At 51.3% G+C, this 61148-nt stretch overlaps 2 protein-coding genes across 2 annotated transcripts; one reads left to right on the forward strand and one right to left on the reverse strand.

Moving 5' to 3' along the window:
* Window positions 1-625: 625 nt before the first annotated feature.
* Window positions 626-1552, forward strand: LOC141936021 (olfactory receptor 14A16-like). Its single transcript, XM_074852755.1, has one exon. It carries the CDS (start codon window positions 626-628, stop codon window positions 1550-1552), a length of 927 nt encoding a protein of 308 aa, XP_074708856.1.
* Window positions 1553-26340: 24788 nt separating this feature from the next.
* LOC141936066 (olfactory receptor 14J1-like) lies at window positions 26341-38193 on the reverse strand. The gene is made up of 3 exons (XM_074852792.1): window positions 38143-38193; window positions 37697-37784; window positions 26341-26993 (listed from the first exon to the last, which is right to left on the reverse strand). Exons 1-3 carry the CDS (start codon window positions 38191-38193, stop codon window positions 26341-26343), a joined length of 792 nt encoding a protein of 263 aa, XP_074708893.1.
* Window positions 38194-61148: the final 22955 nt, after the last annotated feature.

Raw genomic sequence — 61148 nt, forward strand, 5'->3', positions numbered from 1 at the left:
TTCTGAATTCTGTGATTTCATTTTGATGTTTTTGTGGTATTTGGTGGGAGAAATGGAAAAGGAGTTCTCATGCTTGAGCAGTTTAGCTCAGAAGAAGTCGGAGGGACAGAACAGCTCCCCTTACCCTCCATTAACCTGCAGCCCATCCTCTTCCCTCGCAGGACTTGCTCTGTTCTCCCTGGCTACAGCAGAAATCCTGAGGGATGGGGGGAGCTTCAAAAAGCCCAAAGCTCTCTAACAGCTTTCTGCCATCCTCGTTCCTTAGCACTGGGTGTGCAGATGCTGACAGGCCCTTTTGCATTACAAACACTCACATATAACAAAGTCTAACACCAGCTCTGGCTCCTGATCCCAGCATTTACACAAACCCACTGCTGCAGAGCAGGGCTGACTCGTGGGCAGCCTGCAGGCAGAGGCCCTGCTCTTCATGGTGCTTTAATCCAGCACCAACTGGAGTTCCAGGAACAGAACTGAAGAAAATTTTCCTAGAAAAGGAAAAATGGGAGCGTGGGTGCAGTAGGGAGAGGGGTGTTGTGAAATGACATTGATTTCCCTCAGAAAAGTTTTTAATGAATTGTCACTGTTATTTCCTCCTCTGATAGTCCCCCATGTCCAGTGGCAGCAGATGTCCAACAGCAGCTCCATCACTGAGTTCCTCCTCCTGGCATTCGCAGACACACGGGAGCTGCAGCTCTTGCACTGCTGGCTCTTCCTGGGCATCTACCTGGCTGCCCTCCTGGTCAACAGCCTCATCATCACCGCCATCGCCTGTGACCGCCACCTGCACACCCCCATGTACTTCTTCCTCCTCAACCTCTCCCTCCTCGACCTGGGCTCCATCTCCACCACTCTCCCCAAAGCTATGGCCAATTCTCTCTGGGACAACAGGGACATCTCCTACTCAGGATGTGCTGCCCAGGCCTTTCTCTTTCTCTTCTTAGTCATAGCAGAGTTTAATCTCCTCACTGTCATGTCCTATGACCGCTACGTTGCCATCTGCAAACCCCTGCACTACGGGACCCTCCTGGGCAGCAGAGCTTGTGTCCACATGGCAGCAGCTGCCTGGGGCACTGGGTTTCTCTGGGCTGTGCTGCACACGGCCAACACATTTTCATTACCTCTCTGCAAGGGCAATGCTGTGGACCAGTTCTTCTGTGAAATCCCCCAGATCCTCAAGCTCTCCTGCTCAGACTACTATCTCAGGGAGTTTGGGCTTATCATGGTTGGTGTCTCTTTAGAATTTGGGTGTTTTTTTTTCATTGTGGTGTCCTATGTGCAGATCTTGAGGGCCGTGCTGAGGATCCCCTCTGAGCAGGGACGGCACAAAGCCTTTTCCACGTGCCTCCCTCACGTGGCCGTGGTCTCCCTCTTTATCAACACTGGCATGGTTGTTTACCTGAAACCCCCATCCATCTCGCATTCATCCCTGGACCTGGTGGTGTCTTTTCTGTACTCAGTGGTGCCTCCAGCAGTGAACCCCCTCATCTACAGCATGAGGAACCAGGAGATCAAGGATGCCCTGAGGAAACTATATGAATACATATTATTATAGTATTAATAAGGTGTCCATCCTCATATAAATCCCAGGTATTTTGTAAAATCCCAATTTATCTTTTGTTCGTCTTTTTCTTTAGATTGCATTTGTTTGTTAAACTATATTTATGGTCATCAAGTATTATTCATACAACATCTTCTTAGGTTTAGAAAGAATTTTTTCTGAATTTGCCTCTCCTCCATTCCCTTAGATCTCCTCTGGAGCTGGCATCTAGCCCCAGCAGGCAGAAGGGATTCAGGAGCCAAGGGCCCAGCTGCCCCATAGAGGAGCAGACCAGTGCCCTCAGGGCTGCCCCTCACTGTCTCGGCAGGCACTGCCTCTCTGCTGCCTGTGAGGTCGGGCTGTTGCTTCCCTGGAGCCACGGCCAACGTGAGCGACAGGACGTGGCCTTTTCAGCGCTGGGCTCTCCTTTGTTCAACATTATCCTGCTGTGCCCTTGCATTTGTGTCACCACCAACCTCTTGTGTAGCTTCTGACAGTCCCCTTGTGTCCAGTGACACCCCTGTGACTGCAGGCAGGATCAGGCCATGGGAACCAAGGTGTCAGAGCTGGCCTCCATGCCAGCACCACCATCACCAAAGGGGTTCCTCAGGGCAGCGCCAGAAGGCTGGACGACTCTCCCAAAGCTGGTATCGGGAATACACTCAAGAAACTGCTCTGTCAAAAAGACATTTGCTCGTTTGAGGTTCTGGATGGTTTCACAGGGACAAGCGCAGAGACCTAGTGGGATCTGTTTAGGGGCCAAGGGCTGGACCAAGACCTCCCTTCTTGGTTGCACATGTGACAGAATTGCAGAATCACAGAAGCATCTAGGTTGGAAAAGACCTTGAAGATCATCTAGTCCAACCATGAACCTCACCCTGACCGTTCCCAACTCCACCAGATCCCTCAGCACTGGGTCAACCCGACTCTTCAACCCCTCTAGGGATGGGGACTCCCCCCCAGCCCTGGGAAGCCCATTCCAATGCCCAACAACCCCTTCTACAAAGAAATACTTCTTAAGAGCCAGTCTGATCCTGCCCTGGCGCAGCTTGAGGCCATTCCCTCTTGTCCTGGCGATGGTTCCTTGGCTCAAGAGACTCATCCCCCCCTCTCTGCACCCTCCTTTCAGGGAGTTGCAGAGGGCAATGAGGTCTCCCCTCAGCCTCCTCTTCTCCAGACTAAACAACCCCAGTTCCCTCAGCCGCTCCCCATCAGACCTGTGCTCCAGACCCTGCACCAGCTTCGTTGCCCTTCTCTGGACACACTTGAGTCATTCAATGTCCTTTTTGGAGTGAGGGGCCCAAAACTGAACCCAGTCATCGAGGGGCAGCCTCACCAGTGTCGAGTCCAGGGGTAAGATCACTTACCTGTCCCTGCTGGCCACATTATTGCTGATACAAGCCAGGATACCCTTGGCCTTCTTGGTCACCTGGGCACACTGCTGGCTCATGTTCAGCCGGCTGTCAGTCAACACCCCCAGGTCCCTCTCTGACTGGCAGCTCTCCAGCCACTCCTCCCCAAGCCTGTAGCACTGCTGGGGGTTGTTGTGGCCCAAGTGCAGCACCCGGCATTTGGCCTTATTGAAACTCATACAGTTGGCCTCAGGCCATCGCTCCAGCCTGGCCAGGTCTCTCTGCAGAGCCTCCCTACGCTCGAGCAGATCAACACTCCCACCCAACCTGGTATCATCTGCAAACTGACTGAGGGTGCACTTGATCCCCTCATCTAGATCAGCAATAAAGATGTCAAACAGGAGTGGCCTCAAAACCCAGCCCTGGGGGACACCACTCGTGACTGGCTGCCAACTGGATTTAACTCCGTTCACCACCACTCTTTGGGCCCGGCCATCCAGCCAGTTTTTTACCCAGCAAAGCGTGCGATCATTTAAGCCTCGAGCAGCCAGTTTCGCCAGGAGAATGCTGTGGGAAACGGTGTCAAAGGCCTTACTATAGTCAAGGGAGACAACATCCACAGCCTTTCCCTCATCCAATAAGCAGGTCGCCCTGTCATAGAAGCAGATCAGGTTTGTCAAGCAGGACCTGCCTTTCCTAAACCCATGCTGACTGGGCCTGATCATCTGGTTGTCCCGCATGTGTTGTGTGATGGTACTCAGGATGAGCTGCTCCATCAGCTTCCTGGGCACCGACGTCAAGCTGACAGGCCGTAATTTCCTGGATCATCCTTCCGACCCTTTTTATCTGTGGGTGTCACATTGGCCAACTTCCAATCTGTCGGGACCTCCCCGCTCAGCCAGGACTGCTGGGAAATGACAGAAAGCAGCTTGGCGAGCACCCCAGCCAGCTCCTTCAGCACCTCGGGTGTATCCCGTCTGGTCCCATAGACCTGTGTATGTCTATGTGATGCAGTAGGTCACTGACTATCTCCTCCTGGACTGTGGGGGGGTCGTTCTCCCAGTCTCTGTCTTCTGGCTGAGGAGGCTGGATTACCACAATACAAGTGGTCTTGTTATTAAATACTGAAGCAAAGAAGGCATTAAGCACCTCAGCCTTTTCCTCACCATTTGTTACCATGTTTCCTCCTGTATCTAGCAGGGAATGGAGACTCTGCCTGGTCTTTCTTTTGCTACTGACATACTTATAGAAACATTTCTTGTTGTCCTTGATTGCTGAAGCCAGATTAATTTCTAGCTGGGCTTTAGACCTCCAGATTTCTGCCCTGCTTAGTCATTCCAGTAATCTCTGGGACTGGTCCCGCTCTGCTGTGTTGTACTTCCAGCAGATGTCTGGGAAGTTAAAGTCTCCCACAGAACAAGGGCAAGCAATGGTGAGATTTGTCCTAAGTGCCTACAGAATATTTCATCCCCCTCTCTGTCATGGTTGGGTGGCCTATAGTAGACTCCTACTACAACATCTGCCCTGTTGGTCTTCTCCCTGATTCTAACGCAAAGACACTCCACCCTGTCTTCACAACACTTGTGCTCGAAGCAATCATAACAGTCCCTAACATACAGCGCCAACCCACCACCTCTCCTTCCTCGTCTATGCCTGCTATAGACCTTGTAGCCATCAGCTGGTACACTCCAGTCATGAGAATCACCCCACCATGTTTCTGCCCATTTCTCAAGGCCCTGTCCAGCCCTGTCCTTGGCCCTTGCGCCATCCAGGGAAGATGGAAAGGGCCTCAGCAGCAGTGAATCCCCTCTGGCTGACTCTGCTTCCTACCCCACCAGCATGGCCAGTGGAGGGTGACCCCATGGCTCCAGGACACCACAGTCCCCTTGATCTGCAAAGCAGCACCGCTGGCTTGGGACCCTGCAGGAGCACAGAAGAAAGCCAGGACCAGCCAGCCAGGCCAGCTCAGACATGTGAATCTGGGGAAAGGGATGTCCATGGAGAAGATTAAGGCAGCAATTCTATGCCTGCAGGGAAGAAGCATGAGAAAGAGAAACCTCTTCCTGCAGGCACCCACTCAGGGCAGAATGCTGTGTTGCTGGACCTGACTTTTTGTGCTGGCATAGGAGGAGGGTTTCGGTGTCTGTTGCGGTCTCTGTCCACTCTGGCTTGCACAGGCTCATCTTGCAGTCGACAGTGGGTCTTCAACCTCCTCAACTGTAATTCATCCTTACAGAACTTCTAAATCACTGTCTTTCTTTGTTGTCTGGGTCTCCAGGCATCTGCTCAGCCCTCACACAGCCTGGGTGTTGGCTCACTCCTGGGCACTTCTTTCCAGGTGAGCCCTCTCCAAGTTGCAGTCCCAGGGGTGGTTCTGAGGGGAGATGCTGCTTGGTGTCAGGTCTGCTCCAGAGCAGACAGGGCTGAGCAGGGTGTCCATGAGCAGGGCCTGCCCTCCTGCCTGCTGCAGCTGGTTGGGGGGCTGGAACAGAGGTGTCCTCAGAGCCAGCACCCAGACAGGGACCTTTCCCCTGCCTCACGCCTCCCTTTTTGGACACAGGCAGGTGATGACTGATGAGGGCTGCACTCTGATACTCATGAACAAGGCAGAACTGGATGAGGATGTGAATGCTGAGGGCAGCCGTGGCTGCAGTGACCATGGCAGAGGAAAAAGACAAACAGCAGAATGACAGCCTTGGCCTGCAGCACAGCTCATTTCACATGGTTCAGCATCTGCTTGGCAGGATCCTGGAGAGCCAAGATCCATGGAGCCCTCTTGGAACTTTGGGGACAACAACATCAAAGCCCAGCAACACCTCAGTGTGATGTTCTGTGAGGTAAACAGGCCCTAGCTGGAGGCTGGTGAGGATGGACAGAGATCTTCTAGCTGAAGTGTTCACACACCAGAACGCATTGCACAGGGGTGGGAGAGGGAGCAGGTTGTCTAGGAGCTAGATGCAGACATGGCATTGGGGTACAGGGGTGGAGGCAGGACAGTGAAAGCTCAGATGGGGCTGAAATCAGATAAAGGCTGAGGAACTCATTGTTTTCCCTTCCTCTTCTCCTGGTAAGATCTGCCCCCAGACCTCCCTGGTCCTTGAGTCTCTGACTAACATCTCTGCAGGCAGGGCTGCACCCATGGCAGAGGAGGGTGTGCCTGGGGAGCACTTGCACCACTTGGCCACACACAGGTGCACGGGACCAGAGGGGATGTGCCCAAGGGTGCTGGGAGAGCTGCCTGGGGTCATTGCAAGGGTGCTCCTGGTCACCTTTGAAATGTCAGGGCAAACAGGGTGGGAAATGGCAGACACTGCACCCATTTTCAAGCAGGGCAACAAGGAGCATCCATGGAACTAAAGGCTGGTCAGTCACATCTCAGTCCCCAAGAAGGTGATGGAGCAAATTCCTTTCAGTAATTCCTTTGCCCACATCCATCAGCTGTTGCTCTCTGAGATGCCCTGGGGTAGCTGAAGTACCCGCAGGGTGCTTGGAAGGGTGACACAGGACCTATGGGAACCCTTCTGGAGCATTCCCTGGTCACCAGGAAAAGGATCTCCAGACACTCAGTGGAGACAACTCCTTTGTCTCTATTGACTGGGAGGGGAAGTCTAGACAACGTGATTTGACATAGACATCTGCAGGGAGGTGTCTGATGTTGGGGGAGACCAGTGTCTTCCCTTTCTTCACCTACAAAGGAGTCACTCTTCATTTACCCTGGAGGGAATAAAAAGGGACTGTTCATGGATGATGCAGAGACCCCTTTGAGCAGACACTGTAACACAGATGTGTTGAGACAAGTGTAAATTTGGCCACCCAAACCCAGGGTGTTTCGCTGCAGGTGGTCACCCAGCTTCCCCGTATCAGGGGAGAGAGCCTGCCACCTTAGTGGTGACTCTCTTTGTGCAAGGGGTGAGGAGTGGCAAGGATGCTGCTGGGTGGGGAGAGGCTTTATTGTGCTGGGATCTCTTCAAGACATAGAAATATCTGTCTTTTATGCTGCAGGTCTGAGTATGATAGTAATGTTTAGAAAATGTTAATAAAAATGAAACAATTAAGAGATAAGGGAAGATGAATACCCAAAACATCTTGAACACAGTTTCCAGCTTTTTTACGTTCTTTGTGCTCATTTCCTCCTAGTTTAGTTTTGACTTGTTTTGATATACCAGTCTTTGGGGGATTTCATGAACATTTTTTTAATTACGATTTTAAAGACAAAAACAATTCCAGAACCAGGGTGCGATGTAGCTACAGGGACAAAGATGCCCTAAATCACAGGGAAAGAGATGCCTGGTGGCAGTGCAGGTGTCCTGGGCCCCTCTGCCCGGCCTCTACCAGCAGCTCCCGAGGGGCTCTGGTCTCCTGCAGGAGACCTCCTGGCCTGGGTGACAGCGGCCAGTCCCAGGGAAATACGTCAGATACACCGGGGCGTCTGCAAGGGGCACTCAATGTCCATGGTCAGACAGCTGAGCTCTGCCTGGAAAGGGGAAGAACTGCCTGAGACTTTTAAAAAACACCTGAGCAAATTTTGTCAGCTGAGATGACTGAAAACTTTGAATAAAGTGATGATGTTTTTCCACCATGACCAAATGAGAATTTCTAGGAAGTGTATGAACTGAAACTGAAGCTCTGAGCTTCAGGGAGTCAGAAGCCTGCCCTTGTCTCTCAGCAGTCTAATTCTCTCTTCAGCCACCTCCTTCACTGTGTTCATATCTCTCATTTCCCATGGATCTGTCTGAAACATTGCTAGTGAGGTTCTCCCCTAGGGATGGTGAACCTCACTGGAGGCAGCTTCCCCTTAGCACACAGCTGAGCAGTGGCGGTTGTTGTTTGTTAAACTCTCCCATGTTTTCCTTCTGTTTGTTGTCAATGAAGAGAAATTCTGCTGTGCCCGTGTGCAGCCAGGTCTCTGAGGGAAGCCAGTGGGAGCTGGTGCAGAGGAGCTGTAACCTCCAGCTGCAGCCGGGGTGGAGAAGTCTGATGTCAGGAGAAGTGCTGCAAGTGCCAGGGGGCCGACGGGAGAAATGGCCGGGCTGGGGAGGTGAGGAATCAGGTTGTCCATGGAGTGTCTGACCTCCAGGAGGAGCTGGTCCTACCCCTCCTGACAGCAGGAGGAGACCCCCTGCATCAACATCAATTAGAGAATGCTGCCATCACTGCTGCTGTAAACTGAAAATGTCATACAATATACTTAATAACAAAAAATACTTCTGTATTAAATGCTCAGTGAAAAATACCCCTTTACTTCCACTCTAGAGACCACTGCAATTAGCTACCCAAGACTTGAAGACTGAAGAAAATAATTGGAAGAGACATGGCTTTTTGCATTTTCATGAGCCCCATGGTGTCTTTGGTGCTGAGACCATGAGCCTCAGACACTGAGAGGAGCCTGAACCAACGGCTGAAGAAGTGAAGGTCAGAAGCAACACCTACAGTTCCCAGGAGTGTTACTGGGTCCCACTGAGGGCCATCCCCAACAAAGCCTCCCCAGGGGCTGGTTAGAGCACAAAGGTGGAGGCAGGAATGAGAGGTAGCAAACCCAATGTAAAGGTGGTTCTGATGCTCAGTCTGCCTTCATGTGTTGAAGCCAAAGGGCCAAAGCCTGACCCGCAGCCCCTGGGAAGGGAGATCCTGTCCCTCCCACATTGCCCAGGGCTCTTCCTGGGGCAGTGTCATGTGGCAATGTGCGGTGCCAAGGGCAGGACTAGGGTATGACACTGATGGGTCTGTCCTGGGTGGGGCAAGGAGGCCATGAGCTCCTGGTGCCATGAGGCTGAGGTTTATCCTGGTACGCTTTAACTGCAGAGGCAACAACCATAGGCAAGGGGGAAAAGACCTTGGCCCTGTTGGGGGCTCTCAGCTATGCCAGAGCCTTCAGCTGTCTCTACCACAGGCTGTGCTCAGTGTCCCACACCTGCAGTTCTTCCCCTGCAGGCTCTCAACATCACCCTTTCTTCCCCAACTTGCTTTCACCTCAGCATTTACCTGCTCTTCCTGATATAGAATAGGAAAAAATAAAGTGACTATTTGAGCTGGAAGAGAGCTACAACGATCATCTAGTCCAACCACCTGACCAGTTCAGGGCTGGCCAAGTTAAGGCTGTTATTAAGTGCATTGTCCAAATGCCTCTCAAACGCTGACCAGCTTGGGTCATCGATCACCTCTCTAGGAAGCCTGTTCCAATGTTTGTCCACTGTCTTGGTAAAACCAATGCGTCCTCATGTGCAGTCTAATCCTCCCCTGCCAGAGCTTTGAACCATTCCCACACATCCTATCACTGGATCCCAGGGAGAAGACAGCAGCACCTCCCATTTCCCCTCCTCAGGAAGCTGCAGAGAGCAATGGGGTCGCACCTCAACCTCTTCTTCTCAAAGCTAGACAAACCAGAGTCCTAGCTGTTCCCCATGTGAGATTCCTTCCAGCCCTGTCACCAGCTTTGTTGCCCTCCTCTGGATGCATTCAAGGATCTCCACATCCTTCTTAAATTGCAGGCCCAGCACTGCACACAGTACTCGAGGTGAGGCCGCACCAACACTGAATATCTCTCCATCCTCCCTGGCTCTTCCTTGAAACACAAAGCTTTGGGATGGTGCAGACTCCCTCTCTGTGTCTTGTTACTGCACAACACTGTCCTTGGGGTGACAATTCTCTGAATTCTTGACCATCCCCAACCTCCCAAGATTCTCTTAGTTCCATTATGTCTTTCTCATGCTGTTTTCCACCACAAAGAAAAGCTCCATCACCTCTGAAACCACCAATCAAGCACTGTCAGGCTAATCCTTTACTGCCTGGGACCTCCATGACATTGGCCCAAAGATGCCCATGTCCCTCCATCTCTACACACAGGTCATGTGCTTGAGGCCCTGAACCCCATATTTGCAGAGCTCCCCTCAGCACTCTCCACCTCCTCCCAACTCCTACAAAATAGGGGCTGCACAGAGGGACACAGAATCACAGAATCAAAGAATCATCTATGTTGGAAAGGACCTTGAAGATCATCTAGTCCAACCGTTAACCTAACACTGCCAGTTCCCATCTACACCATATCCCTTAACGCTATGTCGACCCTACTCTTAAACACCTCCAGGGATGGGGACTCCACCACCTCCCTGGGCAGCCCATTCCAACACCTAACAACCTGTTCTGTAAAGAAATACTTCCTAATATCCAGTCTAAACCTTCCCTGGCGCAACTTGAGGCCATTCCCTCTTTTCTTATCACTCATTACTTGGTTAAAGAGGTTCATACCCCCCTCTCTGCACCCTCCTTTCAGGGAGTTGTAGAGGGCAATGAGTTCTCCCCTCAGCCTCCTCTTCTCCATACTAAACCCCCCCAGTTCCCTCAGCCACTCCCCATCAGACCTGTGCTCCATGTTATAGACTATCTTGCCAAAATGATGCAAGTTAGGACAAATTAGATTTTAATTATTTATTTTAGCAAGCGGCAATAAGCAAAACAGCGCTGGGCGGCCGGGGAGTCCCTGCTCCACCAACGGCGCGCGCTCACTTCCCGAGGGTCCGTCTTTTTTATATCCTCCGCCTTCCGTTATCGGGTCTCTCTGAGAGGTGTATCCTGCGTCTGCGCACTTTGCAGCTAGGGGGTCGCTCCATCCGGGTCTTCCTCACGTCACCAGCTTCTCGTATTTCCTACTTTCCTGAGAGTGGCTCACAAAGTCTTTGTTTATATCTTACAGAATATAGACACTACCCCCTTTTTTTTCTTCTTCTCCCCTTTGTCTTTCTCCCCTTTGTCCTTCTTCCCTTTCTCCCTCTTTTCAGTCTTTTGCCTAGTAGAAGTCCTTGCTTCAGCATTTCAACTTAGATAAGCACTTACAGTCAGTTAGTCGTTACACAGTGTAATAGTTAAGATTAAGCTTAGGCCAACATAGTTTATGGAATAACATGTCACGAGCTCCCAGTATCTTCAATGGAATTTGATGAACAAACAGTTTACTGTCTATCACACTCCAGACCCTGCACCAGCTCTGTTGCCCTTCTCTGGACACACTCGAGTCATTCAATGGCCTTTTTGTAGTGAGGGGCCCAAAACTGAACACAGTCATCGAGGTGCGGCCTCACCAGTGCCGAGTACAGGGGCAAGATCACTTCCGTGTCCCTGCTGGCCACGCTATTTCTGACACAGGCCAGGATGCCATTGGCCTTCTTGGCCACCTGGGCACACTGCTGGCTCCTGTTCAGCCGGCTGTCAGTCAACACCCCCAGGTCCCTCTCTGACTGGCAGCTCTCCAGCCACTCCTCCCCAAGCCTGTAGCACTGCTGGGGGTTGTTGTGGCCCAAGTGCAGCACCCAGCATTTGGCCTTACTGAAGCTCATACAGTTGGCCTTAGCCCATCGCTCCAGCCTGGCCAGGTCTCTCTGCAGAGCCTCCCTACCCTCGAGCAGATCAACACTCCCACCCAACTTGGTGTCATCTGCAAACTTACTGAGGGTGCACTCGATCCCCTCGTCCAGATCATCAATAAAGATGTTAAACAAGAGTGGCCCCAAAACCGAGTCCTGGGGGACACCACTCGTGACCGGCCGCCAACTGGATTTAACTCCATTCACCACAACTCTTTGGGCCCGGCCATCCAGCCAGTTTTTTACCCTGCAAAGCGTGTGCCCATCCAAGCCTTGAGCAGCCAGTTTCACCAGAAGAATGCTGTGGGAAATGGTGTCAAAGGCCTCACTGAATCGAGGTAAACTACATCCACAGCCTTTCCCTCATCCAATAAGCAGGTCGCCCTGTCGTAGAAGGAGATCAGGTTTGTCAAGCAGGACCCGCCTTTCCTAAACCCATGCTGACTGGGCCTGATCATCTGGTTGTCCCGCATGTGTTGTGTGATGGTACTCAGGATGAGCTGCTCCATCAGCTTTCCAGGCACCGACGTCAAGCTGACAGGCCTATAATTTCCCGGATCATCCTTCCGACCCTTCTTATATATGGGCGTCACATTGGCCAGTTTCCAATCTGTCGGGACCTCCCTGCTCAGCCAGGACTGCTGGTAAATGATGGAAAGCGGCTTGGCGAGCACCCCAGCCAGTTCCTTCAGCACCCTCGGGTGTACCCCATCTGGTCCCATAGACATGTGTGTGTCTATGTAATGCAGTAGGTCACTGACTCTCTCCTGGATTGTGGGGGGGTCGTTCTCCCAGTCTCTGTCCTCTGGCTGGATTCCCTCAGTACAACTGGTCTTGTTATTAAAGACTGAGGCAAAGAAGGCATTAAGGACTTCAGCCTTCTCCTCACCATTTGTTACCATGTTTCCTCCTGTATCTAGCAGGGGATGGAGACTCTCCCTGGTCTTCTTTTGCTGTTGACATACTTATAGAAACATTTCTTGTTGTCCTTGATTGCTGAAGCCAGGGTAAATTCCAGCTGGGCTTTAGACCTCCTGATTTCTGCCCTGCACAGCCTCACAGCCTCTTTGTAATCACTGTGAGTGGCCAGTCCCTTCTTCCAAAGGCTGTAAACTTTCCTTTTCTCCCTGAGTTGCAGCCAAAGCTCCCTGTTCAGCCAGGGTGGTCTTCTCTGTCGCCGGCTTCTCTTACAGCACCTGGGGACTGCCTGTTCCTGAGCCATTAAGACTTTCTTCTTAAAGAGCACCCAGCCTTCCTGGACCCCTATACCCTTCAGGACCATCTCCCAAGGGATCCTGTCAAGTAGTTGCCTAAGCAAGACAAAGTCAGCCCTTTGGAAGTCCAGGATGTCCGTTCTGCTTAACCTTCTCCTGACCTCTCTAAGAATAGAGAACTCTATTATTTCATGATCACTGTGTCCTAGTTGGCCTCCAACCACCACATCATCCACCAGTCCTTCTCTGTTCACAAAGAGGAGATCCAGCAGGGCACCTTCTCTGATTGGTTCTCTCACCAGTTGCGTCAGGAAGTTGTCTCCCACACATTCCAGGAATCTCCAGGACTGGTCCCGCTCTGCTGTGTTCTATTTCCAGCAGGTGTCTGGGAAGTTAAAGTCTCCCACAAGAACAAGGGCAAGTGATCATGAGATTTCTCCTAAATGCCTACAGAATATTTCATCCACCTCTCTGTCCTGGTTGGGTGGCCTATAGTAGACTCCTACTACATCTGCCCTGTTGGCCTTCCCCCTGATTCTAACGCAAAGACACTCTAACCTGTCTTCACTACACTTGTACTCAAAGCAATCATAACAGTCCCTAACATACAGTCCACCCCACCACCTCTCCTTCCTTGTCTGTCCCTCCTAAAGAACTTGTAGCTCTCAACAGGTGCACTCCAGTCATGGGAGACATCCCACCATGTTTCTGTAATAACCAATACATCATAATTTTCCTCTTGCATCATGGCTTCAAGCTTCTCCTGTTTGTTACCCATGCTGAGTGCATTGGTATACATGCACTTCAGATGGGCTGGTGTCCCCAGCACCTTTTTGCATTTAGAGCAGCTTGAGCTTTCACAAGTATTACCACGGTTACTGACCCGTCATTATCCCTTGCATCTTTGTTGTGTTGCATGTCTCCATCCCTTGCCTCCACAGGGACAGCTGGGTGAGGGTCATCGCTGGCACAACAGCCCACAAACTCTGGTAATCTACCCTGGGGCTTATGTCTAGGAGTTCCAGCTTTGTCACCTTCCCCCTTCAAATCTAGTTTAAAGCTCTCTCAATGAGCCCAGCTAACTCCTGCCCCAAGATCCTTTTCCCCCTCTGGGACAGATGCATCCCATCTGATGCCAAAAGCTCTGGCATCCTGTATGAAACCCATGCTTGAAAGATCCAAAGCCCTGCTGGTAACACCAGTCTCGGAGCCACAAGTTCATCCATTGAGTTCTTCTGTAATCTTCTTCATCCATCCCTGCAACAGAAGGGACAGAGGAGAATAATGTTTGTGCCCACAACCTCTTAACCAGTTTCCCCACAAACAAGTTCAGTGAGGTCACAAATTCTATGGCCAACCTTTCTCACTCTGTCCCCACCACTGAGGTCTCTCTCCTCAGCCCCCTGGGCTTTTTCAGACCCAGTCTTTCTGTCTGTAGCTGAAGGTTGCAGCTCATTTGCACCAATTCCCACCTGCTACATTTGGAGAAGTGGCTGCAAACACCCACATAAAGTTGTTTCTTAATTCCAAAAAAGAACAATAAAGCAAACCATAGTTCAACAGAAAAAAAAAAAAAAAAAAGGCTTTAGCACCTTCCCTTTCCACAGTGGGTGACTGTATGGGGTGTATGTGACAAGGGGTTGGTAGCTGGAGGGGCTGCAAGGGTGGCTCTGTGGGACGAGGCCAGGGGTTGCCCTGTGCCAGACAGATCTGTTTCCAGCTCCACAATGGTCTCAAGGCAGGACACAGATCAGCCCATCAGCAAAACTGGTAGTGCAGCTGTGAAAACATATTTGCGAAAGGGCAGAAAACACCATACAGATAGGGCTGGAGGGAACAAATACACTGAGAAACCACGGAGGGAACATCAAGTTTGGAGAAAGAGGTGGAGGTGCTCCATGGTGGAGCAGATCTTCCCTGCAGCCCATGGAGGATTAGTGCCAGAGCAGAGAAAAACTGCGGGAAAGAAGAATCAGAGAAAAACTGTTATGTACTGGTTGTGACCCCCAATCCCAAATGCCCCTGCACTGCTCAGGATGGGGGAGAGGAGCCTGGAGTGGAGTGAAGCTGTGTCCAAGACAGGAGAGAGGAAAGATGTTGTTCTAATATTTGTAATTTTTCCCCAATACATGAATTTGTAATTAAATCTCTGTTTTAACTGAAAACAACTGAGTTTTTTCCCCCAAGTTAAGTCTCACCTGCAGATCTCCCTGTCCTTGACCCACCCAGCAGCTTTCTCATTCCCATTCTTCCTATTTTCTCCCCCATCCCGCTGGGGTGGGAGAGGCAGTGAGCCAGCAGTTGGGTGGCAGTTTGGTGATTAGCCACGGTTAACCCACCACAGCAATGAGATGCCTCGGCTGGTGGATGAGGGCAGAGCAGGGAAGGTGTTTCACCTCCGTATTAACAATTCTTTTCACGCTGCATCCCGTCACACCCTGATAGGCGTGAGTGAGGTGGACTGGAAACAGGGTGAATGGCCGGATCCAGAAGGCCATGGCCAAGAGCACAAAGTCCCCTTGGGAGCAGGGCACCAGTGGTGAAGCCCAGGGGCCAATGCTGAGTCCAGTCCTGTTTAACAGATGGGTTTGCAGATGGGAATGGGAAGGGATGGGATGCAGATGGGAAGCTCAAGGGAGCTCGTGACTTCAGGGTGTGAGTGTCTGTGAGTGAATATGGACAGAGTCTGGGGCAGGGGGTGCTTTGGGGGTTCTTGGGGTCTCTGCTTGACAAAAATTGTTTTCCTTTAGTATAAAGTCATCTCCACTGTTGAAAGTGCCCTTAATTGGAGGTAAGCTTAACCTATCATAGAGCAGGGGAGTGCATTTTATTTTATATAGAATCATGCCTTTCATTGATTTAGCTTTCTGGTAATTAAACATCATTCTGCAGCTGTGTGCAGCTTGATTTCCAAGTACAGCAGGTGGGAGTTGGTGTCAAAGGGCTGCAAGATGCAGCTACAGCCTGTTGTGGAGAAAGCTCAGATTTGAACAAAGGTGCTGGAAGTCCCAGGGTGCTGATAAGAGAAATGTGGAGTTGGAGGCAGGGACAAAGATTGCCCAGAGAGTGTCTGAAATAGAGGGTCTTGGCTTCCCGACATGTTCAGCCTCTATCAGCAGATGCTCAGGATCAATATCCATTGGAGTTTGCTGATGTCACTCAAAGTGTCAGCAGAAAAAGAAGGAGTAGTGGAAAAAGAATAAATTGTTTCTTATAGACATGTAATACTGAAAGCTTTTCACTTTGCCTGCACACCTGAATCCTCTCAAATTAACCACTTCAGAAGTGAGGAATGAAGTGATGCCCAGAGACTTGGCTTGTCAGGGGGATTTGCATGTTAATGAGCCCTCTGGTGCCAAGTTCCTGAACTGCAGGTGCAGAAAAGGGATTGAAGTGGCCTCTAGAGAAAGGGAAAGTCAGCAGCAAACCTCCAAGTTTCTGAGGGTGTCAGTGATCCCCAGCGAGGGCCATGACTGAAGAGGCCAGGGAGGGAATGAGGAGACAAGGTTCCTGTCCCTGGGGGCTGGGGAAGCAGGAAGTCAGAGGCACTGCTTATGGGTTGAAAATCAAATGTTCAGGGGCCTGTGAAAGGCCTTGATGTGTTTCATCAACAGGATGTTCAAGCCCTGAGCCCCATCCCCTGGGAACGGGGATCCTTTCCCTCCTGGGATGCTCAGGGCTCTTCCTGGGGGCAGTGAGATGCAGGGGGGTGTGATGCCAATGCAGGACAGCGGTAGGACTCCCCCCAGGCTCTGTGGAGGGAGGCAATGAAGTGCTGTAAGAGCTGGTGTCCTCTCAGTGTCCTCAGTGGAAGCGACAGCAGCCATAGTCGAAAAGACAAGGATTTCAGTTCTGTTGGGAGGTCCCAGCTTCAACCAAGGAGCCATCCCCACCACAGGCTGTGCCACACTTTCCTATGCCTGTGCCTGTTTGTCCGCACGTTTTTACCACCACCCCTGCTTCCCCACCTCACTCTGACCTCATGCTGTCCCAACATTCAACAATGACTCTCTGTCCTCACGCTTTCTTCAAACACAAAACTGTCATTTTTTTGTGGTCTGACAATGGCTGTGAGATCCCCATAACCTGTGCAGCTTCTTACAAAGCCCTGATAATTCTCTTCAGTCGCTAAAGATGTCCCAGCCCCCAGCCTTACTTCAATCCTCTATTTCACTGCATGTCCCAGCACCGAACTGCATATCTTCCTTCTTCTGCTGCCTCAAAATCAAAACTCAACCTATTTCCTCTCAGTATGATGCACTCTCATCTCCCGCTACTTCACATCTTCTTCCTGCTTTTTACACACACATACCTCTCTTTCCCTTAATTCCCATGTGTCCCACAAACCCTTCTGCTGGCCCTGCAGTGACAGAACTTTTGTGCATCCTACAGGCTCGTGGATGTTTCCTGAGGTCCATTGAAGTCTGGGGAGCAAAGGAAGATATGGGAGGTGTCTCAGCCTCCACATCAGCCCCAGGGCTGAGGGCCAGCCATGGCATGAGGAGATGGAGGCCAATGTCTCCCTGTGTCCCCTGCTCCTGTCTCCAAGGCATCCTTATTGTCCACTCCCAGTAAGCCCCTGTCTGCCAGCCGCTCTCCCAGGAAAAGACTCTTCTCCCAGAGGCACCTCAGGCTTCTCCAGCTACCCCAGCAATAGAGAAACTTGTCCTCAGCTGATGCATTCAGAAATAAGTTTCTCTTGGTCATTTATTCCCCCTGGAAACACAGAGCTGCTCCTTTGCTCTTCTCTGGGAATGTCACTGGCCCCAGAGAGCCTTTCACCAGTGAAATTTTCCATGCTGAACTGACCTGTCTCTCCTACCCCTCCCCGTTCTCTCCACAGGGCCCTGAGCTGGTGGTGCTGCTCTGCAGAGCGAGTGGGCTGTGGTGCCTGCAAGCCATGGGGTGACAGTCCCAGGTAGACACCTGTGATCATTCACTATCTCCAGGGGAACTGGGCACTCATGGGTGAAGGCTCAGCCCAGACTCATTCCCTGACACACCGCCCCATGCCCTCCTCCTATGGAGAACCCAAGCACAGCAGCTCGGCCTTGTGGGGGAAATTTCTTCAGCCTGACCTCAGCTGTGGAAGAAGAGCCCAACCTCCAGACATTGAGGAAATGCCCTTTTATTACACAGATGACACATGGGAGGCCAGCTGTACCATCGTGCCAGACACATGAGAAGAGACCCCTGGGTCAGACAGGCTGGTTCATGACTCTGGGGAAGTGGAGTGGGTGCAGACATGGACAAACATGGTTATCACAGATAAAATGCCTAAAGTGCAGGAGGTTCCCAAGATGAATTTGAAATCACTTCTGAGGAGACACGGGCAGGTTAATGGTGCTGAGAAACAGCTGATTGAATCAGCTTCTGCAAAGTTGCTTTAAACTCCTGGTTCCTCATGCTGTAGATGAGGGGGTTCACTGCTGGAGGTACCAGTGAGTATGGAAATCACACCACAGAGAATGCTCCTGCACAGAGAATTCCATCAACAAATAACTCTTTGTTCATTTAATATTTGATTGACTGACTTCAGGAGTAGTCCCCAACACACCCTTGGCTGGACACGAACAACATTTTGTCCTAAGGAGCAGCCTCATCCCAGCTTCATTCCGTGGTCCGTAACTGTGAGACAAACCCTGCAGCAAAAGTGGAGTGTTTGTCGGAGAGGGTGTTAACTGAAATGACCCGCAGTGCATCCTTTGGCCTGGCTCTCGGGATGCTCAGAGCCAAATGAACTCTGAAGGAAAGTAAATCTGGATTTGGTGTTTACAGAAAAAAACATTTAAATCTCTTTCTTGCTTAGGTGGTAGAAATAGCAAAATTCTTGTTATTGTTTGCTTGTGTAAAGGTGGTATGGGAATTGCACAGAATGAAATTAACCATGCAGCCTGAGCTAACAAATATCTTAAGGAGGAAAAGGGTGTTAAAAAGCTCCACAAGTGAGTGATTAAACAAGGGAAATGCCCTGGGAGGTTCCACTGTTTTAAAGCAGCAGATTCCATCTCTCCAGCCTTGCGAAGTCTATGTTAGTCACAGCAAACTGGAAAGCTTAAAAGCCACTAAGAAAGGCAACTTGTGCCATTGGGACCCTGTGGTGTGCCTGAAATCAATCCCAGGATCTCCTGAGAGAAACAGATGAGAAGGTAAAGAATGTGCAAAAGGAGAAGGAATTTCCCAAATTACAAGAACCATCTTAATTAAAGGAGAGGAAGATCTTAGAGTCCACAGATACAGACTCTGGTATCAATTAAATAAATGGAGGTGAACGTTGGACAAGAAACAGAACTAAAGGTTTTAGAAAATGAGCTTGAGAAAGGTGGAACAGCAGCTCAGTTTCTAGCAGAGCAGCATATAGTCACTAACACCAGTGACAATAAACGCAATGCATTCCCTGCAGTCTGGGAACTCAACAAAAAGTCTTGGTCAAGACCCATAGGTTGTACTGGAAAGGCCCAGGTTCCTGTGGGCTGGCACCATGGATCCTGGTACCCTTGACAGCAGATTCTTGGGGCTGACCCACAGCTGAAGAGGCCATTGGGAACCCGAGAACCTTGGCCCTGTTATTAGGAGGCACAGGAGCATCCATAAACACTCTTGGGTCATCTGGGGAAACCTCAGGCTGAATAACTGCAGAACAAGCAACTCCAAGTGGCTGTGACAGAGCCCATCATCTTGAGCCAATCTGTGAAAAAATCACCTTCCAACCAGGGAAAGTCAAGGGAGTCATGTGAACAGACCCATCAGGTCAATCCCCATATTAAGGGAAAGGAATATTTATTATGCTGTAGATGCAGAAGGCAATAAGCATTGGATTGTGCCTCAGAATATTCAAGGGGAATCTCATCAAACTCAAATGAAAAAATATTTCCTTATCTCCAGGTTGAACAAACTCTGTTTCACCCAACACTCACCTTCCACCCTCTGAACATGCACCATGGTGCAGAGCCTAGTTCTCTATTCTTTATGGCCTCCTCGTAGGTGCTGCCCGGCTGCACTGAGGTGCCCCTCAGCCCTCTCTTCTCCAGGCTGCACAACACCAGCTCCCTCAGCCTCTCCTCACAGGAAAAGTGTTCCAGGCCCGGACTATCTTGGGGGTCATTCACCAAACCCCCTCCAGCTTGCCAACATCATTCCTGTCCTGGGGGTCTGAAATCTGGATGCAGTAACCTGGACAATGCCCTCTCTTGATCTCCTGGCCGCACTCCTGGCCATCAAGCCCCGGGGGCAGCTGGCCTCCCTTGCTGCCAGGGCACATGTCTGCCTCCTGCCCAACCCACCAAGACCTTTCCCACGGGGCTTCTCCCAGCCAGGCAGCCCCCAGCCTGTGCCATTGCCAGGGTGAAGTTGTCTTAAGGCCTCATCGACTTCCTCTTCATGATCAGGAGGTCTGGACCAGACATCCACCCACCACAATTTTGCCTATGATTTTCTTTCCTCTCATGTTGACCCTTCAGTTCTCAGCTGACTCCCAAGACCTCACAGTTTCTCCAGGAGGTGATTTCGACCAACTTACTGCTACAGTAGCTCCTTGCAAACCCTCTGGGTTCTCTAGTGTCCAGTCTAGACTTAAGCTATCAAAAATACCAGGCTTCCTGGCTTCTTGTCCTTGCTGGTTGCTCCGGTTTGATGTTCACTACTGGTTACACCCACCGACATACACACCAACGTGACATGCACACACACCGGTTTTGCCAGTTGCTGGCCCCCCACAGAACAGCTGGAAGAGCAACTGACGTCATCTACCTGGGCTTGTGCAAAGCAGTAGACACTGTCCCGTATGACATCCTTGTCTCTAAATTGGACAGAAATGGATTTGACAGATAAACCGCTCAGTGGAGAAGGAATTGGTTGTACAGTCTCACTCAAAGAGTTGAGATCAGTGGCTCAATTTTCAAAAGGAAAGTGGTGATGAATGGCATCCTCAGGGGTCGGTGTTCGTACCAGCGCTGTTTAACATCTTTGTTGGTGACCTGGACAGTAGTGCACCTTCAGCAAATTCTCCAGCAACACCAAGATGTGTGGTGCGGTCACACGCTGAAGGCAAGGGATGTGCCATCCAGAGGGATCTGGACAGGCTTCAGAGGTGGGCCCATGCAATCCTCATTAAGTTCAACATGGCCAAGTGCATGGTCTTGTTCATGGTTTGGGCGAATATCAAACACAAATACAGGCTGGATGATAAGTGGATTGAGAGCAGCCCTGTGGAGAAGGACTTCGATGGAAAACTGACTGTGACTCAGCAATGTGCACTCATAGCCCAGAAAGCCAACCATGTCCTGGTCTGCATCAAGAGAAGTGTGGCCAGAAGGTCAAGGGAGGGGATTCTGTCCAGAGGAGGCCATGAAGATGATCAGGGTGATGGAACACATCCCCTGTGATGACAGGGTGAGACAGTTGGGGTTCTTCAGCCTGGAGAAGAGAAGGCTCTGGGGAGGCCTTCTAGTGGCCTTCCAGTACTTCAAGGGGGCCTACAGGAAAGCTGGGGAGGGACTCTTTATCAGGGAGTACAGGGATAGGACAAGGGGTAAAGTTTTTAAACTGAAAGAGGGGAGATTAAGATTAGGTATTAGGAAGAAATTGTTTACTTTTTCTGTGGTCACAAACTGGAACAGGTTGTCCAGTGAAGTGGTGGCTGCCCCCTCCCGGGAAGGGTTCAAGGCCAGGTTGGATGGGACTTTTAGCAACCTGGTCTAGGGAAAGGTGTCCCTGACCAATAATCTTTAAGGTCCCTTCCAACCCAAGCCTTTCCATGATTGAATGATTTTTATGATTATTCTCAACTTCCCATGAGCAGACAATGTCCAGCCACCTCCTGGAAGGAAAGAATTCAGTACATGCAGTTTCCCCTCACAGCCACTTGCCCACCCGGAGGGTACCAGCTTCTGCAGGGGGTTGGAGAGACAACCTTCCTGTTGTATGAACACCACTGAGTAACAGCCAAACCATTGGAGTGTGATCAACACCTTTGGAGCCATGAGTACGAAGCAGAGCAGGATAGGGGCTGCTATGGGGGAAGTTCACCCCATCCCAGCCAGAGCCAGTACCGTGGTGTTGAGGGGTCTCTTCCAACCTGTGTTATTCTATGATTCAATGAATCTTTCCCTTGGAGAGGTCTCTGAAGACAGGATAGACAGAGGAAGAATAAAAAAAGGAGAAGCGGAAACAGAGATATAAAACGCACCAGTATAAATACAGCAGTTCCTCAGAGGAATATTTCTCCACTCCAACTGTTTGTAGGAAATCCCTCAGATAAATTTAATGAAACAAGCTGACTTCTATCTGCTCAGGGACTGGGTGATGGTTGCGTACAGTATCATGTGGTCAGTTGTGTCTCAGAACTCCTAATCCAGCAGGAAGCCAATGGCTGTGAAGAGGGGCTGTGAGGTCACAGCTGGTAGGTCAGCCCTGGACTCAGGGCTGGGAGAGGTGCTTTTAAGCTCCCCTCTGCCAGCGCCTCTGCCAGGCCAGCAGAATGCACCCGGGTGGCACATGGACTGTGATATCCCCTCTGCCCAAGGGTCACTCCAGGAAGGGGGCTGAGATTTGGGTTGTCATGTTTCTTCTGTCTGAGAACATGACAGGACAGCAGCAGGCACAGGATTTGGCTGTTTTTACCCAAGAAGCTGTACAGCCAGCAGCCCTGGGAGATCATGGTGAGGTGACTTCTGTCTGGTCAGGTGAAAGGCCACAAGAAGGCAGAGGGGTTGGGTTCCCTGCTTGAAGCGTCGTTTCCAGAAGGTTGTGGGAAATGGCAGGAGGAAGAAACATTGTCACACAGTGTAGTTTGGAAGGTGGAGACTGAGCACGAGAGGAAGAAATGTCACCCCAAGGGTCGTGGTGTGGCACAAGAAGTCATCCAGAAGACAGATGAGATCAGTCCATGCCTCTGTGATTCAGGGAACAGAGTGTGAGTGTGGCCAGACGTCAGTGAAGGTGTGGAAATGCCAGGGGCAGAGCAAGGTGAGGAAGCGAGGTGAGTGTCTACGGACTGCAGGGAAACAGGAGCAGCTGTGGGACAGCGTAGGACAACCTGTGGTGGAGATGGCAACGGGTGCTGGCAAGGCTGGGAGTCAGCAAGAGAACCCAAGTCTTTGTGCCCTTGGGTACAGCCATCGTCTCTGGCACCGAGGCCTATGAGGGGACATGTTGTCCAAAGGCTTTCAGGGGGGCTTATTGCCCCCTTGCACACCATTCATAAGGCTGGGGACTGTAAACCCATTGTCCTTCACTCAGCATCACCCACCCCACATCCCACTGGCCCCAGAAGAGCCCTGAGCAATGCGTGAAGGACACGATCTGCCTTCCCAGGGGCTGGGGGTCAGGGCTTCACCTTTCTGCTTCATCAAACAAACCCCGGCTTTTCTCAGCACCTGAGCTGCCTGCACTTCCCTTTGCCTACCTGCAATCATGGCCTCCAATTATCTGTCCTAAGTAGACTTTGGGGAGGCTTTGCTGGTCATGGTCCTCAGTGGGACTCCTTAAAGCTTCAGGGTACCTCAGGTTTTGCTTTTATCAAGTCTTTTAGAGGTTTGAGTAATCTCCTCTCAGTACCTGAGGGTCAAATACACCAGGGGCTCATTAAAATAAAACAAGCCCTAAGGAGCCATGTCTCTTCCTGTACTTTTCTTTAAGTCTTCAAGACTTGTACAAATGATTGGAGCAGTTTCCTTATGTAGTTATGGATGAGTATTTCAAAGAACTTCAAATAAAATGAGGTTTTATTTTCAAGGGTGTATTTTGTTACTTTTCAGTGTAGAGAAGAGGTGATGTCAGCATTCTCCAATAGATACTGATGCAGGGTCTCTCCTAAGAACATCTGGACAGGTGGAAAATCAGTTCCTTGAGGTCTGACACAGAATGGACAACCTTCCCCCTCACCTCCATAGCCCCACCATTTCTCTTCTTGGTTTCCTGGGACTTTTTCTTACATCAGATTTCTCCACTACAGGCTGCAGCTGGAGGTTAGAGCTAATTTGTACCAGCTCCCACCTGCTTTCCTTAGAGAACTGGCTGCACACAGGCACAGATTCTTTTTTCCTAATTGTCAGCAAAGAAAAGTAAAGCAAGTTAAAGTTTCATGAGGAGTAAACTATTGACTATTGAAAGCCAGGCAAAGTTTTAACTCCCTGGTGTCAAAGATGCAAGTGTGTCTGTGAGAGGTATTTGAAGGAACAAAGAGTAAAGGGAGGGTAAAAGCAGAGAATAATGGAAAGGGCTTTTGCCTAGACAGTCTGCATCTGGAAATGTGACTTTAGAAATTGTCATTGTATCCTGGACATTTGGAAATATGTGAAAGATCAGAGAAATCAAGTATGTGGTATAACAGTTCTCTTGGGTGACATTTCTGGGCTCCTAAAAGAGAGGAAAGTGTCCAAACACAGTCAGCATGGACTTCCCAAGGGTAAATCATGCCTCACCTGCCTGATTGACTTCTTGATGAAGTAACTGCTTCTGTGCACGAGGGAAGAACAGTGGGTTATGTACCTCCACCTCAGGAAGACTTTGGACATGGTCTCCCTCAATGTTCTTGTACCCAAGTTAGGCCAATCCAGTCTGGATGGGTCGACAAAGAGATGGGTAAAACACCAGTTGGATGATGAGGCTGAAAGCGCAGTGGTGAACGGGTCTTACCCTACCTGGAGGCCAATGGGACATATTTGGTCATGGTGGGGCAGCACAGGGGACTCTCCTGGGACCTGGGCAGTTTATCACTTTTAAATGATAGAGATATTCATAGAATCCTAGACTCATAGACCAGCCCAGGTTGGAAGGGACCTCGACAGGTCATCTGGTACAAAGGGAGCCTACTTGAGATTATCTAGAACCCTGGGCAATTGCTTCTTGAAAACCTTCAGTGATGGGGACGCCAACACATCCCATGCGGAGTTTCTTCCAGTGAATGATTGTTCTCACTCCTTTGGACTATCTCCAGTCTGTCCACGTCTTTCATTAATCGTGGGGACCAGAACTGGACACAGTACTCCAGGTGGAGCCTGACAAGCGCTGAGCAGAGTGGGATGATCCACTCCCTGTCTCTGCTAGTAACGCCCCTGCGGATGCAGCCCAGGAGCCTGTTTGCTGTTGTTGTTGCAGCGACGCACTGCTGGCTCATCTTCAGCTTGGTGTCCCCCAGGAACAGGTCCCTTTCAGCAAGGCTGCTCCCAGCCACACAGATCCTGGCCTGTGCTGGGCTCTTTGGTTATTCCCACCCAGGGGCAGGACTTTGCTAAACTTCAGGCTAAACCCCTTTGTGAAACTTCATCCTGTTCTTGCGGGACCATTCTTCCAGCCTGTCCAGGTCTCTGTAAGATGGCTCTGCCTTCCGACGTGTCCACCTCACCATCCAGTGTGGTGTTGTAGCAAACTTTGTGAGGGTGATTTCAACCCCATCCTCCAGATAAGTTAGGAAGATGTTGAACAGAATGGGGCCCAGTATGATTTCCTGGGGGATCAAGATTTTTAGCAGCCTCCAGCCTGAGTAAAAAACATTGTTCACCACCCTCTGAGTGCAGTCTGTTAGCCAATTTCCTACCCATCTCGCAGAGCATCCCTCCAATCTGTATCTTTCCTGTTTTTGCAGCAGAAGGCTGTAGGAAGCAGTGTTGAAGGCTTTGCTGAAGTCCAGGAAAACAACATCCACTTCTCTCCCCATGTCAACAGAAGATGTTATTTAGTAGAAGAGGGTGATCAGGTTACATTGACACAATTTGCCCTTGGTAAATCCGTGCTGGATTTTCCCAATCACCTCCTCCATTTGATATCTGATATTTGAAAGATTCCCCAACAAAATCCCTAAAACAGTCCTCATGGCTTCTTCTCCCCATGGCCATGCCACTTTGGAAGCTCCCCCAACATCTGACCACTGCCCAGACCCAGCCGTGTCCCATGTTGGTCTTTGCAGACAGCCTTGCTCCAGGGACTGCTGGGGTCTGGGCCAGGAGAGAGGCCGGGCAGGGCTGGCCATTGCCCCCATCCAGGCACTGAGACCAGCAGGAGGATGGAGATGGTCCTGCAGAAAGACTCATCCATAGCCCTGGGGTGAGCAGCCAGTGCTGGAAATGGCCAATGAGAGAGGCTGGGGGGTGATGAAGGCCCTGGGCCACCTTCCTGGTCTGTCCATGCCACCAAGGGCACAGACCAGCCTCTTCTCTCCTGCACCTGCATGTCTTCGATCCCTTCCACAAGCCCTGGCTCTGCACTACAAATGCCCTGGTCTGAGTCCTCAACCTGTGTGGTCACACAGTGTGAGTTATATGCTGGTGATTTTCTCTCCCCAGTAATTTCCATCCCAGCCCAGCTGCCTCCAAGCTCTCCCACCTCCCCTGCCCTCTCTCCACCTCTCTCCACAACAAAGCCCAGTCTGGGCTGGTCCCAAGGCAGTGCCCACTGCAGGGTGCTCTGGGCACTCACCCCACAGCCTCAGCCCCTCTGAAGGGCACAGCAGCTCCTCGGGGACAGGAATGGGTCAGCCCCAGAGATGGGAGGCACCCATGGCACAAGGAGAAGAAGGTCAGGGGCACCCTGCATCCCCTGCTCTCCTCTCCAGCAGATCCTGAGGAGTCTGCAGACACTCCGTGCCGTCCCCTCCCATCAGAATAGTACCAGATGCCTGAGGCAGTAAAGGCAGAAAGGTGTTTTCATTCCCGTTTATTCCTGCCCTAGTAAGGATGGATGCCAGAAGAACAGTTTGTGGGTGCATTTATTTTGCTTAAAGACACAGAGTGCCTGGCTCCTCCTTTACACAATGACCATGGGTCTGACAAGACAGGAGAATACTGATGTGGGAGGGAAAGACTAATGGAATTTCTTGTAGAACACATAAGCACAAAAGGAAAAAATAAAAAAAATAACTATATAAAAAAGGAAAGACATGTTTAGGTTGTCATAGAGTGGGAGCAACTTGTAGAGAAATGAGAGTCTATGGCTGCCATAAAACGTCCAATCAGTTTCCTCAGGGCATCCTTGATCTCCTGGTTCCTCATGCTGTAGATGAGGGGGTTCAGTGTTGGAGGTACCACTGAATACAGAACTGCAACCACCAGGTCCAGGGATGGGGATGAGATGGAGGGGGGCTTCAGGTAAGCAAACATGCCAGTGCTGATAAAGAGGGAGACCACGGCCAGGTGAGGGAGACACGTGTAAAAGGCTTTGTGCCGTCCCTGCTCAGAGGGGATCCTCAGCACGGCCCTCAAGATCTGCACATAGGACATCACAATGAAAACAAAACATCCAAATGTTAAACAGGCACTAAAAAGAAGCAGCCCAACTTCCCTGAGATAGGAGTCTGAGCAGGAGAGCTTGAGGATCTGGGGGATTTCACAGAGGAACTGGTCCAGGACATTGCCTTGGCAGAGTGGTAGTGAAAATGTGTTGGCCGTGTGCAGGAGAGAATTGAGGAACCCAGTGCCCCAGGCAGCTGCTGCCATGTGGACACAAGCTCTGCTGCCCAAGAGGGTCCCGTAGTGCAGGGGTTTGCAGATGGCAACGTAGCGGTCATAGGACATGATGGTGAGGAGAGAATACTCTGCTGTAGCACAGAAAAAGAAAAAAAAAGAGCTCTGTGGCACATCCCAAGTAGGAGATGTGCCTGTTGTCCCAGAGGCAATTGTTCATGGCTTTGGGGAGAGTGGTGGAGATGGAGCCCAGGTCGAGGAGGGAGAGGTTGAGGAGGAAGAAGTACATGGGGGTGTGCAGGTGGTGGTCACAGGCGATGGCGGTGATGATGAGGCCGTTGCCCAGGAGGGCAGCCAGGTAGATGCCCAGGAAGAGCCCAAAGTGCAAGAGCTGCAGCTCCCGTGTGTCTGCGAATGCCAGGAGGAGGAACTCAGTGATGGAGCTGCTGTTGGACATTTGTTCTCCCTGGGCATGGGGGAGTGTTGAAAAAAGAGAAAACATTGACAAGTTAGGGCAGATTTCTTTGAGTCAATCCTAAACACCCCCTCAAAATGACTTCTTTTTCTTTGGGGGAGCTTCATTTAACTCCTTTTTATGAGCTCAGGTTTGTGCTGCTGAGTGAGGGCACTTTCTTTAAAGAAGCAGAAGACAACATCTCTCGCATTGCTTTCAGATGGAACCCGGGGGAGCCCTGATCAACAAAAGCGCTCCCTGTACCCTCGTGCAGAGTTAGGAGAGCTGCTCTGCCCACGAGTGACCTACTGGTCACCACATAGGTGCCCTGTGCTTATTACACTTATCTCTGCTGGAGGATAATCTCACTAGCACCGTATCTGAAGAAGAAACTGGGCTTTTGTGAGCTTAGAAGTCTCCATTTTCAAAGTCCATTTCTCCAAACTCTTCTCTCCTTTCTCATGCAGTGAGGAGAGAATGATGAGGAGGGGTGGCCTGACTCTTCGCTGCCTGGAGATACCCCTGCAGGAGCTATTTGTTTCCAAGCCTTCCCCCTGCCAGTGCTCACAGCCCCCATCCCACCCGCTGTGTGCTCAGCTCTGCCCTGGAGACCCCTCCTGGCAGCAGGGCCCTGCCCAGGGGCATCTCCCTGTCAGCAGGTCCTAAGGACTAGGTCAGATAAGCACTGATACTGCAAGCAAAGGTGGTGCTGGTGCTGTCTGTAGGTAGAGGGGTGGGTGAAGGCACTTTATGTGGCTTCTAGCAGATCCGCTGATCCCCCAGTGAGTCACTGATTTATTCACTTTTGGCAGCATCTTTCTATGTCACTCTCAAGGACAGCCCTGGGCACCCCTGGCTGCACCCGCGCCTGCACACCCCTGCAGCCGTCCCCGGGAGAAGGCAGCCGCCATGGCCTGTCCCTCTGACAGTGCAGCAGGGAAGCCCTGCTCTGGAGCACGGCCTCCTCCTCCAGACACCAGGGAGATTCCTGGTGGCTGTGCCGGCTTCACCACAGCACCTTCAGCTGCATTGCCCTGCACCCACAGACTTACTGTGTCAAGGGCTGCGAAGATTTCTCCTCCAGTGAGCTCTCAGCATCCTGCCACTGCCGTCTGCCTTTCCCCTCTCTGTGCCCGGCTCCTCTGCCCTCGGTGCCTGCAGGCAGTGCCCTCAGCCCTGCTGCGCTTTGCAGAGGAGCTGCTCCTGGGCAGAGCTGTCTCTCTGCAGCGCTGACCACTTGCCCTCAGCTCCCTCTGTCTCAGGAGCCCGGCCCAGCTCTGCAGCAGAGGACCAGCCCAAGGCATTTTAATGACCCCTCAGGTGGGTTTGATGATGTGTCTCTGAACATCAGACACTCAGAAGCTGCTGAAGAAACCTCTAAAGAAATCAAAGTTAAATTCAAACTGCAAAGTTTCTTGTGGCTTTAATGGGTCCCACTGAGGGACACTGTTGACAAAGCCTCCCCAGGCTCCACTTAGAGCAGAAATGTGCAGGCAGTGATGGCAGGTAGGGAAAAGCAAAGCAAAGGTGGCTCTGATGCTGAGGAAACCTGCATGTGTTTCATGAAGCCAAAGGGCCAAGCCCTGACCCCATTAACCAAAGAGCCAAGCCGTGACCCCCAGCCCCTGGGAAGGGAGATCCTGTCCCTCACCCATTGCTCAGGGCTCTTCCTGGGGCAGTGGGTGATGGAGATGTGCACCTGCCAGGCTCCTGAGTAGGGACAAGGGGGCAATGAGGCCCCAGTTCTGCAGGGGACTGTGCCTCCTCATAGGCATCGGTGGCAGAAAGAACAATCATAGACACACGAAGAGATTGCGTTTGTTGGGTGCTTTCACCTTTTCCACAACTGTCTGTCTTCTCCACCACAGGCTGTCCTATGGTACTGCATCACCTGTGCCTCTTTCCCTGCAGGTTGTACTCACCCACCCCGCTGTCCCACCTTTCTCTCACTCAAGCATCTTCCTTCCTTTACTGATATCTCACCATCTTCCCTGGCTCTTCCTTGAAATGTTGGGTTTTGGTTTTTGAAATCTTCCAAAAGCCTTCCACTGCTCCAGACTCCTTCTGGGTGATCTGTTACACTGCAGCACTGCTCTTAGAGTGAATACTTTTTCTCCCTGTGTACAGCCTGGACTTCCCCAGCTGCCCTTTCTGGAGTTATTTCATTCTCATGCTGTTTTCCACTATGAAGTAAAACTCCACCATCTCTGAAACCTCTCTTCAAGCACTCTCAGGTTACTCCTATTCTGTCTGGAGTCTCCACACCAGTAAGCCCAGAGCGTTCAGCCTCTCTATACTGGTCATGTGCTTGAGGCCTCCAAACACCATCTTGGGAGATGTCTGGGAACCCTCCAAGGTGTTTGCAGATGAAAGCATAGTGATCATAGTCCAGGAAAGACAAAGTGAGACTTTTTACCAGCACCTGTAATGGCAGGACAAGGGGCAATCGTTTTAAACTCAAAGAGGGTAGATTTAGATTTGTTATAAGGAAGAAATGTTTTACGATGAGGGTGCTGAGACACTGGACCAGTTTGCTTGGAGAACGTCCAGGGAGGTGGCATCCACAATTTTACTGGACAATGTGTTCCTGTGTCTTTCCACCCCCACAGTAAATAATATCTTCCTTATAACTAATCTAAATTTTCCCCTTTCAGTTAAAAGCTTTTACCCCTCATCCCATCCCTACAATGCCTGATAAAGAGTCCCTCCCCATCTTTTCTGCAGGCCTCCTTTAAGTACTTGAAGGCCTCTAGAAGGTCTCCCTGGAGCCTTCTCTTCTCTGGAATGAACAATCCCAACTCTTTCAGCCTGTCCTCATAAGGGAGGTGCTCCAGCCTCCTGATTATCCTTGTGGCCTCTTCTGGACCTCTTTGAGAAGGTCCATGTCATTCTGATGCTGGGGGCCCCAGAGGTGGACACAGTGCACAAGGTGTGGTCTCATGAGAATGGAGTAGAGGGACAGAATCTCCTCCCTCAACCTCCTGGCCACATTTCTCTTGATGCAGCCCAGGAAACGGTTGGCTTCTTGGGCTGCAAGTGCATGTTGCTGGCTCACAGTCAGTTTTCCATCTGCCAACACCCCCAAGTCCTTCTCCCCAGGGCTCTCAAACCACTCTTTGCCCAGTCTCTGTTTGTGCTTAAGATTACCCTGATCCATGTGCAGGACCTTGCACTTGGCCCTGTTGAACTTCATGAGGTTTGCATAAGCCCAGCTCTCCATCCTGTCCAGGTCCCTCTGGATGGAACATCCCTTCCCTCCAGCGTGTCAACTGCACCACACAGCTCGGTGTCGTTGACAAACTTGCTGAGTGTGCACTCAATCCCACTGTCCACATTACCAACAAAGACATTAAACAATGCCGTTCCCAAAACTGACCCCTGAGGATGCCTCTTGTCACTTGGACATTGAGCCACTGACCACAAGCCTTGGACTGTGACTGCCCAGCCAGTTCCTTATCTCTGAGTGGTCCATCAATCAAATCCATGTCTCTCCAATCTGGGGGTCTGGTACTGACAAGGCCATGGGGCTGGACCCAGAGGGGAAGTTGCCCTTTATGGGAGAGAGCAGCAGGAATGTGTGGAGCTCTGCCTGGGGATGGACAATGAGTCAGCTGAGAGCTGAAGGGTCGTGGGGAACATTGTGGTAGGTGGATGTCTGCTATGGACCCCCTGATGAGGAAGAGGAAACAGATGGACATTCTTGATTCACCTGGAAGAAGCCCTGGTCCTCATAGCAGAACTAAACTATCCCAATATTTGGTGAAGGGGCAACATACCCAAGTGAAAGCCATCCAGAAGATTTTTGGATTTATTTGACAACATCATACCAACAAGGGTGACTGAAGAGGCAGTGAGGGGAGGTGTCCTGCAGGAAATGAGACTTAGAAACAAGGAAGAGCTGGTCAGGGATGTAACAGTCACAGGTGGAAAAGTAGAGTTGAGGCTACTGAGAGAAGGGAACAAGGCCAAGAGCAGCACTTCAGTGAGCAGGCTCTGGCCTGATGAGGAACCTGCCTGGAAGAATTCCATGTCACACAACGCTGAAGAATTTCCCAAATTAAGACACCAACTTAATCAAAAGAGAGGAAGATAGCAGGGTCTACAGATATAGGCTCTGCTTACAAAATAAAAAGCCGGAGTTAGATGCCAGACAAGTACAAGATTTAGAAATGGAATTACAGATTTTAGAAAATTACCTTGAGAAAGGCTGAAGAGCAGCTCAGTTTCTAGCAGAGCAGCATATAGTCACTAACACCAGTGACAATAAACGCAATGCATTCCCTGCAGTCTGGGAACTCAAGAGTAAGTCTTGGACAGGATCCATAGGTTCTACTGGGAAGGCCCAGGTTCCTGTGGGCTGGCACCATGGATCCTGGTACCCTTGACAGCAGATTCTTGGGGATGACCCACATATGAAGAGGCCATTGGGAACCTGAGATTGGATTGTGCCTCAGAATATTCAAGGAGAATCTCATCAAGCTCCTCCATGAGCTGAGGCAAACACTCTGAGCAGAGTGAAGGACAGTGAGTGCTGGCCTAACACGAAGAAGGATGTAGATCTCTGGGGTAGGAGCTGTCTGTCTTGTGCCGTGACCAGTGCAGATTACACTGGAGTAAAAGCCCCAGCCCAGCACCAACAGAGTGGAGGCCCACGGCCGCACTGGAAGACTGATTTGGTGGGAGCTCTACCAGTGACAGCTTGAAACACCAAGTGCATCTTGGTAGTAGCAGATCCTTTTAGTGAATGGACAGAAGCCCCCTTGCAAAACCAACATGGTTGCCACCACTGCAGATCTCCTGTTGAACGCTGTTATTTCTTGCTGGGGTCTGCTCCACAGCACTGAGTCTGATCTCAGCACCGACTTTGTGGCAATAATTCTGCATGAGCACTGCAAAGCCTGAACGCGACACGTCCCACCCTGGCTCTGCCAACGCGTGGGGCAGGGGAGAGGGAAAGTCCAGTGAAGGGGCTGGGTTTGGCTGTTGAATGTGGGGTGCAGCAGCGATGAGGAGTCAAGGGAGTGAATGGGGAGACACAGGGAAAGACACCACAACTTGTGATGTTGACTGTGAGAACACTGCTGTTACAGGTTCCTGATTGGCCAGCAGCTGACCCCAGTAATTTGGGGACAAGACACCTATAGCAAAACTGCTCATCCCAGCAGACAAGCAGGGACAGAGAGGAAGGGGAGAGTCAGGCCAAGGGGAGCTGGCTGGAATGGGGATGGTTATGAGGTCACTTCCACTGCAGAAACCTGCCTGGCCCTTGGTAGACATGCTGGCCAGCAGGCATTGTGAGGTCATCCAGCACATCAGATAACCCACCCAACAGAAATTACATCTTCAGAGAGGGGAGGGGGTGAGGCAGAAGGAAGAGGCCCACCTGGGTTCTGACTCTGAGGGCACTTCTGCTACTGGGACCTGACCAACCCTGACAGACAGAAGGGCAGGCAGCGCTTATGGCCACCCTGCTCAGGATTAGCCCTGAGATGGGTGAAAAATCTTTTCCTTATCTCCAGGTTGAACATCCCCTCTTTCACCCAACACTCATCTTCCACCCTCTGAACATGCACCATGGTGCAGACCCTAGTTCTCTATTCTTTATGGCCTCCTTGTAGGTGCTGCCAGGCTGCACTGAGGTGCCCCTCAGCCCTCCCTTCTCCAGGATGAACAAGCCCAGCTCCCTCAGCCTCTCCTCACAGGAAAAGTGTTCCAGACCAGGCCTATCTTGGGGGCCATTCACCAAACCCCCTCCAGCTTGCCAACATCATTCCTGTCCTGGGGGTCTGAAAAGCGGATGCAGTAACCTGGACAATTGTATCGGGTCTGGCTGAGCCAGAATTGGTTTTCCCCTGTAGCAGCCCTCATGGTGCTGTGTTTTATGCTGGGAGCTGGCAGGGTGTTGATAGCACACTGGTGTTGTGGCTACTGCTGAGTAGTGCTTACACAGCACCAAGGCTCTTTCTGACATTTCCCCCCCACAGTGGGACGGGGTGGGCAAGATCTTGGGAGGGGACACAACCAGGACAGCTGACCCGAACTGACCAAAGGGATATTCCATACCATATGACGTCTGCTCAGTATAAAGCTGGGAGAAAGGAGGAAGGGGGTGGGGTCACCCTTGGTCCTCCGAGGCAACCACTACGCGTATTGGAGCCCTGCTTCCTGAGAAGGCCCGACATCGCCTGTTAATGGGAAGTAGAGAATAAATCTGTTTTCTTTTTTTTGCTTCCGCGCGCGGACCTTTGCTTCGCTTTGCTTATATTAAAACTGCTGTTGTTTTACCCACAAGGGTTGTTTTGTTTTCCTATCTTATTTTCTTTCCCTTCTTTGCCCTATTGAGAAAAAAAGGGGAAAGCGGGGGGAAGTGATAGAGCGACTTGGTGGGTACCTGGCATTTAGCCAAGGTCAAACCACCACAAAAATGCCCTCTCTTGATCTCCTGGCCGTACTCCTGGCCATCAAGCCCTGGGGGCAGCTGGCCTCCCTTGCTGCCAGGGCACATGGCTGCCTCCTGCCCAACCCACCAAGACCTTTCCCACGGGGCTTCTCCCAGCCAGGCAGTCCCCAGCCTGTGCCATTGCCAGGGGGATGTCCTGCAGGGTCACACACTGGCACTTGTCCTTGCTGCATTTCCTGAGCTTCCTGCCAGTACGTGCTCTCCTGCTCGTTTGGCCCTTTCCCTGAGCACTGAGGCCTGGAGACCTTTTCAGTGAAGTCTCAGGCAAGGATGGTATTGAGTCCCCCAGCCCCACCTGTGTCTGCTGCTGTTCAATCACCCTCCCCATTCAGCACCAGCCCTGCATTTCCCTTGTTCATTCTTGCTCTCTAATGAGTCATTCAAGCTCGTCTTTTTGCTCTTGTCTTTCCTTGCCACCACTGGTTCCAGGCAAGCTTTGCCTTCCTAAAAACAATGAAGTCAATCTCTATAAATTTCTCCTTTGTAAACTGTCCTTGCTGTCACCTCCTGGCAGCTGCTTCCTGGCACCTGCAATGTCCCTGCACAGAGTCACAGCCCCCCACAGAGAGACAGCCAGCCCTGTCCCTGCAGTGACCCTGCACAGTGTCACAGAACCTTTGAGGCTGGAAGGCAGCCAGCTTCCACCTTCTCTATGCTGCCTCTTCATGCTTCATTTTAGTCAGCAGCTCCTTTCTCATCCCTGCCAGCCTCCTGCCACCTTTGCATGACTTCCTGCATGTCAAGGTGGAGTCTTCTGGAGCTGGAAGAGATCCTTGACCATCAAACAACTCTCTGCACCCCTCTTCTCTGCAGGGTGGTATCTCATTGGATTCTTTCAATCAAGTCCCTCAGCAGGCCAAAGCCTGCTCTCATGAAGCCTTGTTCCCTTCTCTCACCAACCTCAGCTCTACTTTCTCAACCCTGACTGCTCCATCCCTGACCACCTCTTCCTTGTTTGTAAGGATGAAGTCCCACAGGGCACCTCACCTCACTGCCTCCTCAGTCACCCTTCTCAGGACAAGCCAACAAGCTCCAAAAGCAGCCTGTGTGGTTTGCAACTTGCTCTCTTGCCTCTTCAGCAGATATGGGGATAGTGTAACTCCTCGGTGAGGATCAGGGCCTGCAAACATGTGGCTTCTTCCAGTTGTCTGAAGAAGGCTTCATCTACTTCCTCTTCGTGAGCAGGAGGTCTGGAGCAGACATCCACCTACCACAGCATTGCCCATGTTGTTCTCCCTCTCATGTTGACCCCTCAGCTCTCAGCTGACTCCTCATCCATCCCCAGACACAACTCCAGGCATTGCTGATGCTCTCTTCCGTAAAGGACAATTTCCCTTCTGGGTCAAGATCTATGGCCTTATCAGTACCAGATGCCCGAGACCCCACAGTTTCTCCATGATGTGGTTTGGTCCACCTTACTCCTCCAGTAGTTACTTTCACACCCTCTGGGCTCTCTAATGTCCACTCCAGACTTAGGCTTTCAAAAATACTGGGCTGGTTTCTCTGGTTTGATGTTTGCTACTGGTTACACCCACTGACATACACAGCAGCATGACATGTACACGCACCAGTCTCGCAGGTTGCTAGTGCCTCAGTGAACAATTGGAAGAGCAATTGATGACATCTACCTGGACTTGTGAAAGCCTTTGACACTGTCCCACACAACATCTTGTCTCCAAATTGGAGAGACATGGATTTGACAGCTGGACAACTTGGTGATAAGGAATTGGCTGGACAGTCTCACTCACATCATAGTGATCAGTGGCTCGATGTCCAAGTGGTGATCAGTGACGAGTGGCGTCCTCAGGGGTCGGGGTCGGGACTGGCACTGTTTAACATCTTTGTTGGTGACATGGACAGTGGGATTGAGCGCACCCTCAGCAAGTTCACCACTGACACTAAGTTGTGTGGTGCGGCCGACACACTGGAGGGAAGGGATGTGCCATCCAGAGGGACCTGGACAGGCTGGAGAGATGGAACTGTGCAAACCTCATGGAGTTCAACAAGGCCAAGTGCAAGGTCCTGCATATGAGTCAAGGCAATCCCAAGCACAGATACAGGCTGGTCGATGAATGGATTGAGATCAGTAATGTGGAGAAGGACATGGGGGTAGTGGTGGATGGAAAACTGACTCTGAGCCAGAAATGTGCACTTGCAGCCCAGAATGAGAAGTGTGTCCTGAGCTGCATCAACAGCCAGTACAGTGTTGTTGAGGGGGTGTCATGCATCCTGTGTTATTCTGTGATTCCATGAATCTTTCCCTCGGAGAGCTCTTTTGGAGACAGAATAGACAGAGGAAGAAGGAAAAATCGAGAGGCAGAATTAGAGGTATAAAATGCACCAGTATAAATACGGCAGCTCCTCGGAGGAACGTTTCTCCACTCCAACCATTGGTAGGAAATCTATCAGACAAATTTGATGAAACAAGCTGACTTCTATCTGCTCAGGGACTGGGAGATGTTTGGGTACAGCATCATGTGGTCAGTTGTGTCTCAGAACTCCTAATCCAGCAGGAAGCCAATGGCTGTGAAGGGGGCTGTGAGGTCACTTGTGCCTGTGGAGGTGATAGGCCACAGCAGGACCATGGCTGAGAAGGGGACTGTGAGGTCACAGCCGGTAGGTCAGCCCTTGACTCAGGGCTGGGAGAGGTGCTTTTAAGCTCCCCTCTGCCAGCGCCTCTGCCAGGCCAGCAGAAGGCATAAAGACAGGGCACTGGGGGGAATTAGTGGACACCAGGGTACTGGGCTGGAGGCATTGCAGGGACAGGACTGTGTCGAATGCAAGTGAGGATTAAAGGAATCCAAGTGGAGGGGACATGGAGATTCCAAGCACAGTGGTTGGTGGGGACAGAAGGAAGAGGACTGCAGAGGACAAAAACAATGAGATTGGAGAGTGTTTGGGAGTGGGGGATCAAGGAAGGGGATCTGGGGACACTGCTGCAGTGGACAGGATGAAAAGCAAAAGACTGAGGGGAAAGACAGAAAGAAAGGCATCGGAAGGGATCAAAGGGAGGGGATTTGAGGACCCCAGACAGGACATGAAAGAGATCCCGGGGACAAGATGCCTGAGGGGACCAAAACAATGGGATGGAGTTGCATAAGAGGGATGGACGTGGTGGCATCAGGACAAGAAATCTGTGGGGGTACTCCCAGGGAAGAGACGGGTCCAACCATTCCAACAGGAACTTGGGCTCTGGGCACAAGAACATTAATTGTGTGGGAAGCAGGGGGGGACATGGAATTGTGGAGGGGAGAAAGCTGCATTGCTGGGGGCTGGAGGTGCAGGGGAGCCTGCAGGAGCCCCTGCCTTGGGAAAGGAGAGGCCAAGGCAAGGGGATTCATGCTCATCACTACAACTTTGTTCTGCAGGAGACCTGATGTCGTCCAGCAAAGACCCATCCCCAGCCTTAAGCCCCTCTGCATGGCACTGGGGACTCACTTAAGCATTTTCTAGGTTGCACAGCAGGATGGGGAAGAGCAGGGCCATGGTGAGCACTGCAACCTTCATCTTCCTCTGCAGTGTGGTGAGTGTTGGGTGAAGTTGGAGAAGGTGAGGGCAAGATAGGATTCCTCCTCGCGCACCCCCAGCACCCACGCCTAGAGCCCCCAGGGCAAAGCCAGGCCTGGCAGAGACACCAGCCCTGGCAGCAGAGTCACCCCCTCATCCAGCATGGATCCAATCACCTTCCCTGGCATCAGACCAGCTTCCTCCATGGGGCAGCTGCACATGGAAGGGCCCAGGAACCTTGGGGTGGTGATGGGGGGTGGACAGAGCACCCCTGACAGCTGGACAAGTCGTGGGGAACTGTGCCAAAGGCTGTACACAGATGACATCACTCAGATGACATCCGTAGATCTTCCCTTGTGCACTGAGGTAGTCACTTTCTTCATAGATGACCACTAGGGTGGTCAGGCAAGACTTACCCTTGGTGAAGCCACACTGGCTGTCTCCAATCACCTCCCTGTCCTCCATGTGCCTCAGTACAGCTTCTAGGAGGGTCTGTTCCATGATCTTCTCAGTCACAGAGGGGAGGCTGACAGGTTGGTAGTTCCCAGGGTCCTCCTTTCTACTCTTTTCAAAAAGGGGTGTAATGGTTCCCTTTCTCCAGGCACCAGGGACTTCCCCTGACTGACGGGACTTTTCAAAACTCATGGAGAGTGCCTTGGCAACTACATCAGCTGATTCCCTCTGGACTCGTCAAGTCCCACAGACTTATGTATGTTCAGTTCCCCAGGTGGTCATGAACCTGATCTTCTCTTACAATGGGAGGGACTTTGCTCCCCCAGTCCCTGCCTTGTGGTCCATCCATTCGAGAGGTGTGGGAAGAGAGGTTGCCAGTGAAGACTGAAGCAATAATCTTGTTGAGTACCTCAGCCTTCTCCTCATACATTGTTGCTAGTTTCTCAGTCCTGTTCATCATGAGGGTACACTTTCTTTTACCTTCCTTTTCAGGCTGATGTACCTGTAGAATCCCTTCTTATTCTTTGCATCCCTTCCCAAGGTCAGGTCCAGCTGTGCCTTGGCCTTCCTGACCCCATCCCTACACAACCCAGCAGCGTCCCTCTACTCATCCCAGGGTACCTGTCCCTGCTGCCACTGCCTGTGCATTTCCTTCTTGCCCTTTACTTTGACCAGCAGGTCTCCACTCAGACATGCCAGTCTCTTGCCTTCCTTGCCTGATTTCTTATACCTGGGGATCGATAGAGGTTATTCTTCCCCGCAATGCAGGACTGGCCACTTCTCCTTCTAAAACTTTAGAAGTTTCTGTTGGCTGAATCCTGGAGTATCTCAAAGGCCTCCTGGACTGAAGCTCCATCTTGCGAGGTGTTCATGTTTGTGTGCAAGTGGCTCACCCTGATTGTGGTGAGGCATCAACACAAGATCACAGGATAAGAAACTGCAGGACACCACAGCTAATAAAAGGAGTTGCTGGTTTTGTACTGACCAAGGCAGGAATCAACATGACAACCTCTTAGAAACACTCTAGGAGGGCAGGAAGCCAGCAAAGCCAGGGGCAGTGGGGAAAGAATAGAGTTGGGCTGGGAGGTAAAAGAAGGAAATAGAAAACCAAAGGTTAAGCTCAGATGTGATGAAACCTGCATCAGAGTTTCCCTGCCGAGCAGCCCCGTGGGACAAAAAGCAACAGTTGTTTGCTCCAAAATTATGTCTGCTCCCTTCCATGGTCATGGGGAATGTAAGTGCTCTCCGTGTCACCAAGGGAAGAGCTGTGGTGGAAGGAAATGTACCATCACTCAACCTGGAAGGAACCTCGGGAGGTTTGTAGGCCAAGCACAACCACTGTCATTGGAGAAAGGAGAAACGAGGTTTGGGCTGTTTTTATGTTGGGTTGTGGGAGTGGGAAACACAGGCCTCTATAGACACGTGTCCAGTAGTGATCTCTCCAGGAGCTGATCTTAGATTCTCCTTCTAACCAGGAGCTGGTCCTGGGATCCCCTCATTCCTCCAGTACTCCCACACACAGAGAAAAACATACACAGATACACCAATGTCTCTCCAGCACAGAACCACTGAGGCTGGAAGGCAGCCAGCTTCCACCTTCTCTGTGCTGCCTCTTCATGTTTCATCCTCATCCATACCAGCCTCTTCCCATATTGCTTGACTTCCTCCATGTCTGGGTATACTTTTCTGGAGCTGTAAGAGGAGATCCTTGACCATCAAACACCTCTCACCACTTCTCTTCAGTGTCCTATTCCATGGGATTCTTCCAAGCAGGTTCCTCAGCAGGCCAGAGTCTGCTCTCCTGAAGTCCTGCTCTTTGCCTTGTTCTCTTCTCTCATGAGCCTCAGATATACTTTCTCATCCCAGACTGTTACCTATTTGACCAGCTCTTCTTTGCGAAGAGGCTAGTCGCACACTGGCGTTGGGAGAGGGGTGAATAGCCCCATACATCAGGACAGGCTGGGACCTGATCGGCTGAGCAGCAACTCTGAGGAGAAGGGCCTGGACACTACAAGCATGCCCTACGAGCAAGGAGAGGATGAACACGATGAACAAGGGCAGCTGCCTACGGGGCTGCATTCGGAGGAGCATGGGCCACCCTGACAACCTGAGTTACCATCCCCCTCCACTCAGCACTGGTGTGGCCCCACACACATGGGTGAGTCCCAGGGTGTGGCTCCCCATTGTGGAGAAATAGGGAGGACCTGGAGAGTGTTGAGTGAAGGTCTGCCAAGGTGGGGTTTGGGACCTGGTGCCCATGAGCTGTGTGGGGTGGCTGAGGGACCTGGAGTTTTTTGGCCCAGCAGTGTGGAGGCTCCAGGCACTATAGGAGTAGCCTGAGAGTGACTGAGGGGGGATTTCAGAGATGATGGAGCTTTTCTTTGCAGTGAGATACATCATGAGAAAGAACTAATGTCACACAGTGCAGCTGGGGAGGCCCAGACTGGACACAGAGAAATGTCACTCGAAGGGCAATGCTGTGGTGTAACAAGTCACCCAGAGGGAGACTGGAGCTGCCCCAGGCTTTGTGTTTCAAGGAGCAGCCAGGGAGGATGGAGAGATCTCAGTAAAGGAAGGGAGATGCTCAGGTGAGAGCAAGGTGTGGTAGCCGGGTGGAGGTCTCCAGCCTGCAGAGAAAGAGGTGCAGGTGTGGGACACGGTGGGACAGCCTGTGGTGGAGACGATAGAGAGATGAGTAAAGTCTGAAAATCCCCCAGCAGAGATGAGCTCTTTCTGCCCTTGGCTCTGGCTGTTGTCTCTGCCACTGATGCTGATGAGGAAGCACCTTCCCCTTCCAGCACTGGGTCTCATGGCCTCCCCTTCCCCACCCAAGAGCCTGGGTGGTTGTGGACCATAGTCCTGCCTTTGGCATTGTCACTGCTGCAGGAAAAGCCCTGAGCAATGTGTGAGGGACAGGATCTCCCTTCCCAGGGGCTGGTGGTCGGGCCTTGACCCTTTGGCTTAATGTAACACATCCAGGTTTATTCAGTATTTGTTCCAGCTTGACATGCCCTTTGTTTACCTCTCATCTCTGTCTGGAGTTTTCTACTCTAACTCCCCACTGGTGAGGCTTTGTCAGAAATGGTCCTCAGTGGGACCAATTAGCATTCAAAGAAACTTTGGAATTTGCATCTGATTTTTACTTCTTGACAGGCACCTTTAAATGTCTTATCACCATCTGAGCATCAAGGACTCGGCACCAAACCCACCTGAGGGTTCATTAAAATTCCTTGGGCTGCTCCTCTGCTGAGCAGCTGGGCTGGGCTCCTGGGATGGAGAGAGCTGAGGGCAAGTGGTCAGTGCTGCAGAGAGACAGCTCTGCCCAGGAGCAGCTCCTCTGCAAAGTGCAGCAGGGCTGAGGGCACTGCCTGCAGGCACCGAGGGCAGAGGAGCCGGGCACAGAGAGGGGAAAGGCAGACGGCAGTGGCAGGATGCTGAGAGCTCGCTGGAGGAGAAATCTTCCCAGCCCTTGACACAGTAAGTCTCTGGGTGCAGGGCCATGCAGCTGCAGGTGGTGGAGGGATCTGGTGAAGCCGGCACAGCCACCAGGAATCTCCCTGGTGTGTGGAGGAGGAGGCCGTGCTCCAGAGCAGGGCTTCCCTGCTGCACTGTCAGAGGGACAGGCCATGGCGGCTGCCTTCTCCCGGGGATGCCTGCAGGGGTGTGCAGGCGCGGGTGCAGCCAGGGGTGCCCAGGGCTGTCCTTGAGAGCAGGGTCCCTGCAGCCCAGGGGCTGTGTGCTGGGGCAGGGACTCTGCCGCCTGCCAGGGTCAGCACTCAGCCTGCCCGGGGAGCTGCCCACAGCGCTGTGGGGAGAAGCTGTGTGGGGAAGGAGAGACCCCCGGCACGGCAGGGTCCTTCTGCTGTGGAGAGGGTGCTGTGTGGGTCAGGACTGCTCACAGCTCCAGATCACCCCCAGAACATATAGTGAGAGCCTTTTTGAAGAAGGACATCAAGGCAGCATTTACCTGAAAGGTTAAGAGTCTGTGCTTTGAATATTCCCCTGTTCGCTGCTTCGGTGCATAGAGGGAGGTGGGAATTCATTCCTCCATTCTGGAGAAGGCACTGAGTCCCCAGGTCTCCTTAGCAGTTGTTTATACTGTTCCTAAGACTGTGCACACAGAGATGCCCCTGGGCAGGGCCCTGCTGCCAGGAGGGATCTCCAGGGCAGAGCTGTGTACACAGCGGGTGGGATGGGGGCTGTGAGCACTGACAGGGATGAGATTTAGGGACAAACAGCTCCTGGGTGTGACAGTTCCAGGCAGTAGAAACATGGGCAGGATTGTGAGGGAGTTCCTACCAGTAATGCTGTGGGAGGATGGTGACTCTTTGCCATCCCCTGCAGTGCAGACACCTTCACTGAGCAACTCCCTGGTCTCCTCTCCCACCCAGCAGAGCCCCCCGCCATTAATGTCACAGGGACATGGTGATGAGTTGCCCTCGCAGCAGCCTGACAACTGAGGAGGAGAAATGCTTGAGTGCCCAGCGTTGTCTCCCTGTCCTGCCTTCCTTGGCATGAGCACTTTGGCGTGTTCCCCTCTTCTCCCTGCTGCCCTTCTTCTTACTGCTGCACTCACTGGTGTGGAGGGGGAGGCCTCAAGCACAGCTCAGACACTGGTGCTGCAGGTTCTCTCATGGCAATGGATCTGAGGAAAAGCATCTCAGTCCCCTGCTTTACTCTGGGGCTCCAGCCACCGTAGTGGGTGGGGTGGGCAATGACCTAATCCCCCTTCATGACATCACAAATTTTGGTTCTTCGACTCCTTCCCTTGGGGGTCCTCCTTGGCTGCAGGCTGCCCTCCAGAAGGGCGCAGCTGCCCCAAGGCATTCTTTCTCTAGCAACCCCCTGGAGAAGACATCTCAGTGCTAAGGACATGGAAATGCTGCTGGGATGCATGCGGGCAGCTGTAAAGACACCTCTGTGTCCCTGGCTGGGAGGGGAGAGCTGAGATCCTCTGCTCTCAGCAGGGTCCAGTTTCTTTTGCAGGGAACACCTGAGGGCGATTGTCCTCCAGCTCAGATAGGTGCAGGCACAAGGCAGCTGTGGATAGGACTGATGGACACAGCGGCTGTCCTCACTGTGCACAAATAGACAGGCCCTTCTTCTTTAAGGACTCACAAGATTCCACCATGGAGTGCAGCAGAAATGCCAAGGATCTCTGCCTTAAGAACACTCTGAGGTGTGGTGGGGCCACTGGAACAGACTAAACATAAGAAATCCTTACAGCTCTGCTCTGCAGTTGGGTGAATTGGTGGGATAAAGATTAATAAGTCTTTGTTATCAGAAGGGGATTTGATCTGAGATGACCCCACGTTCCTATTTGCCTGCTGTTGTAGCATAGCACTGACTCCTCCAGAGCCCACAGCAGAGACCTCTGCTCCCTTGGGTACCCTCAGCCAGCTGGAACCAGAGCTTATGCAGTGGACCTGCCAAAGGTTTCATAAAAGAGGTGAAGCAGCTTGGGAGGGTTCTGCAAGAAGTAGAGTATCTTTTGTTCAGAGAAATCTACCCTAACTTCTCACTGATTGTTCCAACATGTACAGGTCCTGATGTCCAGTAGAAACAAATGTCCAACAGCAGCTCCATCACTGAGTTCCTCCTCCTGGCATTCGCAGACACACGGGAGCTGCAGCTCTTGCACTTCTGGCTCTTCCTGGGCATCTACCTGGCTGCCCTCCTGGGCAACGGCCTCATCATCACCGCCATCGCCTGTGACCACCACCTGCACACCCCCATGTACTTCTTCCTCCTCAACCTCTCCCTCCTCGACCTGGGCTCCATCTCCACCACTCTCCCCAAAGCCATGAACAATTGCCTCTGGGACAACAGGCACATCTCCTACACAGGATGTGCTGCCCAGATCTTTATGTTTGCTTTCTTGATCTCAGCAGAGTTTTCTCTCCTCACCATCATGGCCTATGACCGCTACATTGCCATCTGCAAACCCCTGCACTACGGGACCCTCCTGGGCAGCAGAGCTTGTGTCCACATGGCAGCAGCTGCCTGGGGCACTGGGTTCCTTTACGCTGTGCTGCACACGGCCAACACATTTTCAATGCCGCTGTGCCAAGGCAACACCCTGGACCAGTTTTTCTGTGAAATCCCCCAGATCCTCAAGCTCTCCTGCTCACACTCCTACCTCAGACAATTTGGGCTTATCATGGTTGGTGTCTGTGTAGCTTTTGGATGTTTTGTTTTCATTGTGGTGTCCTATGTGCAGATCTTCAGGGTGGTGCTGAGGGTCCCCTCTGAGCAGGGATGGCACAAAGCCTTTTCCACGTGCCTCCCTCACCTGGCTGTCGTCTCCCTCTTTATCAGCACTGGTATGGTTACTTACCTGAAGCCCCCCTCCATCTCCTCCCCATTCCTGGACCTGGTGGTGTCATTTCTGTACTCAGTGGTACCTCCAGCAGTGAACCCCCTCATCTACAGCATGAGGAACCAGGAGTTTAAAGAGACATTGAAGAAGCTGATTCAATCAGCTGTTTCTCAGCACCATTAACCTGCCCATGTCTCTTCAAAAGTGATTTCACATTCATCACGGGAACCTCCTGTGCTTCGGGCATTTTCTCTGTGATAACCATGTTTGTCCATGTCTGCATCCACTCCACTTCCCCGGAGTCATGAGCCAGCCTGTCTGACCCAGAGGTCTCTTATCGTGCCAGACACACGAGGGTACTGCTGGCCTCCCATGTGTCATCTGTGTAATAAAAGGGGATTTCCTCAATGTCTGGAGGTTGGGCTCTTCTTCCAAAGCTGAGGTCAGGCTGAAGAAATTGTTCCCACAATGCCGAGCTACTGTGCTTGGGTTCTCCATGGGTGGAGGGCATGGGGCGAAGTGTTAGGGAATGGGCCTGGGGTTCCCCCGGAGATGGTGAATGATCACAGGGATCTGTCTGGGACTGTCACCCCATGGCTTTCAGGCGCCGCAGCCCACTCGCTCTGCAGAGCAGCACCACCAACTCAGGGCCCTGTGCAGAGAACAGGGACAGGGTAGGAGTGACAGGTCAGTTCAGCATGGAAACATTTCAGTGGTGAAAGGCTCTCTGGGGGTGCAGGGACATACCGCAAGAAGAGGAAAAAAAGCAACTCAGTGATTCCATGGTGAAATAAATGACCAAGAGAAACCTATTTCTAAATGCACCACCTCAGGGCAAGTTTCTCTATTGCTGGGACAGCTGGAGAAGCCTGAGGAGCCTTTGGGACAGAGTCTTTTCCTGGGAGGGGGGCTGGCACAGAGGGGCTTGCTGGGAGTGGAAAATAAGGGTGCCTTGGAGACAGGACCAGGGGACACAGGGAGACACTGGCCTCTGTCTCCTCATGCCATGGCTGGCCCTCAGCCCTGGGGCTGATGGGGAGGCTGAGACACCTCTCATTTCTTCCTTCACTCCCACACTTGGATGGACCTCAGGAAGTATCCATGAGCCTGTAGGATGCACAAACCTCCTGCACTGAGGTCCCATCACTGCGCGCGAAACAGAAGTGTTTGGGGGACACATGGGAATGCAGGGTGGCATGTGTGTGGGAGCATGTGTGTAAAAGGCAGGAAAAAGATGGGAAGTAGAGGTGAGGGAGTGCATCATATTGAGGTGAAACAGCTTGAGTTTTGATTTTAAGGCAATAGAAGAAGGAGGATGTGCAGTTCAATGCTGGGACATGGGGCTAAATAGAGGATCCAAGTGAGGCTGGGGACTGGGACATCTGTGGAGATAGATGAGAATTGGCAGGGTTTGTAAGAGGCTGCACAGCCTATGGGACTCTCACAGCCTTTGGCAAACCTCATTAAGTGAGTTTTGTATTTGAGGCAATAGTGAGGACAGAGAGTCATCAGTAAATTTTGAGAGGCCGTAGGAGAGAGCATGAGGTGAGAGTGAGGTGGGGAAGCAGGAGTGGTGGTTTAAAATCTGCAGAGAAACAAGCACAGGCATAGGAAAGTGTGGGACAGACTGTGGTGGGGATGGACCCTTGGTTGAGGCTGGGACCCCACAAGAGAAATGAAGTCCTTGTCCTTTTGACTACATCTGCTGACGCTTCCACTGAGCTCCCTGAGAGGACACCACTTCCTACAGCCACAGCTCTTCGTTACCTCCTCCCCCACCCTCCACAGAGCCTGGGGGGAGTGCAACCACTGTCCTGCATTGGCAACACGCCCCCCTGAATCTCACTGCCCCCAGGAAGAGCCCTGAGCATCCCAGCAGGGAAATGATGCCCATTCCCAGGGGATGGGGGTCAGGGCTTCACCATCCTGTTGATGAAACACATCAAGGCCTTTCACAGTCCCCTGAACATTTGATTTGCAACCCGTAAGCAGTGCCTCTGACTTCCTGCTTCCCCAGCCCCCAGGGACAGGAACCTTGTCTCCTCATTCCCTCCCTGGCCTCTTCAGTCATGGCCCTCGCTGGGGATCACTGACACCCTCAGAAACTTGGAGGTTTGCTGCTGACTTTCCCTTCTCTAGAGGCCACTTCAATCCCTTTTCTGGACCTGCAGTTCAGGAACTCGGCACCAGAGGGCTCATTAACACGCAAATCCCCCTGACAAGCCAAGTCTCTGGGCAGAACTTCATTCCTCACTTCTGAAGTGGTTAATTTGAGAGGTTTCAGGTGTGCAGGCAAAGTGAAAAGCTTTCAGTATTACATGTCAATAAGAAAAAATTTATTCTTTTTCCACTACTCCTTGTTTTTCTGCTCACACACTGACATCAGCAAACTCCAATGGATATTGATCCTGAGCATCTGCTGACAGAGGCTGAACATGTCGGGAAGCCAAGACCCTCTATGTCAGACACTCTCTGGGCAATCTTTGTCCCTACCTCCAACTCCACATTTCTCTCATCAACCCCCTGGGACTTCCAGCACCTTTGTTCAAATCTGAGCTTTCTCCACGACCGGCTGCAGCTGCATCTTTCAGACCTTTGTCACCAACTCCCACCTGCTGTACTTAGAGAAGGACCTGCACAGAGACACAGAATGAAATTTAATTGCCAAAAATCTAAATCAGCAAAAGTCATGGTTCAATGAAAAATAAAATACAACCCTCTGCTGTAATATTAAGTCCACCTTACCTCCACCGAAGGCCACTTTCCACAGTGGAGATGCCCTTAGACCAAAAGAAAACACACTTGCCAAGCAGAGACCCCAAGAACCCCCAAAGCACCCCCTGCCCCAGACTCTGTCCATATTCACTCACAGACAGTCACACCCTGAAGTCACGAGCTCCCTTGAGCTTCCCATCTGCATCCCATCCCTTCCCATTCCCATCTGCAAACCCACCTGTTAAACAGGACTGGACTCAGCATTGGCCCCTGGGCTTCACCACTGGTGCCCTGCTCCCAAGGGGACTTTGTGCTCTTGGCCATGGCCTTCTGGATCCGGCCATTCTCCCTGTTTCCAGTCCACCTCACTCACGCCTATCAGGGTGTGATGGGATGCAGCGTGAAAAGAATTGTTAATACGGAGGTGAAACACCTTCCCTGCTCTGCCCTCATCCACCAGCTGAGGCATCTCATTGCTGTGGTGGGTTAACCGTGGCTAATCACCAAACTGCCACCCAGCTGCTGGCTCACTGCCTCTCCCACCCCAGTGGGATGGGGGAGAAAATAGGAAGAATGGGAATGAGAAAGCTGCTGGGTGGGGACAAGGACAGGGAGATCACTTCCCAGTTCACATTATGGGCATGACTTGCCTTGGGTGAAAGTAAGCCGATTTTTGTCAATAAAAATAGAGATTTAATTATGAATTCAGGTCATATGGGAAAAAAAGCAAACATTAAAACAACACCTTTCATCTTCCCTCTCCCAGGTTCAGCTTCACTCCTTCACTCCAGGCTCCTCTCTGCCATCCTGGGCAGTGCAGGGGCATTTGGGATTGGGGGTCACAACCAGTACATAACAGTTTTTCTCTGCTAATCATTCTTTCCCACAGTTTTTCTCTGCTCTGGCACTAATCCTCCATGGGCTGCAGGGAAGATCTGCTCCACCATGGAGAGCCTTCTCCTCTCTCTCCAACACTGTTGTTCCCTCCATAGTTTCTCAATGTGTTTCTTCCTGCCAGCTCTACTGATCTGGTGTTTTTTGCCCTTTCTTGAACATGTTTTCACAGAGGCACATCCACTTTTGCTGATGGGCTGGTCTGTGTCCTGCCTTGAGACCATTGTGGAGCTGGAAACAGATCTGTCTGGCACAGGGCAACCCCTGGCCTCGTGCCACAGAGCCACCCTTGCAGCCCCTCCAGCTACCAACCCCTTGTCACATACACCCCATACACTCACCCACTGTGGAAAGGGGAGCTGCAAAGGCCTTTTTTTCTTTTTTTTTCTTTTCTGTTGAACTGTTTCCTTTCCTATTCTTTGTTGGCAATTAAGAAACAACTTCCTGTGAGTGTGTGTACAGGCAGTTCTGCAAATAGAGCAGGTGGGAATTGGTGTAAATGAGCTGCAACCTTCAGCTACAGACAGAAAGACTGGATCTGAGGGGCTGAGAAGAGAGACCTCAGTGGTGGGGACATAGTGACAAAGGTTGGCCACAGAGTGTGTGACCTCACTGAGCTTGTTTTTCCTGCATGCTTTATCAGACTCCATCAGGGAACACACAGGGTCAGTATAAATTGGAGAATGGAGGTATTTCTTGATCTGGAAAGTGAAAACTGAAGAAAATAGCAAAAACAAAATTTAAAAAAATATTTACTATGTAAATCTTCATTTTTTAGTCTACACTCTGAAAATCTGTCTATTTACAAGAATTCAAGAATTAATAAAAATTTTGCACAGAGATGTTGCTTTTTAGAGCACACAGCTGTCTCCACCACAAGCTGTCTTACAGTGCCTTGCATCTCTGTCTGCTCCCCACCAGGCTGTAAACACCAACGTAACTACCCCACCTCTCTCTCACCCCAGCATCTCACCTCCTCTACTGATGTCTCTCCATTGGTGCTGTCAAGGAAAAGACTGAGGGACTTGGTGGTAAGAGCAGCCTTCAGGAACCCCAGGACCTGCAAACAGGGGGAAAATCTGGTGTAAGGAAGACTTAATCTTGGAGGAGGTGTGTTAAATTAGAGAACATTTGGACAAACTGGACATTAACAAGTTCTTGGGGCCTGACAGGATTTACCCATGAGTGCTGAGGAACCTAGATGATTTCATTACAATGAATTTGTGATAGACAGTAAACTGTTTGTTCATCAAATTCCATTAAAGATACTGGGAGCTCGTGACATGTTATTCCATAAACTATGTAGGCCTAAGCTTAATCTTAACTATTACACTGTGTAACGACTAACTGACTGCAAGTGCTTATCTAAGTTGAAATGCTGAAGCAAGGACTCCTACTATGCAAAAGACTGAAAAGAGGGAGAAAGGGAAGAAGGACAAAGGGGAGAAAGACAAAGGGGAGAAGAAGAAGAAAAAAGGGGGTAGTGTCTATATTCTGTAAGATATAAACAAAAGCTTTGTGAGCCACTCTCAGGAAAGCAGGAAATACAAGGAGTTGGTGACGCGAGGAAGACCCGGATGGAGCGACCCCCTAGCTGCAAAGTGCGCAGACGCAGAGTACGCCCCTCAGAGAGACCCGATACCGGAAGGCGGAGGATATAAAAAAGACGGACCCTCGGGAAGTGAGTGCGCGCCGTTGGTGGAGCAAGGACTCCCCGGCTGCCCAGCGCTGTTTTGCTTGTTGCCGCTTGCTAAATAAACAATTGAAATTTTGATTGGCTCTGACTCACATCAATTTGAGAAATCTACTTATAACAAATTGATTATTTTTGAAAGGTCTTGGGGATCAGGAGAGATTCCTGAGGCCTGGAAGAAAGAAAAGTCATCCCCATGTCCAAGAAAGGTGAGAAGGAGGATCCTGTGCAGCAAGTGAGTCCTTCTGCCATAGCATCCTCCTGACAAAGCTTGAGCTAGATATGTGGAAAGGGACGTGCATTTCGAACGGAGTGGTCGAACTGAGAGGACAGTGGTCATGGGCACAAAGTCCATCTAGAGGCCAAATGCTATCAGTGTGCCCCAGGAATCAATGGTGGGTCCATGAGTGTTTAACTGCTTCATTCTCTGACCTAGATGATGGGACTGAGTGCACCCTCCAGAAGCTTGAGGATGACACAACATTAGGGAGGAGTGGTGAATGCACCAGGGAGTGTCACTGCCATTGAGAGGGACCTGGACAGGCTGGTGAACTGGGCTGAGAGGAACCTCAGAAAGGTCAACAAAGAGAAATGCAAAGTCCTTCCCCTGCGGAGGAAAAATCCCGTGCACTGGTACATGCTGGTGTTTGAGTGACTGGAAAGCAGCTTTGTGAGGAAGGACCTTGTGGCCCAGGTGGACAACAGGCTGAACACGAGCCAGCAGTGCAGGCTTGTGGCAAAGGTGGCCACCAGCCTCCTGTGCTGCATTAGGAAGAGTGCTGCTGGGGGTGGGGGCAGTTATCCTGCCCCTCCACTCAGCACTGCTGAGACCACTTCTGGAGTGTTGGGGCCAGTGCAGGGCTCCCCAGTACGGGAAAGACATGGACTTGCTGCAGAAAGTCCATCTTAGGGCCAAAGAAGATTATTAAGGCATTAGAGTATCTCTCCAGAGTTCCCTGAGAGAGCTGGGACTGTTCAGCCTGGAGACAAGAAGGCTCAAGGGGGATCTCGTCATTGTATACAAATATTTGAAGGGAGGGTGTAGAGAATCACAGAATCACAGACTGGTTGAGGTTAGAATGGGATCTCTGGAGATCATCTGGTCAAATCTCCCTGCTCAGCAAGGGCCACCTGAGCTGGTTTCCCAGAACCGTGTCCAGAGAGCATTTATATAGCTCCAAGGATGCAGAGCCCAGAACTTCCCTGGGTAACCTGTGCCAGAGCCTGGCCACAGTGCAAAAGCATTTCCTGATGTTCCCAGAGAATCCCCTGTGTTCCCTCGTGTGCCCACTGCCTCTGGTCCTGTCACTGAGCACCACTGAAAAGAGCCTGGCTCCACCTCTGTGCACCCTCCCTTCAGGGGTTTCTAGACCATAAGAAAGTCCCCCCTGAGCCTTCTCTTCTCTGGCCTAAACAGTCCCAGCTCTCTCAGCCTTTCCCCACATGTGAGGTGCTCCAGTCCCTTCATCATCCTTGTGTATGTCCCTGTCTCTCTTGTACTGGGAAGCCCAGCACTGGACTCAAGGCTTTTCCAACCTAAATGATTCTGTGATTCTGTAACTCCGTAACTCCTTTCACCACAACTCTTTGGGCCCGGCCATCCAGCCAGTTTTTTGACCCACCATATCGTGTGCCCATCCAAGCCACAAGTAGCCAGTTTCTCCAGGAGAATGCTGTGGGAAACGGTGTCAAAGGCCTTACTAAAGTCAAGGCAGACAACATCCACAGCCTTGCCCTCATCCAATAAGCAGGTCACCCTGTTGTACAAGGAGATCAGGTTTGTCAAGCAGGACCTGCCTTTCCTAAACCCATGCTGACTGGGCCTGATCATCTGGTTGTCCCACATGTGTTGTGTGATGGTAAATATAACTGACTCTGGTTTGAGCAGAGGGTCTACAAGGTCTACACTGAACCTCAATGATCTTATCCTATGATCTCTTACCCAGTAATTGCAGATGTTTATGGGCCACTGATCCTCCTGTATTTTATGTGACCAGCTAAGACAAATCAGATGAACACGTATTCCACGGAACTGACTGCAAGGGGACCCTGGGAGGCACTGCCTCTGACAGCTCTACATTACCCCTGCACCTCACTGCATTCAGCTTTAACACCCCTAAAGGCCAGGGTCTGCACACTGAAGCTCGTACTCATAGGTCTTGGCAGTCAGAGAATGTGAATGCCAGCTCTGAGTTAAATACATTCGCGATGTTCATGGACAGCAAGGAGTTTCTCCTTCTGGTGCATTCCCATGCCACGTGGACTCCACCTGGGATTAGTCTCCCCTTATTTTAGACAACCGCTGTGTGGGTGTCTGTCCACTCTTGCTCATACAAGCTCCTCTTGCAGTTGACAGTGGGTCTTCAACCTCCTCCACTGTAATTCATTCCATACAGATTTTAAATCACTTGGTTCCTTGGTTGTCTTGGCCTCCAGGCACCTGCTCAGCCCTCACACAGCCTGGGTGTTGGCTCACTCCTGGGTGCTTCTTTCCAGGTGAGCCCCCTCCAAGTTGCAGTCCCAGGGGTGGTTCTGAGGGGAGATGCTGCTTGGTGTCAGGTCTGCTCCAGAGCAGACAGGGCTGAGCAGGGTGTCCATGAGCGGGGCCTGCCCTCCTGCCTGCTGCACCTGGTCACGGGGCTGGAACAGAGGTGTCCTCAGAGCCAGCACCCAGACAGGGACCTTTCCCCTCACCCACCCCTCCCTTTTTGGACACAGGCAGGTGATGACTGACTAGGGCTGCACTCTGACACTCATGAACAAGGCAGAACTGGAGGAGGATGTGAATGCTGAGGGCAGCCATGGCTGCAGTGACCATGGCAGAGGAAAAAGACAAAGAGCAGAATGACAGCCTTGGCCTGCAGCACAGCACATTTCACATGGTTCAGCATCTGCTTGTGGGGATCTTGGAGAGCCAAGATCAATGGAACCATCTTGGATTTTTGGGGACAACAATATCAAAGCCCAGCAAGACCTCAGTCTGTTGTACTGTTAGTTGAGCAGGGCCTAGGTGGAGGCTGGTGGGCACGGACAGCAATCTTCTGGCAGAAGCATTCATATACCAGAAGGCACTGCAGAGGGTGGGAGAGGGAACAGCTTGTCCAGGAGGCAGGTACAGACATGGCCTTGGGGTACAGGGGTGGAGGCAGGAAAAGCAAAGTTCATCTGATTTGGAAACCTGGAAAAGGCTGAGAAACTCATTGCTTTCCCATACGCTTTTCCTTTTAAAATTTACCCTCAGACCTCCCTGGTCCTTGAGTCTCTGACCAACCTCTCTGCAGGCAAGGCTGCACCCATGGCAGAGGAAGGTGTGTCTGGGGAGCACTTGCACCACTTGGGCACACACAGGTGCATGGGACCAGAGGGGATGTGCCCAAGGGTGCTGGGAGAGCTGGCTGGGGTCATTGCAAGGGTGCTCCTGGTCACCTTTGAAATGTCAGGGCAAACAGGGTGGGAAATGGCAGACATTGCACCCATTTTCAAGCAGGACAAGAAGGAGCATCCATGGAACTACAGGCTGGTCAGTCACATCTCAGTCCCCAAGAACGAGATGGAGCAAATTCATTTGAATAATTCCTTTGCCCACATCCATCAGCTGTTGCTCTCTGAGATGCCCTGGGGTAGCTGAAGTACCCACAGGGTGCTTGGAAGGGTGACCCAGGACCTATGGGAACCCTTCTGGAGCATTCACTGGTCACCAGGAAAAGGATCTCCAGACACCTCAGTGGAGACAACTCCTTTGTCTCCATTGACTGGGAAGGGAAGTCCAGAAAACTTGATTTGACATAGACATCTGCAGGGAGGTGTCTGATGTTGGGGGAGACCAGTCTTCTCCATTTCTTTACCTACAAAGGAGTCACTCTTCATTTACCCTGGAGGGAATAAAAAAGGAGTGTTCATGGATGATCCAGAGACCCGTTTGAGTAGATACTAACACAGATGTGTTGAGACAAGTGCAAATCTGGCCACCCAAACCCAGGGGGTTTCACTGCAGGTGGTCACCCAGCTTCCCCGTATCAGGTTAGAGAGCCTGCCACCTTAGTGGTGACTCTCTTTGTGCAAGGGGTGAGGAGTGGCAAGGATGCTGCTGGGTGGGGAGGGGTTTTAGTGTGCTGGGATCTCTGCAAGACATAGAAATATCTTTCTTCTATGCTGCAGGCCTGAGTATGTTAGAAATGTTTAGGAAATGTGAATAAAAATAAAACAAAAGCAATGAGGAAAGAAGAAAAGCAAAGAATATATTTAATAAAGCTTTCAGCTTTTTTTCCATTTCACAGAATCACAGAATGAACTAGGTTGGAAAGGACCTTGAAGATCATCTAGTCCAACCATTAACCTAACACTGCCAGTTCCCATCTACACCATATCTCTCAGCGCTATGTCAACCCTACTCTTAAACACCTCCAGGGATGGGGACTCCACCACCTCCCTGGGCAATCCATTCCACTGCCTAATAACCCGTTCTGTAAAGAAATACTTCCTGACATCTAGTCTAAACCTTCCCTGGCGCAACTTGAGGCCATTCCCTCTTGTCCTATCGCTTGTTACTTGGTTAAAGAGGCTCATCCCCAGCTCTCTGCAACCTCCTTTCAGGTAGTTGTAGAGGGTGATGAGGTCTCCCCTCAGCCTCCTCTTCTCCAGACTAAACAACCCCAGTTCCCTCAGCCGCTCCTCATACGACATGTGCTCCAGACCCTTCACCAGCTTCGTGGCCCTTCTTTGGACACACTCAAGTAATTCAATGTCCTTTTTGTAGTGAAGGGCCCAGAACTGAACACAGTCATCGAGGTGCGGCCTCACCAGTGCCGAGTCAAGGGGTAAGATCCCTTCCCTGTCCCTGCTGGCCACGCTATTTCTGACACAGGCCAGGATGCCATTGGCCTTCTTGGCCACCTGGGCACACTGCTGGCTCCTGTTCAGCCGGCTGTCAATCAACACCCCCAGGTCCCTCTCTGACTGGCAGCTCTCCAGCCACTCCTCCCCAAGCCTGTAGCCCTGCTGGGGGTTGTTGTGGCCCAAGGGCAGCACCCGGCATTTGGCCTTATTGAAACTCCTCCAGCTGGCCTCAGCCCATAGCTCCAGCCTGTCCAGGTCTCTCTGCAGAGCCTCCCTAGCCTCGAGCAGATCAACACTCCCACCCAGTTTGGTGTCTGCAAACTTACTGAGGGTGCACTCGATCCCCTTGTCTAGATCATCAATAAAGATGTTGAACAGGAGTGGCCCCAAAACCCAGCCCTGGGGGACACCACTCGTGACTGGCCTCCAACCGGATTTTACTCCGTTCACCACAACTCTCTGGGCCCGGCCATCCAGCCAGTTTTTTACCCAGCAAAGTGTGCGATCATCTAAGCCTCGAGCAGCCAGTTTCGCCAGAAGAATGTTGTGGGAAACGGTGTCAAAGGCCTTGCTAAAGTCAAGGTAAACTACATCCACAGCCTTTCCCTCATCCAATAAGTAGGTCACTTTGTCATAGAAGGAGATCAGGTTTGTCAAGCAGGACCTGCCTTTCATAAACCCGCTAACTGGGCCTGATCCCCTGGTTGTCCTGCATGTGTTGTGTGATGGTACTCTGGATGAGCTGCTCCATCAGCTTCCCGGGTATCGAAGTCAAGCTGACAGGCCTGTAATTTCCTGGATCATCCTTCCGACCCTTCTTATAGATGGGTGTCACATTGGCCAGTTTCCAATCTGTCGGGACTTCCCCGGTCAGCCAGGACTGCTGGGAAATGATGGAAAGCGGCTTGGCGAGCACCCAGCCAGCTCCTTCAGCACCCTTGGGTGTATTCCATCTGGTCCCATAGACTTGTGTGTGTCTATGTGGTGTAGCAGGTCACTGACTCTCTCCTGGATTGCGGGGGGGTCGTTCTCCCAGTCTCTATCATCTGGCTGAGGGGGCTGGATTTCCTCAACACAACTAGTCTTGTTATTAAAGACTGAGGCAAAGAAGGCATTTAGTACCTCAGCCTTCCCCTCATCACTTGTTACCAAGTTTCTTTCAGCATCCAGCAGGGGGTGGAGACTCTCCCTGGTCTTTCTTTTGCTATTGACATACTTATAGAAACATTTCTTGTTATCTTTGATTGCTGAAGCCAGATTAATTTCCAGCTGGGCTTTGGACCTCCCGATTTCCGCCCTGCATAGCCTCACAGCATCTTTGTAATCACTGTGAGTGGCTAGCCCCTTCCTCCAAAGGCTGTAGATGTTTATTTCATCAACATTTGTTGATGTTTATTTCATCTTTAATTTACTTTGCTTTGTTTTGATATATCACTCTTTGGGCGATATCATGAACATTTTTTTAATTATGATTTTGAAAGACAAAAATATTTCCAGACCCAGGGTGGGATGTAGCTACAGGGACACCGATGTTCTATGTCACAGGGAAAGAGATGCCTGGTGACAGTGCAGGTGTCCTGGGCCCCTCTGCCTGGCCTCTACCGATGTCCATGGTCAGACAGCTGAGCTCTGCCTGGAAAGGGGAAGAACTGCCTGACACTTCTAAAAAACACCTGAGCACCTTTTCATCATCTGAGATGACTGAAAACTTTGAATAAAGTGATGAAGTTTTTCCACCATGACCACAGGGGAATTTCTAGGAAGTGTATGAACTGAAACTGAAGCTCTGAGCTTCAGGGAGTCAGAAGCCTGCCCTTGTCTCTCAGCAGTCTAATTCTCTCTTCAGCCACCTCCTTCACTGTGTTCACATCTCTCATTTCCCATCGATCTGTCTGAAACATTGCTAGTGAGGTTCTCCCCTGGGGATGGTGAACCTCAGTGGAGGCAGCTTCGTCTTAGCACACAGCTGAGCAGTGGCGGTTGTTGTTTGTTAAACTCTCCCATGTTTTCCTTCTGTTTGTTTGCAATGAAGAGAAATTCTGCTGTGCCCGTGTGCAGCCAGGTCTCTGAGGGAAGCCAGTGGGAGCTGGTGCAGAGGAGCTGTAACCTCCAGCTGCAGCCGGGGTGGAGAAGTCTGATGTCAGGAGAAGTGCTGCAAGTGCCAGGGGGCCGATGGGAGAAATGGCCGGGCTGGGGAGGTGAGGAATCTGGTTGTCCATGGAGTGTCTGACCTCCAGGAGGAGCTGGTCCTACCCCTCCTGACAGCAGGAGGAGACCCCCTGCATCAACATCAATTAGAGAATGCTGCCATCACTGCTGCTGTAAACTGAAAATGTCATACAATATACTTAACAACAAAAAATACTTCTGTTTTAAATGCTCAGTGAAAAATACCCCTTTACTTCCACTCTAGAGACCACTGCAATTAGCTACCCAAGACTTGAAGACTGAAGAAAATAATTGGAAGAGACATGGCTTTTTGCATTTTCATGAGCCCCATGGTGTCTTTGGTGCTGAGACCATGAGCCTCAGACACTGAGAGGAGCCTGAACCAACGGCTGAAGAAGTCAAGGTCAGAAGCAACACCTACAGTTCCCAGGAGTGTTACTGGGTCCCACTGAGGGCCATCCCCAACAAAGCCTCCCCAGGGGCTGGTTAGAGCAGGAGGGTGAAGGCAGGAATGAGAGGTAGCAAACACAGTGTAAAGGTGGTTCTGATGCTCAGTCTGCCTTCATGTGTTGAAGCCAAAGGGCCAAAGCCTGACCCGCAGCCCCTAGGAAGGGAGATCCTGTCCCTCCCACATTGCCCAGGGCTCTTCCTGGGGCAGTGTCATGTGGCAATGTGTGGTGCCAAGGCCGGACTAGGGTATGGCACTGATGGGTCTGTCCTGGGTGGGGCAAGGAGGCCATGAGCTCCTGGTGCCATAAGGCTGAGGTTTGTCCTGGTAGGCCTTTAGCTGCAGAGGCAACAACCATAGGCAAGGTGAAAAAGTCCGTGGCCCTGTTGGGGGCTCTCAGCTATGCCAGAGCCTTCAGTTGTCTCTACCACAGGCTGTGCTCAGTGTCCCACACCTGCAGCTCTTTCCCTGCAGGCTCTCAACATCATCCTTTCTTCCCCACCTTGCTTTCACCTCATCATTTCCCTGCCCTTCCTGGTACAGAATAGAAAAGAACAAATAGACTATTTCAGTTGGAAAGGACCTACAATGCTCATCTAGTCCAACCACCTGACCAATGCAGGGCAGACCAAGTTAAAGCTGTTATTAAGGGCATTGTCCAAATGCCTCTTAAACACTGACCAGCTTGGGGGATTGACCACCTCTCTAGGAAACCTATTCCAGTGTTTGCCACCTTCTTGTAAAACAAATGTTTCCTCATGACCAGTATAAACCTCCCCTGATGCAGCTTTGAACTTTTCCCACACGTCCTATCACTGGATCCCAGGGAGAAGAGAGCAGCACCTCCCACTCCATTTCCCCTCCTCAGGAAGCTGCAGAGAGCAATGGGGTCACACCTCAACCTCTTCTTCTCAAAACCAAGCAAACCCAGAGTCCTCAGCTCTTCCCCATGTGACATTCCTTGCAGCCCTGTCACCAGTTTGTTGCCCTCCTCTGGATGCATTCAAGGATCTTCACATCCTTCTTCAGTTGTGGGGCCCAGCACTGCACACAGTACTCAAGGTGAGGCCGCACCAACACTGAATAGCTCTCCATCCTCCCTGGCTCTTCCTTGAAACACAAAGCTATGGGATGGTCCAGACTCCCTCTCGGTGTCTTGCTGCTGCACAACACTGCCCTTGGGGTGACAATTCTTTAGCTTCATGCTCATTCTCAACCTCCCAAGATTCTCTTCATTCCATTATGTCTTTCTCATGCTGTTTTCCACCACAAAGTAAAGCCCCATCACCTCTGAAACCACCCTTCAAGCACTGTCAGGCTAATCCTTTACTGCCTGCAACCTCCGTAACATTGGCCCAAAGATGCCCATGTCCCTCCGCCTCTACACACAGGTCATGTGCTTGAGGCCCCATACCCCATCTTTGCAGAGCTCCCCTCAGCACTCTCCACCTCCTCCCAACTCCTACAAAATAGGAGCTGCACAGAGGGACACATCTGTGTGTGTGGAGCCACACCAGTGCTGAGTTGAAGGGGAAGCCAACTCAGGTTTTCTGGGTTGCCACATTCTTCCTAATGCAACCTCCTGGGCAGCTGGCCTTGTTCCTGGGGAGCATGCACCACCGGCTCATGTGCCGTCCCTCCTAGTGCCCAGGCCCTTCCCTTAGGGTCACTGCTCAGCTGGGCAAGTCCTCGCTGGCCCTGATGCACGGGGCCTTCCGTGCATCTTCCTCCCAATGAGGGAATGGCCATGTCTCCTTGGAAACATGAAGAGGTTTCTGTTGGCCAAATCGCCGAGTTTCTCAAGGTCTCCCTGGAAGAAGGTCCGTTTGGTCAGCTGTTAATGTCTGTGTGCTGATGGCTCATCCTGACTGAGGTGTGTCTCACACAAAAACAGCAGGAGGACTCTCAGTATACTGCAGGAAATAAAAGGATGTACTAGTTCAATTTCTGGCCCACAGGAGAATTACTGTAACAACCATCTCTAACAACAACAAAGGAGGGTTCAAAGTAAGCAAACGAAGAGCCAATAGAGTAAGGGCAAATAAAGTTTGATGTGTTAGGCTGTGTTAGTGGCCACTTCCCAGCAGTGCTACAGGCTTGGGGAGGAGTGGGTAGAAAGCTGCCAGTCAGAGAGGGACCTGGGGTGTTGATTGATAGCCAGATGAACATGAGCTAGCAGTGTGCCCAGGTGGCCAAGAAGGCCAATGGCATCCTGGCCTTGTGTGGCCAGCAGGGACAGGGAAGGGATCTTACCCCTGGACTCGGCGCTGATGAGGCCGCACCTCAATTTCTGTGTTCAGTTTTGGGCCCCTCACTACAAAAAGGACATGGAATTACTTGAGCGTGTCCAGAGAAGGGCAATGAAGCTGGTGAAGGGTCTGGAGCACATGTCGTACGAGGAGCGGCTGAGGGAACTGGGGTTGTTTAGTCTGGAGAAGAGGAGGCTGAGGGGAGACCTCATCACCCTCTACAACTACATGAAAGGAGGTTGCAGAGAACTGGGGATGAGTCTCTTTAACCAAGTAACAAGTGATAGGACAAGAGGTAAAGGCCTCAAGTTGCACCAGGGAAGGTTTAGACTGGATATTAGGAAGCATTTCTTTACAGAAGAGGTTGTTAGGTGTTGGAATGGGCTGCCCAGGGAGGTGGTGGAGTCCCCATCCCTGGAGGTGTTTAAGAGTAGGGTCGACATAGCGCTAAGGAATATGCTGTAGTTGGGAACTGGCAGTGCTTGGTTAACAGTTGTACTAGATGATCTTCAAGGTCCTTTCCAACCTAGATGATTCTGTGATTCTGTGATTCTGCATATGTAGTGACCTATATAGAATCATAGACAATATGGATCCCTCCAGGAGATGGTCTTAGACCCTCTGTTTACCCACGAGCTGGCCCACACTCTTCTTCCCTCTCCTGCTGACCCCTCAGCTCTCTCCTGACTCAGACACTAAAGGAAGCAGACAGAAGGTGGAAGGAGGGATGAATAACCTGGAAGAAATAACCAAACACTGTCCAAGCATGCAAGGATGAGGTTAGGAAAGCTAAAGCCCAAATGGAAATGAATACGGCCGGGGATTTCAAAGACAACAAGAAGGGCTTCATGAAGTATATATGTAACAAAAGGAAGATGATGGAAAATGTGGGCCCATGGCTCACAGAGACCGGGGACCTGCTTACACACACATGGAAAAGGGTGAGGTACTGAATGTCATCTTTGCCTTGGTATTTACGAGCAAGATGGGCCTTCAGGAATCCCGGGATACAGAGAGAAGACGGAAAGGATGGAGCAAGGAAGATGTCCCCTTGATAGAAGAGTATCAGGTCAGGGAACACTGACCTGATGGTGAAGTGGCCAAACTGGCCATGGACTGGTGATACAAAAGTCCTTGGGCCCTGATGGGATGCAGTAATGAGTGCTGAGGGAGCTGGCAGATGTCATTTCAAGGCCACCCTCAATGATCTCTGATTCATTATTGTGACTGAGAGAAGAGCTTGGAGACTGGAGGAAAGCAAATGTCACTCCTGTCTTCAAGAAGGGCAAGAAGGAGGAACCAGGGAACAAAAGGCCAGTCAGCCTCACTCTGACTGCTGAGAGGGTGATGGCATTTTAAAGAGAAGAAAATAATCAGGAGTAGTCAGCACGACCACATGCTTACCAACTTGATAAAATTCTCTGATAAAGTGGTGGCCTAGTAGATGAAGGGATAACAGTGGATATTGTCTGCCTGGACTTCAGGAAGGCTTTCAACACTCTCTGCCACACGAATCTCACAGAGAAACTGTCGATGTATGGGCAGGATGAGCAGACTGGGTGGTGGGTGGAAAAGGGGCTGAATGGCAGGACCCAGAGGGTGGTGATCAGCAGGGCAAAGTCGAGCTGGAGGCCAGCAGAGAGCGGTGTGCCCCAGGAATCCATACTGGGTGCAGTCCTGTTTAACATTTTCCTTAATGAGGTGGAAGATGGGGCAGAGGAGGGGTTGATACATCAGAGCATTGCGCTGCCATCCAGAGGGACCTCAACAGGCTGGAGAAATGGGACAAGAGGAACCTCATGAAGCTCAGCAAGGGGAAGCACAAAGTTCTGCCCCTGGGGAAGAACAGCCCCATGCACCAGTATATGCTGGGGGCAGCCAACTGGAAAGCAGTTTGGCCGGAAGGGCCCTAGGGGTCCTGGTGGACGCCAGGTTGAACCTAAGCCAGTAATGTGTCCTTGAGGCAAAGAGGGCGAATGGCATCCTCGGCTGCACTGGACCAAGCATTGTGGGCAGGCACAGAGAGGTGATTGGTCCCTTTATGCAGCACTGCTGAGACCACCCCTGGAGTCTGGAGTCCAGTGCTGGGCTT

This window comes from Strix uralensis, chromosome 31, assembly GCF_047716275.1.
Source record: "Strix uralensis isolate ZFMK-TIS-50842 chromosome 31, bStrUra1, whole genome shotgun sequence".
NCBI lineage: Eukaryota > Metazoa > Chordata > Aves > Strigiformes > Strigidae > Strix > Strix uralensis.

Coding starts and splice junctions, on each gene's coding strand:
- LOC141936021 (XM_074852755.1), top strand. CDS start 626: ATGTCCAACAGCAGCTCCATCACTGAGTTCCTCCTCCTGGCATTCGCA.
- LOC141936066 (XM_074852792.1), bottom strand. CDS start 38,193: ATGATGAACAGGACTGAGAAACTAGCAACAATGTATGAGGAGAAGGCT. Junction 37,785..38,142: donor TGTATGAGGAGAAGGCTGAG/GTACTCAACAAG, acceptor GTGACTGAGAAG/ATCATGGAACAGACCCTCCT. Junction 26,994..37,696: donor CCAGTGTGGCTTCACCAAGG/GTAAGTCTTGCC, acceptor TCTGTGCTACAG/CAGAGTATTCTCTCCTCACC.